At 37.3% G+C, this 72,089-nt stretch overlaps 2 protein-coding genes across 2 annotated transcripts; one reads left to right on the top strand and one right to left on the bottom strand.

Annotated features, from left to right (window-relative positions):
* Window positions 1-8,205: 8,205 nt before the first annotated feature.
* Window positions 8,206-17,566, top strand: LOC113307799. Its single transcript, XM_026556250.1, has 11 exons — window positions 8,206-10,899; window positions 11,049-11,288; window positions 12,019-12,145; window positions 12,602-12,754; window positions 12,917-13,140; window positions 13,273-13,342; window positions 13,597-13,803; window positions 14,229-14,464; window positions 15,700-15,778; window positions 15,841-15,978; window positions 16,646-17,566. Exons 1-11 carry the CDS (start codon window positions 8,582-8,584, stop codon window positions 16,847-16,849), a joined length of 3,996 nt encoding a protein of 1,331 aa, XP_026412035.1. The 5' UTR covers window positions 8,206-8,581; the 3' UTR covers window positions 16,850-17,566.
* A 23,520-nt stretch (window positions 17,567-41,086) lies between these two features.
* LOC113307576 (protein KOKOPELLI-like) lies at window positions 41,087-44,413 on the bottom strand. The gene is made up of 6 exons (XM_026556019.1): window positions 44,108-44,413; window positions 43,831-43,905; window positions 42,394-43,719; window positions 41,866-41,988; window positions 41,625-41,723; window positions 41,087-41,357 (listed from the first exon to the last, which is right to left on the bottom strand). Exons 3-4 carry the CDS (start codon window positions 43,389-43,391, stop codon window positions 41,943-41,945), a joined length of 1,044 nt encoding a protein of 347 aa, XP_026411804.1. The 5' UTR covers window positions 43,392-43,719; window positions 43,831-43,905; window positions 44,108-44,413; the 3' UTR covers window positions 41,087-41,357; window positions 41,625-41,723; window positions 41,866-41,942.
* Window positions 44,414-72,089: the final 27,676 nt, after the last annotated feature.

The raw sequence follows: 72,089 nt of genomic DNA on the forward strand, positions 1-72,089 counted from the left end.
ATAAGCGAGATAGACTCAGCTCGAAATAGCAAATGTGTATAATCATAGTCAATATAGCAATATGACTTTTGTCTCAAGATAGGAATAGAGTAGATAGACTTTTGTGTGATAGATAAGTTCAAGTCTCCACATACCTTTTAGTCGATGAAGTTCCACCAGTTCCTTGAGTAGTTCTTCGTCTTTGTATGATGATCGCCATGGAGTTTAGAGCTCAACTACACTTTCTATCATAGTCCGAGACTTAGCTAATAGTAGACTAGAAATCAAGACTTATAGTTTTGATCACTAACATTGACAAACATGCTTGAGATAGCAAAGCATGCGAGTTCGACCGAGCAGTGCTCTAATAAAAGGAACAACAAATATTTTTGGTAACAACACTTTCGATTCTTTCAAGATAAAGATATCTCAAGTCATACGCAAAGGCTATTCCATTTAATCTAATAAACTCTTTTGCCTGGTTAGATTAATCTATCCAATAACTACCAAAGTAATCAAATTTGGATTCACAATCAATCGATATATATTCCAATAAGAAAATATAAAGTGATGCCGATCTCACGCAACTAATCAATCGAATAAATATGATTCTAGTTGGATCCCATCCGATCAAGGTTTGTGCACACAATTCACAAGATACGAAAACCAATAAGAAATCTTCTTCGTCTTCAAATCTTCTTTAATCTTCAATAACCTGCACAACACCACTTGAATCTCTTGTGATCAATCACACACAGAACGGAGTTGTTAACAATGGATTATCACAAGATGTCTTTAGATCTAATAATAGTTCTAAAGATCCCGTCGATACTCTGATCTTGTTTGAGTGAATCTTATATCAGAAGAGAAGATTCTCAAGCATAAACAAACTAGGTGCAATCAAAGTTTCAACAACCATTAGTCAATTAAATCAATCGAAAACTAATAATACTGTAATTATCTAGTTTCCCACCAACGGTACTCGTAGAGCTTCTTGATCCCGTAGAAGTCTTTAGATGAGCGGTAGTAAGAGATTTCACCTAATTAGGATACTTTCCTCTCCAATTAGACGGCTCCACCAGAAACAACAAATAATGAAGTTTTTCTGGCTCTTAGGATAGTTTACAAGAAATTCAAACCTAGGTATTTATAGACCAAGGACGTTTGGACACCAAGGAATTTCCAAAACCTAAAGTATTCTCAAGATATGCAATGAATGCCCCATTCGGTTTTCCTAATTCCAATAAATGCTTTGTCCAATATTTCTGAAATCTCTCAATAGAAAATTTCCAATTTGTAAATGCACATTACTAATTTTATTCTCTAGAGATATGCATTAATTGTTGGTAATTAAGGCATATAAAACCAAAAACCTTAATTAAAAGATTCTCAATTTATTTCGGCACAGGATCACCTTGAGTACATGTTAGAGTACTGTTCGCTCGAACTCGCAAGCGTTGATATCTCAAGCTTGTTTGTCAAGTTTAGTTGTCAAAACTATAAGTCTTGATTTCTAGTCTACTTATAGCTATGTCTCAGATTAGGATAGAATATGCAGTTGAGCTTTAGATTTCATGGCGTTCATCGACTGAAGACGAAGAACTGCTAAGGGGAGCTTGTGGAACTTCATCAACAAAAGATATGTGGAGACTTGAACTTATCTATCACTCATAAGTTTATTCTATTCTATCTCCTATTGAGACAAAAGTCGTATAGCTATATAGACTTTACATCATACACATTTGATATTTCGAGCTGAGTTTAACTCGCTTATATCTTTAAAAATATGTGTTGGAAAGTTCTTTACTTTAACTACGTTCATCATTATTCTTGACGAAATTCAAAAGATGATCATGTGAAAATCACCTGGTAACATGTTACATGATTTGTGACTGTCTCCTATTTGAGACAGTCATTTGATGTAGGCTCGGAATGTTTCGTATTGATTTAACTATTAAAGTCCGGGAACCAATTTTGCATACCCGTTCACGAACGGTTTCAAGTGAGTTCGGTCCGGAGCTAAAGTTTGCGTAGCCGTTTGCAAACTGTCGGCTTGTGACCAATGTCCGGAACTTAAGTTCGCGTACCCGTTCACAAACTTAAGTGGTTCAAGTTCTTAAATCGGTTAAGTATGATTCCATACTCATGAATAAATACATTTATAAATTAAGGAATGCAATCTTTGCAAACTGTGGCTAAAATGTTCATGAACTGATTCTTTTGAATCAATCCGATTTTGCTTCAATTGTGTCTTGTATACTTATATGAGTATATAAACAATTGAACAACTCTATGAGTAAATAATTAGATTCATTTGATTATCAATTGATCTAGAAGTGTTAAGATGAACATGGTTAAGAGAAAAATGTTCATACGGCTAACTTCAGTTAATTGTTATTGAGCCAACTCAATATACACGTTTAGGTACGGTTACCCATGTCTAAATGAAAGTATATTTCATTTGTGTGTAACAAACTAAAACCATATAACGGTGGAAAGATATTAGTTTGAATCTTAAATCAGGTTTCATCTAAATGTGAATATTGATTGCTTTGTTCTAAAGTTATCAAACCCTGATTTGAAGACTATATAAGGGTGAACTCAAGAAACTGAGAAACCTAATCCCCACACCTCCTGTGTGATACTAGTTGCGACTAGAGTCGATTCTCCTTTAACCTAGATTTTTCCTAAAACCATTATAAGTTAACGACTTAAAGACTTCATTGGGATTCTGAAGCCAGACCCAACTATTTTCTCTGTAGTTGCGTGTTCTAATCTTACTTTGTTCTATCTCATTGAGTACTATCTTCTCTAAGATTTGCTCGAGATTTATCTCTGATAGGTAAGATATAAAAAGTAATCACAAAGCTCTTTGTCTCATTCTTTGTGATTCCACAATAACTTGTTCTACTACCATACAATTAAGTTATTGTAAGGTGATTGATATTACTAGACTGTTCTTCGGGAATATAAGACCGGTGTATCAATTGGTTCCTGTTCACCTTGATTTATTAAAATACGGAACAAAAACTTCGTAGGTATTTCTATGGGAGACAAATTTATCTATTCAATAGACTTTTATGTGTAACACGGATTTATTTATCAAGTCTTCGACTTTGGGTCATATCAACTCTTAGTTGTGGGTGAGATCAACTAGGGGAATCAAGTGCGTAGAGTCATGCTGGGACTCAGAGGCGTAAGGAACGCGATTGTACCTTGATCAGTGTGAGATTGGTTAGGGCTCAACTACATTCCAGTCCGAAGTTAACTTGTAGTAGGTTAGAGTCTTTAGCGGCTTAATACAGTGTGGTGTTCAAATATGGACTAGGTCCCGGGGTTTTTCTGCATTTGCGGTTTCCTCGTTAACAAAACTTCTGGTGTCTGTGTTATTTCTTTTCCGCATTAGATTTTCTGTATAATTGAAATATCACAGGTTGTGCGTAGTTCAATCAATTGATAAATCCAACCTTTGGTTGTCGATTGAAATTGATTGACACTTGAACATTGGTCTTTGGTACCGTTCAAGTTGTTTCTCATAATAATCAGGCTCGCGGATTTCTATCTGTTTGATTTGCTGATTACATTGAGAAACAGAGGTATAACTCTTTGATATATTTTTCTTGATTGAGTCTGACTGTCTAGTTGATTCTCTTGGAATTATAGTTGATTCTCAATTTATTTCGGCAAAGGATTACCTTGAGTACTAAGGAATATCTTTGAACAATAAATGATAAGAGTTATTGTTCATGTTCAAAGTTGGTTGACATCTTTTCACTGCAAATCCTTATTTCATATTTACATGGATTTACATTCTTGGAATCAGTTATACCACACTCCCAAACAAGTTTGGAATTGGTTTTCCTGTATTCCAAGACTACTATGTGATTAATCAAATCAAATCACATACATGGGTTCAATCGGTTCAACCAATCACTAGGATTGGTTATACCTAACTATGGAAATACTTGTGATCGGTCATACCAGTCACTAGAATCGGTTACACCAGTTACAAGAATCAGTTCCATCCACACATGGTATTACTTGTGATCGGTCACATCAGTTACCAGGACCGGTTACACCAATTACAAGGATCGGTCACATACACTCATGATCGGTCACACCAATTACTAGGATCGGTCACACCAATTACAAGGATAATCGATCATACCATCACTTGGTGATTACTTAGGATCAGTTACACCAATTAATTAAAATCAGTCATACCAAATCATATATCGCTTATTATTATTATTTATACCAAGATACATAACCTAAGTTAAGATCGGTTCTACTAAATCACACATATTGGTCATCCAAAAATTTGCAATGAATAGACGGACCAATAAGCCTATGATTTCCCTTTCGATTCACGAAACAAGTTCATGAATGTACTTCCTTTAAACAAATGTAAAATTGTTTCCTAGGATAAAATCTTCACCATAAACCATTCACACAATCATAACAATATATACAAGATTATGTCGATGTCATATTTACGAAGTTCAAAAGATAAGGGTTATACTTTGTAGTCTAATTCCTTAATGCTATGATCATGCCATATCACTATAGTATTATACAATATGTACAGTATATATAACTTCACAATTATGTTTTTAATATAGCACGACTTGAAAGATACGTTACGAATGAAACAGTTCAAGTCAATATTACTGATCTCAAGAGGAAGGATGATGTCGTCATTGTAGTTTGTTACTTTTCACATTATTCGTGTATTCAGAGTAATACTTGTATGTCTCAACATTCATAGACTTTCTAGTCTAACCTAAACGAAGTTGACTATAATATTTAATCAAGCGACTTTAGATGAGTTTTGATACTAAAATATGACAACCAAACTTGACATACCAACGCTTGGTGATTTCAACCGAGCTTTGCTCTAACAATCTCCCCCCTTTTCGATTTTAGTGACAAAACTCTTATTACATATGGAGCTAAACGAATTACAAAATAACTCATTGTTCATACGCTTGATTCCAAGTTTCAACAACACAATAACCTGCATATATTCAATCAATAAATGTCGTTGTTGACATTTGAATAACAAAAGCTTTTACTCCCCCTAAAGGTAAGCTAGGTAAATATTCAATCTGAACATCTTTGTTATTCCCCTTTTGTAGTACAAAATTACTACACAACAATATGATATGTTTTTCCCCTTCGTCAATACTTTACTCTTTCGTTAGATATAACGTTTAAGCACAATTGTCCTTTCCTTAGTGATTGCAAATCACTTGTTTACTCCATATATTTCTCCCCCCTTTTTGTCAAAAAATGACAAAGGTTCGAGAAAATAAAGGACACCGAAAGGATCTTACAAATCTAAAAGACTTGTAAACAACCTATAAAGTTAAGCACGAAGGTTTCACATACCACTTTAAATAATCAATATTAAAACCGAAACTACAAAGTAATTTAGTTTAATATGTTATCAAGGAAACAATTTCCCGAAGCATTTTTCCCTAATAGTCTAACAAATCGACTAAGAAACTTAATTCCCTTGTTAGACCGATTGCGTATGCACAACCACTTGTTTCGATAAGACCAAAATAAAGATCAAAATAAATTTTATTTTTCTCATCGGGCTCTAACTATTCAGACAATAACTTAGACCTTTTCCTTTAGACAAGACAAACAGTAGGTTAGTTAACTAGTTTTTCTTGTCAGGGCATTCGATTAGACTTGAATAACCGAATCCTCCAATTTGATAAGTCTTAACTAATATCAGAATTAACTTAGTTTCTCTTATTCTGAATCAATTGGACTAACCAAATGATCCAGTATTTTGTTAAGCCACAAACAATACATATTAACCAAAATAAATTGAGTTACACAATTATTTTCTTAACCGGAAGCAATTGAAACAAACATACACATTATACCACCGCAATTGCACTGAATTTCGTTAATAAAAAAGCACTTGATACCAAACAATAAAGAAGATACCAAAAAATAAACCAAATAAATTGACACAATTTTTCTTAACCGGAAACAATTGAATCACATAAACAATCCATACACACATAATGGAACATATCAATTGTACCGAAATTTGTTAAGCAAAAGAAAAATATATGCAATATAAACATGCTTTTCTTACACATGAAATGATTAACTAACAAATTTGTTACCTCAAATTCCGCAGCCTCTTCTCCCCAGAAAAATATATCATTAAGCGCAAGTTCAAATAAGAACTCTCCCCCAGTGTGTTGTCATCCTCTCGCAAGAACAAAAGAACAACAACAACATCAACCTTTAGCAGAGAAAGGTTGAATCGATTTTAACTAATGCGTGCCAATAGCAAAAGTTGAAAACCCGAAACACATATGTTATGCTAAACACAACTCATGAAAACATGAATTGATTCAACATATTGTGACTTTTCACCTATGAGTTTCAATCAGAACACTTTATGATCCTTTGATAAAGCTTACCAACATGGGGTAGAACTTAATCCCGCTAAATCAAAAAGCCACACAAATCATAAGGGATACATCATATGAGATCGAATATTAAGGTTAATGAAAACCGAAATCAGACATCTCATAAACCGAAAACACATAGAAAAAATACAAACATTCATTCACAGGTTATGTAATCGGCAACTATCACACAAAAATTATAAAGTAATAATTTTATTCATAAATAATAATGATAGTTTTATTCAAAATAGACCTTATACAATAAATGAAGTAAATCAAACCATTGATGTCTATTTTCTCTAAATAAGAATCTAATCTTATTTTTATCGTCTTTTACTTGTTTTTCATGCAGAGGAAATATCGTCGAGTAGAGACTGAAACTTCATCAAAACATCCTCATAATGATTAAGAATGTTCGTAAGATGCTTAACATCATTTGAAGAGTTCACATGGGCTATTTTCAACAGTTTTCTATAAGAGATTACTCGTTTCCATTCAACATCAAATTTTTAGTCAAGCAAGACTTTTCTTCCGACCAGGTCTAACACACCATCAAGTAGACTAGAAGCAAGTAGAAAGGTCGATTCTCTGTTGCTAGTCGGTTCTTGTTACTGGGTTTAAGTTCAATAAGTTTTCTTTTTTTTTGAACCAGGAAAAGGAAAGAGTGAGAAGAAAAGCAAACTAAGTACTGGTTGAAGGAGTCATATTGTTTGTTTTCAAAAGCTTGTGATAAGGGGTTTTGAAGATTATTATTTGATGACAAGTTTTTTGTCATCTTATGAACCCTCAAAACCGAAATTTTGGATCCCTGTAATAGGTTTCCTATTCAAACCCCTAATTCTTTTAGGGTTCTCTTAACTTGTATACCAGGGCACATGTTAAGGTAGGATAAAATAATAATATCTTGTATTGGTTAGTGTAATTCTTGTTGAATAACTAAATTTTCTTGGGAATCAGATATTAGTGTTTCTAGAAAGGGTGATTTACATTTATACCCCTCAATATAATGCACAATTGTCTCATTGTTCATTAAATAAAGATAAAGCAATTGAACCGTCGTCAAATCCCATCATTGATTCATCTGAGCGTGCCATGGCATACACAACACACATATACAGATCTTTGACTATTGCAATCGCTAAATGAGAAGAATGCTTCTAGTCAGATCAATTAAGTTAAGTGGTGAAGAATCACGAGCGCACCCAAATCTTTTGACAATGATTCAAGGATTTCTTTCATCATTTAATTCATTATAAGAGTTCTTCTTGTTCCAACCCACTTTTGTTATCCATGATTTGCAGTACTGTGCTCAACATCTACCATTTTCTACGTAGGTAATTAATGTTCAAGTGGTGCCTTGAGTCATAAAATTAAGCTGTAACTCAGTGACACTAACTGCATTAAGTTTAACTGAAAAATTATTAATTTTCTTAAAGAAATTTGGAAGTTGCAAAACCAGAAGAATGCTCCCGATTGGGATCTAGCATACCTACAAATAATAATTTTACATTTAACCTTAATATAGTCAGTGTCATCGAATTAATTTTAATTTTATGACTTAATGGAGAATGAGACAGTTGTGAATAAAACAATGATTAAATTCTAATTAACCTTAATCGAGTAGTATTATTGATTAAATATTTAGGGGTATAAGTGTAAATCACTTTTTATAGAAACACTAATATTTGATTCCCAAAGATAATTAGTTATCCAACAACAATTACGCTAATCAATTCAAGATAATATTATTTTACGAGTTGAGAGAACCCATTCTTTTAGGGGACAAAACTAAAAACCCTGATCAGTGGGCAATGCGTAAATTACACGAAACGTGAACCAATTTTGAAGACTATTTACCTGAAAGGAGTGATTTTTGTTTTATTTCCAAAAAAATTGCAGAGAATGCAAGAGCAAAGAAAAGAGTGAAAAAGAGAAACCCTTTGCTTTCCTTTTCTTCTGCTAATACTTCATATTTTGCTTTGTTTCTCACTCTTTCCTTTTCCTGGTTCAAAAAAAAGGAAAAATATTGAACCTAAACCCAGTAACAAGAACCGACTAGCAACAGAGAATCGCCCTTCTACTCCAAAGTTCTTCAACCCGAGTAATCAAATCTCCGTTTCATCTGATTGTTTTGATTTTGATTTTGATTTTGTGATGTTATTATGTCTCCGACATTGGTAGATTTCAGAAGTACTCCACAAATGCAATCTAAACAAAACCCCAACCCTAGTAAAGGTGAGATTCCTTCTTCTTCTGCTTCTTCTAAATCCTTTGATTTTGATTTTAATGGTATTTCTGCCAATAATTTTAATTTCTTCTCTAAAGAAAACCAATCATTAAACAGAAATTTAAATGAAGGACCTTTTTTTGATCCTAGTTTTACCTCCCCCGTTTCTTCTGTATCTCGTACTATCGGTTCTGAGAAACCATTAATGGGTACTTCTTCTGGTCTTTCGAAACCTAGACTTGTTAAGGTCAGAAAACACATGGGTACGAGGTGGGTTAAAAAAGATTCTGGTTTTCGTACGCCGTCTTCAGATACTTTAACTGATCAATGGGTTAGTTGGAATCCCTTTGCATCAAATTCTGCTCAGAAGAGTAGTTTAGGTGAAAGTATAGGAAACGAGATGAGGAACTTGAACCTTGGAAGAGAAACAAAGGAGAAGGTAAATTTGAATTTGGGTAAGGATCCTCCTGTTAAGCATGCAGATGGTTCATTTGTATCAGGTACTACCAATGTGAGAAACCCAGGCTCCAATTTGAAAACGACTGGTTTACATGAGCAAATAGATAAATCTCTTCCGGATGACATGACTAGGTTGAACCTTGGTAGTGAGACGAATGGAAGTGGAGTAAATTTGGGTGCAAGTGATGTACCCATAAATAATGTTTTTGTATTTGGAAGCGGCAGTAAAAAGGGTGCAGGGTTAGATGAAGATATGGTGTCAAATGGTTTGAGAAAGTTGAACATTGATAGCGTTGAAGTTAGTGGAAAAAACTCATTCAGCTTAAAGAAATGTAGCGGGATATCTGATGCTTTTTGCCAAAGCTCGAAGCTGCCAGATGACATGAAGAAATTGAACATAGATGATTGCGGGAATGCTGGGGGCAAGGAGAAGACTAAAGAAGCTGATCTTGGCTTCCAAGGATTACAGGGTAAAAGTTCAGGTGTAGGATCGGGTCCTCACAGTGAGGCTTCTAAATTTCGATCAGTTGGAAGTACTTTTGAAGTGCCTTCGATGGAGAAATCCCAAAAGAATGTGAATGGTGGTTCTTCATGCCCAGAAAATGAATCACATACATCCTCCTTTAGAGAACCTAAGCAGGATAACTCGTGCTCTTTTGCGGGATCATTTCCCCATGTTTCATCGGGAACCCCTGGATTGTTTCAATCCGCTGGGAGTAGTTTTGAAGTACCTTTAAAGAGTGGAGCTGAAAAGAAAGCAAATTTTATATTTACAAGCTCACAAGATGGACTTAAAACTCCCCAATTCAGAGCACCAAAGCTGGATAGCTCAGGTTCTTCTATCGGGGACCTTGCCTCTTCGTTTAACAAGAAGTTGGATTTCACTGCTCAAAAATCAGCAAACGACTCGAAGCTAAAGAAAAGGAAAGGAAAGCTAAAGCCAAATACCCCAGTTTACCAGTGGGTTAGGAAAGAAAAAGTCTCAAGGGAAAGTTGTTCCCAAGAAAAACCAGATTCTCCTGGATCTTGTTCACCAATGGATTTTTCCCCTTATCAAGAAACATTAGCGGACAATCAGCCTCCAAAAGAAGCTTCTGTTTCATCAGGTGAATTCTTCCACTTTGACCCACAATCTGCATCAACTGATGCACACCCTTCAGTGTCTGTAGATGCCACATGCAAACTGAATATCAACAGTGAAGAACTGAAACAAGGAGAACTAAATGATGGTAGATCTCAAAGCTCTGAGAGATGTGATGGTGCCAGTAATGCGACAGAGGGATTTGTTTCTGGAGACAAAGCTGAATATCTGAGGTTCGCAGGTGTAAAATTGGACGCAGACATCGATGTTAATGCGACAAGAAAAACTGAAGCTAATATTGGGTCAAATATGGGGGAGAAAGCTCATGATACAAGCTCACAGTTTTGCTTTGCTTCAAGTTCAGACAATGTTAGTTACCCTAGCTTTACGTTCGGGGCGTCCCCCTGTCCTCAAGGGAGTTTATCTGGTCCAGCTCGTCACTCCCGAAAGAAAGATCGAAGGAAAGTTGGACAGGGTTCACATCCTAATGCCAAAATTCACTTGGCATCTCCTAATACACCCTTGTTTCCTTTTGCTGGTAGTTCATCACAATCAGTCCCTGGATGTGATAAGACAGAAGATTTACCTGTCCCTGAAAGCAAAGGAAACAATCGGTTAGAAATAGATAAAGAACCAAAGGTGAAGGAAGTGACCAACCCTGTAGCTGCTGTGACAGACACTGTGCTGGAAGCATGTGAAAAGTGGCGAGTCAGGTGTAGTTAATACTTTTTATTCTCCCCAACCATTCGGTTGCTATAATTTTAAGAGATTCCACTTCCCGGTTATCTTTAGACTTCATTTATAGTTTGACACCTTTGGTTTGACTCCCAATTCTGACACTGATTGATATGATTTAAATCAGGGGAAACCAAGCTTATGCAAAGGGAAATCTGTCTAGAGCTGAGGGCTATTATACACGTGGGTTAAATTGTGTTTCACGAAACGAAGCTTCCAAAAGCTGCTTGAAGGCTTTGGTCCTGTGCTATAGCAACCGTGCAGCAGCAAGGATGACCCTCGGGAGAATGAGAGAGGCACTAGGAGACTGCAAAGAAGCTATGGCCTTAGATCCTAACTTTTACAAGGCTCAACTCAGAGCTGCCAAGTAAGTGCTTCACTTGGTTATTCTGATCTCGTGGTTTACCAACCGTTGCTGACTAACAGTTTATTTAGGGCACATAATATAATTGTATCGATTGTTAACAATTCATTTATTAAAAGATCAAAACATGAGGCATGCCGTTTCTGCTTCTGCATTCTTTTTATCTTTGGAGTATGTTTTTAGGGTGAATGTGTGAAAGCTAACGTATCTGCAGGTTAGTTAGGAAGTTAAAAGTAAATTATTCTAAGTTTTGTTTGAAAATTTTGGATGCATTCATCATGAATGAATATATACACACACTCTTTTTGAGACATCATTCACAAAAATAAATAAATAAATAGAATTACTTTTTAGGAAGGTCATGATTGTGATGTTATCATTTTCATCTGTTCCTTGTGTATATTTGAAACTGAAATTAGTGATTTTCTCGTTAGCATATTTATCATTAGAAAAAAGTGGGAAATGCTTGCAGAGACAGAAACCTTTGAGGTGTTTGCATCAATTTTTAACATGTTCTAAATGACGATATCGAGATGTCTCTCTGTTTGATATAATTTTACTGAATGTTCTCTTTTATAATACTTGTAAGGATAAAGTAGCAACATCGTTTCTGGCTAACTGGCTTTAGTAGTTATTAGGACGGTCTGTTCTATACATTTGATATATGAAATATCCTAACATTTGTGCATGCTGCAAAATCTGTTCCAACTGTTCATCGATGTGTACTTTGCAGTTGTCATCTAGCGCTGGGGGAAGTTGAAGACGCATTGAGATATTTTAGGAGTTGTGCTCAGTCAGGAGGGGTATGCTTGGACAGAAAAGTTGTTATTGAAGCTTCTGATGGACTACATAGAGCTCAGGTAAAATTTGGTTTTGTTGCATCCCACACTGTTTTCAGACAATTATTCATTCATCATTCTTAAAGTCTTTGTTGACCTTTAGTCATGTTATTTGGAAGCTAAAAGCACGATCTGATATAACGATTCCCCTGCATGATATAATTGGAGATGGAAATTTGAAACTTGTCATTTTTAATGTGCAACTATCATAATTATATTATAACCAAACTTGTCCCTCTTCCTTTTGCTTCCCCTATTCTTTCCTAATTAATTTCTCCTTGGGAGTTTGCATTAAAAAGAAATTAACAAAAGTAAAATAAGTGACCTTGTCTAGCGTGATTCTGTTTGTGTGTGTTCTGCAGTTGGTTTAGGGTTTTAACGTTTGATCTGTTTTGCATCTTTCTGGTATTAGTGAACTGTATCAACATGTTTGTTGACACATTGTCTGATGTTTTGATGTTATTCTATGTATTGCAGAAAGTTGCTGGATACATCAATCATTGTGTTGAAGTTTTGCAGCAGAGGAAATTTGGTGATGCAGAAAAGGCACTGACCATGGTTACTCAGGCTGAATTGATATGTCCAAAGTCCGAGAAACTGGCTGAAATCAAGGCGGAGACGCTCTTCATGGTGTGTGCTTATTTAGCTTTTACAACTCCGTGCAATTATTTTACTTCAACTCTGTTATGCTTATTCAATATAATTCTTCGAATAGTTGGATTCGTGTAACCCCTCAATCAGTTCACTTAATCTACTCTAACTTTCATTGACATTTCATCATTGATTAAATAGCTGCGGAGGTATGAAGAGGTGCTTCAGCTGTGTGAGCAGTCTCTCAATTCTTTGTTGTCTAATGCTGATGGCCAGTCGGATAACTCGAATGCCCATGTAAGCTTAAAGAATTCTCGTGCATGGTGCTGGTCCCTGATTTCTAAGTCTTATTTTTACCTTGGAAGGCTGGAGGAGGCTGTTGGTTTTCTTGATAAAATTGAGCAGGCAGGACTCGTGACAGAAAAGTAAGATTTGCTTTCTTATTACATATTGTAACTTTGTTCATTAGCTTATGACTGGATAGTCTGATTTCTTCCACGTCTCTTCTTTCTTTCTCGTCACTTACATATTTCTTAAATCTTCTTTAAACATTCCAGGAATGAGGTCACCAATCTGAAATCATCAGCATCATTATCGGTAACCGTACGCGAGCTGTTGCGCCACAAGGTATGTTTGCTAACCTTCCATCATCTCAACCTAAGATGCTCTCGTTATTACTGATCTATCTGTTAGGCGCTGACCAATTTGAAATTATGTGTTTCTTTCGTAAGAGTATACTCTTCGTATTTATAAGTTTTTAGTAACTATGCCATTAGTTTTGGCGTTTACACTATTTACGCATGTTCAATATTCTGGACCGTACAATGAAAAACATGTGACGTTTCTTGGTTATCTGTATAATTATATATTTTGTACCACAGGCTGCTGGGAATGAAGCTTTTCAATCAGGAAAATATTCTGAAGCAGTCGAGCACTATACTGCTGCGGTATCATCCAATGTTGAGTCACGCCCTTTTGCTGCGATATGCTTTTGCAACCGTGCTGCTGCATACCAAGCTATAGGCCAGATAACCGATGCCATTGCTGATTGCAGCTTAGCTATAGCTCTTGATGGAAATTATCCGAAGGTAAGTGTATATCCATTTGGTCAGTAGTCCTTAATATATACATATTGGGGAATAGTCTTGTGGTTATGTGTGTGCACTCATTGTGCTTAGCCTGCGTGCTAATTCTTTGAAACTATGTAAATTAATGTAATATATGCTAACTTTTTGATCATCTAACAGGACTTGGAATGATTTCGGCAGTTTGTTTTCTTTGTAGAATTGATTCGTCAGTTCCTTAGTTTTGATCTTAGAGCACCTAGATTCTAGGGTAGTTTTTTTTTTTGGTTTTTTGTAAATCAAGTTCTAGGGTAGCTTTTTTTTTTGTTTTTTTTTTTTGTAAATCAAGAATCCTAATTCGACTAGATAGATTCATAGGAATCCTCTCAAGATCTCTCGATTTACCTACTTCTCGATCTTTATGTTTGAACTATCTGTATGTTTTGCAGGCAATCTCGAGAAGAGCTACGTTACATGAGATGATCAGGGACTACGGAAAAGCAGCTACTGATCTTCTTAGACTTATACCTCTTCTTGAAAAGCAAGCCGAGGATAAGGCTAATCAAGCTGGAAAACTAGGTAGATCAACCAGTGTTCCGAATGATTTAAGACAAGCACGTTCACGACTTTCCACCATGGAGGAAGAAGCCAGAAAGGAAATCCCTTTGAACATGTATCTTATCTTGTAAGTTTCTTCACATAATGAACCTTGTTTCATGATTTGACCCGTCACATTAACAAACAGTACTTGCAAATAAAACATAGAAAAATATCGCCCGCGCTAGAGTCCAGTTCTGTTTGTGCAAGAAGAACAATTACTTTAATATATGTTCATGTACCTAGGTTGTCTTTCGTATTCTATATATCATATGTTTTTATGCCATAGGATATCTCTTCCTCGCTAAGTACTTAAGAGGGATATAATATAGTGATTGAGTGGATTTCTCTAAACCAATTAAGAATCACTTGTATAGGCAATACCTTAAATTCTTTATGTGAACATGATTTTCCCTTAAAATAGATCTTTTACCGCCATAAACATGGTGCTGACAGATGCTCTAACCATGGTTAAATCCTACTATATGCTGCCAAACACAAAGGTACATCAGGAGGAGATATTTAAAATCATGTTCTGTGTAAGCATAGTAAGGTACAAGAGATGATAGATTTGCAAGTGTAATATAAAAATACCAGTCTGGCTTCTTGTTCAGTATGCTTCTTCTATCCTACTCCCGGAAGAGGTCAAGGAGAGCTCGATAAAGTTAATGTTGTCAGAGGGATTAGCATCTGATGGCGTTACTGTTGTTTAAATATAATATTTATTCAGTTATCACATAAATGAAAACACGTGCACTTATTTTTCTCCTTGTAATATGAAATCCATAACATTTTTGTAAGCTATTGTAGTGACAGTACTACTAACTTCCATACATATTTAGCCATACCACAGAAACGCTTTCAGTTTTTCTTTCTCTTGCTGAACTAAAGAGATGATAAGTTGGTAGGGGGCTATTTGATATAGAATATCAAGGTAGATGACTTGAAGTATTCAAGGTTGTGATATAGAACTATATTTTTAGTAATGTAAAAGTTACCAAATAGTTTCATCCCGACCACATGAGTGGAAGACGGGAAGAGTCAAGGTTGCATGAGAGGTTTCCTTGAGTAGTGGTCATCCGTAGAACTGATATGATTATTTGAATGTAAATTCGTTGGCGTTGAAAATTGTTGTAGCTATTAAAATCTACTATGTTAACTATAGTGCTTTAAGTATTTTTTTAGTAAGTATTCAGGATGTGGACTTCTTGCATCTCTTCTAGCGTTTTTTTCTACTACTTACAGCTTTTCCCTTCTGCTAATTGCTGAATGCCCTCGCTGCCATTTTTTCTAAAATCTTTTGTCATTTCAATCTGACTGTAGAGGAATTGAACCATCAGGCGATGCTTCAGATATAAAGAAGGCTTACAGAAAAGCAGCACTTAGATATCATCCAGACAAGGTAATGAATCTTACCCGTGCCATTGTCACTATTTTGTTCTAAAAATTATGGTGTTCGTATAGGCTGGCCAGTTTTTGGCGCGAACCGATAATGGAGATGATGGGTTGTGGAAGGAAACTGCTGAAGAGGTTTACAAGGAAGCTGACAAACTCTTCAAATTAATTGGAGAGGCTTACGCAATACTCTCAGACCCAGCTAAGGTCTGCAGCTTCGATTGAATCTTTATTGCTTTTATTTTTGTTACCTTATTTCTGTGGGCATAACATCTTTATACTTGCATAACACCATAGTTAGTGGTACGGCAGTATGAGGATACGATTGATTGTATCTTCTTGAATAACACAATTCAGGACCATTTATGTTATCCAACTAGCTGTAACTCGGACCATATCACCTGGCCACACCGTCAAATTCTCATCCGTCAGATGCTCAGATGGAATATCACGAAATTTAAATCATTGATGTTGCTTAAAACAAGCCTACTTTATTGTAAAAAGTTTTGTGTGTGTTACAAATTTGGATTTTTATGTCCTAGTGTCCAGCCTTTATGAGTCTAGCGTGCTTGGTAAAGTTGTCAGGTGGTCAGTCCCAATTAGGGTGAAGTAAGAGGTTGTACAACTTGCAGAATTCGGTTTATTTTGCTTACCAACTTAATCGTGTAAGGCTGTAAGCAAATAAGAAAACCAAATCCTTGTATACGAGCACTAAACACAATATCCTTGGAATACATAACACCTCAAGGCTGGGCTTCTACTGTTTGGCTCATCCTACCTCATAGGCAGTTTTAAGTGAATAGCCCTCATTGTTAATCTTTCTTATTTTACGTCTATTTAAGCCGTTTATGATTTAAATGTTTTTCGTTTGCAGCGCTCGCGATATGATCTTGAAGAGGAAATTAGGAACTCCCGAAAGAAAGCTAATCGAAGCTATAGTAGTCCAAGACAATCATATACTAACAGCAGTCCGCATGAGAGACGTGGCGGCAGCAGAAGGGAATGGCAGGAATTTTGGGATTCGTACCAAAAGTCAAAATGGTCAGAAGCAACTAGGTCAAGGAGTAGATATTATTGACAACTGCAACCCCATGTGCGCATACAGCAAGTTATAGTCATCAATCTCATCCTGTAATGTGATATAGAGTATGGTTGTTCAGCTTGTCATCATGGCAGAAACAGATTTATGTTTGTGAATTTCAGCTGAGAAGACATTGGAACGATTGAAGAACGTTCAGATGTTTAAAAGAAATTAACATCTTTTGGAAGGACACAGAAATGGTTTCAGGGTAATTCACTGGGCAAGGACCAGAGATGTTGGATGTTCAGTGCTGCTATCTGAACAACAAAAGTCTCCTAGTACAGAAATATCATCAATGTGTACAGACTATAGAAATAGATTGAAAGATTTGGCCAATGAGAAAGGTGCAAGAGGTGCAAATTCTCTCGCAAGTGCTTTTCAGAAAGGATTTTCTTGTTTGGCTGTTAGGGGAAAACAGTAGGATCAGAAAGAAGAAAGTTAGTTGATGCCCTGATGTTGTTGTGTTAAGTTGGTTGATTTATTCTCTTACACTGACCATTGGAACGCTGGTATTGTATTCCTTTGTTGTTTAACAAGTGAAAGTATTTAATGTATGTTTCAACTTCAAAGTACAACGATGAAATCAGCAAGCTTTGTAGGAAATTTCGCTAACCGTTTCTTTAAACACAATCACACAATGTTATGAGGCGTCAGGAAAATATCTGATTTGGTAAAATTGTGCATGTGTTTTGGGTTCCTACCCTGGGTATATTATACAGTGGCTGGTACTTTTCTTATTTCTCTTGGAACATTTCTTAATTTTCATAGCTAAATGAATCGGGGTAAGCAGATAAGCTGCTCTTATCTAGTTTGTGTGGGCTGTTATCTTTACCTGTCATAACTACTAGATGAATCACTTGGTTTATCCTTTCTGTTATTTCCAACAGCTATATCATCAGTTCATCACCTCCTGCTATTTGTAACTGTTTTCAGTCTCCTACACAACACCGTAATTGTTTGTTGTTACATAACTGCTTTCGACAAGGTAAATGGGGGTTCTCTAATAGAAGCTTTAAAAGAATGCGAAATTGGGGATAAAAAAAACAATTGGGATATAAGAAAATGACAAAAATTGGATCCAGATATCAATTCGGGGTCACCCCTTATCTAAGTATTTTACGTATTACCTAATCTACCCCTCACTAATCAGGATTAGTGATTAATAATAATTAGTAAAATCATAAGATTTTTGATAAATGATTAGTGTGTGTTTTATTTGAATTTGGGTGAGTGAGGTGAGAGTAGAAGGAGGGAAAAATATTTTTGAGTGGAAATTTTTTTGTGAAAATGGAAGATGATTGTGAGGAGAGAATTGCAGCTGCCGAATCTTTAGCTCAACTACAACAACTAACGACAACAACTCTCAATTGCAACTCTTTGTTGAGCCAACAACCTTGAATGATGATTTTGACGAGTATGGAGAGTTTTTCGAAGAAGCTACACAAGAAAGTAAACTTGCACAACATGCAAGCATCCCAATACACAAGTAAAGCTGCTAGGAGGTTGAAAAATCGATTTTTTTCTTTAAACCCGCCATTTTTTCAACTGTAAAACCTCGGTGCCGACATAGAAATGGTATGAATACCATGCCGGCAGACTCATTACCGGCATAGTATTCATACTACGACCATGCCGGTAGAGGGATATCCCTCATTTTGAATATTGATCTGGCATAGTATTCTACCAAAAAACTATGCCGGTACGCAGTTAACTTTTTTACCTACCAAGGAATATACTACGGAATAATAAACCGGCATGGTTTCATTGATAGGTTACCATGCCGGAACTGCATGAAAAACATACAGGAAACATTTCCATTTAAAACCAAAAACCGGCATGGGAAATTAATAAACATCAACGCCGGTACGGATACCATCAATACCGAGAATGCCGGCAGCGCAACCGGCGTTGTTAAGTTTCAAATTTACAATGCCGGTACCTACCAAAAAACATACAAGAATAAATGTTTTTCAAAGCTAAATACCGGCATTACATATGAATTATTTTTAATGCCGGAAGCGTGTACCGGCTTGGGACAATAAATTACGAGAATGCCGGCACCTTTGCTTCCGGCGTTGCTGTCTAGTGAATCTTTTATGCCGGAATATGTTTCAAATTTGGTCTTCAGTTTTGGTTAAGTTCGACTATGCCGGAACATTGGTCGAGCATGCCGGTACGGGTTTCCGACATATTGTTTTAATTTCGTTTGGAACTAATTTTCATTCAATCTTTAGGTGGTGACATATATTGATCCAACAAATGCAAAGCCGCTTCATCGGGATACGTCGGAATACTATAAAATACCTCTGGTATGTGACCAAAGAATACTTTTCACCTAGTATCTTGAACTTTACTAATGGATTGCTAGTGATGAACCTTCTAATGAACGTGAAATTCATCTTATGTAGGGAATAATAGACTTGGGCTAAAGAGACGGCTCTTAAGAACATGTGTGTGTTGGTGAGGAATACCGAACATTCAAAGAGGCGTTTTGAGATGGCTTGAGAGAGAAGTGGGGAATGCAAGGAGAAGAATAGCCACAAGAGAAAGGATTATGTATATCCAAAGAAGACTAATAGGGTATACAAGACTCGTACGAGGAAGAATAATTGCCCGTTTAAGCTTGTATTCTGTTTAAATGACATGAACAATTGGGATTGTGAGGTTTTGTGTGGTTGTCATAACCACCCGGATCCGAAATTTTTTGATGGTCACTCCCTAGTTGCGAAGCTAAAACCTCATGAGTTCGAGGATGTAAAGAGATTGACCAAAGCACTTATCAAATCGAGACAAATGCTCAAAGGCTTCAAGGAAAAGGATGAGTCTAACATGTCTTCTCTACGTACAATTTATATCGCACAAGCAACTATTAGAAGGGTGGAATGGGAAGGGAGGTCCGTTATGCAAGAATTTGAGAAGATAGCTTGAGATTACAACTACACGTGTATCATTAAAAGAGGGACGGACGAGAAGCCCCTTCAAATATTCATTTCGCATCCTTTGCTTTCACAATTGGAAAATACATGTTGTGGTGTTCTTTTGATGGATTGTACCTACAAGACAAACAAATACAATTTGCCATTGTTCAACATCGTGGGGCAAACCTCGGACAAGGTAACATTCACATTGGCTTGGTGTTTAATGGAAAACGAGAGGGACTATAATTTTCATTGGGCATTACGACAATTGAAATTATTCTTCCGGGAAAATCAACTTCCGAGGGTCATCGTAACCGATCAAGATGACGCATTAATGAAAGCAATATCCGACGTCTTCCCGGACGCACAAAATTTCCTATGTACGTATCATATACGTGAAAATGTCAAAAAAACTTGCCATGCCTTGTTTGAACCCACTAAGGCGGATATTAAGAAGAGAATGATTGTTCAACTAGAGGAAGATGTTCGAAAGAACAAACTATCCCCCGAAGAAGAAGAAGATGAGAGAGGCAAGATAAAGGAGCGAGTGGACAAAGAACATGCGGAAAATCATAAAAAGTGGTTGGAATTTCTAAGAGACTGGGAGAAAGTTTATTGGTCTCTTACCGAGGTTATGTACGAAAAGAGATTGGAGAAGTTTATTGCCGATTGGAACGAAGTTTATCCGACTGTCGTCTGGTATTGTCGGACTCAATGGTTGGACAAGTTCAAGGAAAAATTTGTGCGTGCATGGACAAACCGGTATAGACACTTCAAGAGTGAATCAACTAGTGCAGCAGAGTCCGCTCATGGGATATTTAAAGATCTCATCCAGTCCGGTCAAGTCAATGTGGTTACGCTCACCGAGGAAATGGAGCAATACTTTAAGGCTGATATCAATAGGATCAAGGAGGATTTTGAGAAAAGCTCAATGGAAAGGATGACTCAATTTCTTCGTTATGGTAAGTTGCTCCAAGGAATAGAATTCAACGTCTCTCATTGGGAAATAAAACATATGATGAGACAAATGGAATATGAGCAAAATTACGGAAAACCGGGTGATGTGTGTATTTGTCTCGACATGTCTTCATTGGGTATTCCGTGTCGTCATATGCTTGTGAAGTATGAAGAAGTTATACCTATTGAGGTTATTGATCCGTTTTGGAAGCAACTATCTTTCGACCCCCCCCCCCCCCCCCACCCCCCCCCCACCTCCCCCCATTCGGAAGCTCCTGGACAATCACCATGGGATACAAAGGAGGCCAAGGAATTCTATGAAGCTTACTCACCTGGAAACTCGGCTAGCCGACAAGTATTATTGAGCCAACTAAGGCTAATTACACGCCCATGGATAACACAAAGTGAAGAGCCAAGAAAAGGATATCCAATAGGTAGACCACAAACTAAAACGTTAAGGAGAAAACAAATGGTAAAATTGAAAGAAATGACTCAACGTGAAGAAGAACTCGCGGCAAGTAAGAAACGAAATCTAACCGCATGTGAGATTTCGGAACAAAGGTTTGTGGAAGCGCAGGTTCCAAACAAAAGAGGTAGTACGAGGAAGGAACCGCTATCAAGTCAACAACAAACGAAGGATTCCGTATCCACACCAAAAGCAAACTCATCGGAGGTTCCAATGAAGAGGGGTAGGCCGCCAAAGGTATCAACATCAAGTTACAAAGAGCAACAAGGTGAGCATTCCGAAGCCATACCCATAGTCGATCTAGCGGAGGTTCCAAGGAAAAGGGGTAGGCCGCCAAAGGTATCAACATCAAGTGACAAAGAACAACAAGGTGAGCATTCCGAAGCCATACCCATAGTCGATCTAGCGGAGGTTCTAAGGAAAATGGGTAGGCCTCCAAAGGTATCAACATCAAGTGACATAGAACAACAAGGTGAACATTCCGAAGCCATACCCATAGTCGATCTAGCGGAGGTTCCAAGGAAAAGGTGTAGGCCTCCAAAGGTATCAACATCAAGTGACATAGAAAAACAAGGCGATGAGGCAAAGGTGGTGACAAACCCAAGTGATAGAAAATTTGATGTAGTTTTAGTTCCAAGACGAAGGGGTAGGCCAAGGAAGTACGGACTCTCATCACATATCAAAGACAGTGCAAGTGTATAGATTGCAGAGGATGGTTTAAAAATAATCAAGTTAGAAAAGGGTAATATGAAGATGTATAAGGATCCCAGAACAGGTAGGACAATTAGAAGTTATCATACCAAGATACAGTCTTGCATAGACCAACTTCCTGAGGTTATTCGCGAGTATATTGTATATACGGATGATGTCGATGTAGATGGAAATTGTGGCTATCATGCTGTGACAGAACAATTAGGAATCTTCGACACGGCGGTTAGTAGAGGTATGACACCATGCCAATTTGCTAGAACGAGGATGTCCGAACAACTTGTGAACAAGAGGAGATTTTATGAGCAATTGCTTGGTTTAGGCGAGGGGTTTGATGATATGCATGCTCAAGTATTAGGGCCGAGCAAGAGATGAACTTTCTTCCTTCTCAATATTGGATGAGAATGCCGCTTTGTGGGTATCTAGTGGCGGATACATTTAGATGTGTTGTTCATTATTTTACCCCCACCGTATAAGTAACATTTACCCTAAAGTGACAAAAGTGCGAAGGATCCCTTAAGAAGAGAAGAGTTGTTTTGGCGTTCATGAACGATAATCATTTCGTTATTCCAAAACTCAAGGACAATTGTCCATTGCCACCTGTTTGTGGGACGGTAAAAAACAAGGATCTAGATCCCAATATCTGGAAGGGATGGATGGCATTGTATGAGGAGAATCACCAATTTTGGGATGCGTTGGCCTTATCAAAGAAAGCTTTTCAAGAGGAGGAGATTCAAGTTAATACGTGTGGAAGCGATGATGAGTAATTTCGATATATGTGGTTCACTAATACGCAACCTTTTGTTTTTTCGGAAGTTTGAATTGTAAATACCGGCATAGTTGTGTTTTATAATTATGGCGTAGATTATTGTTTTGAAATCATGCCGGAAATACAGAAAAAACATCTAGAGAAATCAGTAAATTCGCCGGCATAGAAGTTAACATCATAACAGTGCCGGTTTTCTGTGAAAAACATATTTTCCAAGGAGATTTCAGACCACCGGCATAGTATCCAAACGCATTTGAATGCCAGAACTCTTTCATTTAGGAAACCGACATTGATTTTACTCTTTTCGAGCATGCCGGTACTGGATAAAACTTAGAAATTTATGTGATCTTGCCACATTCAAACTCTGTAAAAGAGGTAATTTGACACAAGTTTATCAACATGATAAATATAATAACAATACTAGATTGTATACAAGAACAAACTCCAAAGTTATGTGGTTCCAAACCGAAAACAAATCAAACATAAACCAAGTCAAGCAAAGAGTTTAGAAAAACACACAAACAAACACATTGTTCAAGACTCACAAACAAACATAAACCAACACTAGATTGTTCAAACCAAACTAATACTATAGAAGAAACACACGATCACTCGGTTCTTGGCTTCTTGTGTACCCTCTTCTTCCTTTCGCCCCACAAGTCTTTTTCCTCTGGATCTTCAATTTTGTCTATCTTTTGCTCGACGTTCTCCATTTCTTTCGGGGTTAGCACCTCTCCTTTCTTGTTCTTTTTCTTAAAGAACTTTGACAAATTTCCAATCCGCCGACACTGTTAAGGAAATTTTAAACATGTACTTAGCATGTACAATTGTATAAGTTCATAGATATAGATTAAAAGAATAGTAATGAACAAGACGTATGTACCAACAACGTAACGAGCTGTAGAAGTGCGGGTACAGTTTCCGGAGTTGTGGAGGGACGTGCTGGTGGTGGAGGAACATCTACGATATCCAGGCATACAACATAAGGATGCGAGAACTTCCGATGGCCTCTTAGGAAGGTTGGTTCACTCTCATAACCGTTCTCATCCAATTCCCAATCAGCCCTATCCAACACAAGTCCTTGTTATTCCCTTTCACCCCAATGTGCAAGAATAGGTTTAGGGTCGTAAACTATGAGAGTATGGTTCTCATTTGATTGGCATTGAGGAAAGTCATGAGAGAATTTCTGATAAGATGTATCCGTGAGATCTTTCTGCTTGTACCCAAGTTGGCGAATTACATGGCGAGGGTTGTGCATAACAAATCCTTTTGGATGAAATAACGTTCCGTTGTAAAATGAAACATTGTCACGCCTTTGCAAGTAAACTCCTCTGGCATTCCTATATGGGTCAAACACAACATCTTGGACAGTCACCGAGTCCAAAGCCAATCTCATTGCACATAATCGTTTCTTTTTATTGGGCCTCGGGGTATTGTTGAAGAAGTATTTCTGACCTAGAGGCCTATTCTGTTGATATTCATTGAAATCACTCAATCCTTTATACCGTATGGACAATTTTGGGAAGTGTTCATAAACCCACACCTATGCCAATGAAATGGATAAGAAAATAAATAATTGGAAACTAATAAATTTAATGAAAACGATCACAAAATAAGTAGTTTAGTATACCTGAAATACAGTGAAATTCCTATTAAATTGACGGGCGTTCGCCTTAGAAGCTCGACGCATTTCTGCCAAAAAATGTGCCAAGAAAGCAGTGCCCCATGAATACTCATGAACCTTTTCCAACGTATCCAAGTATTGTAGGTTGTTCATATGCACCCTGTTACCATTATCGTCAGGGAATATAGCGGTTCCCAAGATGAACAACATATAAGCAGCGGCAGTTTGCTGAACTTGTTCGAGATTCAGTTCATTGTTCTTCGTATTCCCAAACAATTCAATGAGTTTGACGAATGTGATAGTCTTTGTTTGGGAACGGTTTGTCTTGTACATATTTTCCAAAGTGGTTTCCTTGTCACATCCAAACAGCTTTTTAGTCAGCTCATAGATCTTGTCCCCTCCTAAGTCCTTAGACTCATCTCCTACCTTAACGGCTTTCCCAAGAACCTAAAGACCTATTATCCTTTGGACATCTTCAGGGATAATGATCATCTCGCCAAAAGGAAAATGCATGGTATCAGTTTCACCAAAAAACGTCTCCAAAAAATAGTTCGCCGTGACGGTATCAGTGCCCACATAATTTTTTATCGCGGGATACAACCCAGATGCTTTGACTACTGCTTTAACAGCGTCACACTCAAGCTTCAAAGTCCATACATCCGATTGTTGATGGCGGCTAACACGGAAGGCTTTCTTGTGGTCCTATAAAAACACATCAAACTTAATTAAATTCACTCGATCACAGATAAATAATATAATAAGAAGATACAAACGTCTTACATAAGTTTGATAGATCCAACGAGCCCAAGAGTGTTTGTAAGCAAATAAGAATTGCGGGTTTATCGGTTCACCCCAATATTTTCCATCATCGCGGTCTGGAATCATGTCATATTTATCAGGAAGGTGGGCTGGGGGTGCCTTTTCATTATCCTTAGGGGCTTCAACTCCTACACCAGTTTGTCCTAAGCCACCTGCTTGTAAGGATGAGACACCTGCTCGTTCCGGTACATGTAATTGTTCCCACTCATCATCATCATCACTGCTGGTTGAGTCGCTTATAGGTTGATCCCAAATTGTGACCTTCGCAGTAGCCGGATCAGGATGGCTACGTCGAGAAGACTTACGTTTTGCTTCTACAACAGCTTTGCCTTTTCATTTGTTCTTTTGTTCTGCTGTAGACCTATATTCCAATATGTAAACCGAGTTAAATAATCACAACCGGCATATATATTGAACATAACTTCAATGCCGGGAACTGAGCCGGTATTGTAAACAATTAAAAATCCATGCCGATTGTCTTGAATTTTAGACGGAAAATTATCAATTTTTGGTAAAGAAAACCGGCATAGTAAGTTCACATATAGACATTGCCGGAACAGCTGCCGACATTGTAAGATAGATACTATGTATGCCGGAACTATGTAATTTTAGTACAGACATTGTAAGATAGATATTATGTATGCCGGAACTATGTAATTTTAGTACAGAGTTTTTAGCAAAAGAGGCTAACGAAAATGACATAGTATTAACCAAACATACAACGCCGACAACTACAACCGGCATGGTATTCAATCAAATATTTATGCCGGCAGGCTCATGCAATAAAATAGGGATTTAAGACACATAATCTGGCGTGATTTTCAAATTGAATTCTACCGTGAATCAAACATGTAACTGAACTTCAAATTTCGATTTCAAAATTTACTTCTAGTGTAGTAGGAAGACTAAACAACCAAGTTTCACTTTGGATAAACCCTAAAAATACTTCAATTCAACATATACATCACTTACCGGAGCAATTGTGTTATTCTCGCCTCACCAACAGACTCTTCAGGCTCAGACATTTCTTGCGCTTTTGATTTCGATTTACCACCATCATAAGCAGATTCTTCAGGATTGGTTATGGGTTTTTCACGAGGTTTGCAACGATCCATTGTCTTTGGTATAGAAGATGAAACAAAAAGGGAGAGTGAACACAAAGGGAGATTGAATAATTTCCTTTCTATAACCGCCACTTAAATAAAATGAAGGAGTTTGTAACCGACGCATAAACTGATATTAAGGATTCTATAACCATCAAATAATTGGGATAAAATAGTTTGTAACCGTCAAATTAGTGGAATGAAGGAGTTTGTAACTGGCACATAACTTGTGTTTGTAACCGTCAGGATGCCGGCATGGAAAGATGGCACAATTGAATGCCGACATTCAGACAATAAGTTTCAATTGTTACCATAAAACCGGCATAGTATGCTGATCACAGTTCAACGCCGGTAGTGATTCTTGATTCATTATTAACGCATCTCCAAAAGGTTTAAACAAGCAAACTGACCCAAATTGGGCTTCATATTAATACTAAGGAAATAAACTAAAAAACATTAAAAAAATAAACAACGTTACACATAAACATTAAACACATAAAATGAAAGATCTCAAGCTAATTGCAACTAACATCATATCTTGGTACGAGATTTAACAAACAACGCAACTTCGAAATGCCTAAAAGGCTCTTTTCTCCATTTGGTATATGCGGCCTGAGCTTGATACCTATTATCTCGGTATCTTGCGAGAAACTCGTTGTATTTGCGACACAATTTTATGAGGGCAATTGCCCGATTCGCTACAAACTCATCCCCGTAATCCATTTTGCGTTTCTTGCACTTACCGTCATATAACCTCGACATATAAGGACCATCCGCAACAAGACCCCAAAAAAGGTTTGAAGGGCGGTGATCTTCCGGAAAATCCGAAACTATGAAGTAATTCTTAATCCATTCGGTTTCTTCCTCAACATCCGCTTCTATCTTCGGTTGTTTTACACGTTCGATTATCTCTTTAGCCTCTTTGCGATATTTTTCTTGTATTGCTTCCTCTTCTTCTACTCTTTTCCTTCTAAGTATCTCTTCTTGCATTGCGGCAAGTGACTTGGTGGTTTGCTCCTTCCTTTTAAGTTTTTCTAGTATCATGGGAATTGAGTTGGTGGTGGATGATGATTGATTCCCTATCGGAGTGGATTTTTTTTTCATATAAAAATTCTCTGAAATCGGTAGTTCGTGATTTCTTTGCCATGAGAAAAATGTGTTGGAGCTCACCTATTTTTTTTTGAGGTATCAACTGCAATAGGTGTATCCATTCCTTTAACTAGATGAGGACACAACGGCTTTTCCACTTTATAATTTCGGCATTGTCAGTATCTTAGATCCCACGCCGGAAATGGTCTTTACTGGTTTATGGTTCAAAAAAAAATAGCCGTTACACATTGAATGCTCTATTCCAGCAGTGTACGTTAGATTTTTGACAATGCCGGAACCAATTGCCGGCACACTAATGTATATAACTAAAAAGCCGGAACATTATTTATTGCACTCAGAATTTTGACATTGGATTCCGACATACAATAATATAGAGTATATATAAGATCTACGCGGTACCAGATACCGTCATGAAATTATGTAAACATAGAATGCCGGAAATGTAATTTATTTCAAATGTAATCCTTGTCGACGGAACAACGAATGCACTTAGCACGTGCATCAAGCCTTTAAACCCCTAGACGACCCTAGTGGACGAGTTATAGTCTCGTGAGGGTTTACATAGAGATATACCCACAAAACCTTACGAAATACCTAACCAAATGCCCTAAACACCTAAGCAAACACCACTAAACTATCAATCTTCTTAAGAAGAATCCGTCTCCGATTCACCCAGCTGGTGGTACTCCGTGACTTTGGTTACAATATGGTTGACGTTGGCTTCAAACATGAATGCTTCCCCCTTTTCTCGTAAGTAACGCGTTTTCACGGCTTGATGCTACAAAAACAACACACAAACTTTGTTTGTTACATAAAATTTGCAAACGAGTAGATTATGTAGAATTAATCATAAAGATGCTTACGAGTTGTTGAAGGGACAATGTATTGCGGGTAGCGTGATTGATCCGGTGTTTCATTTTTAGATACTCAACCACCGCATTTAGGATGATGTCGTGTCGTTCCTCGATTTGTTTGGCAGTTCTTCCTTTCGGGTTACCATAACCGTGAATAAATTTGTTAAAAATCTTCAACCACATGGAATCCCGCATGATGTTATCTATAGTTGACGGACGAGTTTCGGCATACCATGCTTGGGTGATTGCTAAATCTTCCTCCGAGTCGAACGATGCCATTTGTTGTATATGGGATTAGGTACTATACTAAGCTATTTATAGATAATTATTATAGGGTTTAGGGTTTCTAAGTTAAGAGGATCAAGGAGATATATAAGAACACACGAGTTTTGGACTTTTGGGTCCAAGTATTAGCTCACTTTATATAGAGAAAAACCTCAACGACTATTTTTTTTGAAAATCACCAAAACCGGCATTGAAGTAATTGTGACATAAGCTGCCGACAGCATGTTCCGGTACAGTTTTGCCATAAGATAATCATGCCGGTACAAGAGAATTTCTTCACAGAGATTGGGCCAAATATGCAACCATTACCGGCATGGTTTTACAACAATATTCAATGCCGTTACAGGGAACCGACATTGAATCTATAATAGCGACTATGCCGGTGTTTGTGAAATTAAAAAAAAACGACTAGTTTTTTATAAAAATAAGACCGTTGGTGATTCACTTCTATATAATACCCCCCATTCCTTGGGAAAATCTACACAAACCACCCACCAAAGAACAAAAATCCTTCTCTCAAGAGAGCAAGCACGGTTAAAGCTTCACAAGGGATGGGAGATTCATCATCTAGCTCTATTTGCAAAGTAAGTAGATTAAACATTACTAACAATATAATCTTCACTACTATGACGCATAACTAATATAATCTTCTCTTATAGAGTTATCATTGCAAGTGTTAAATTTGCAAGTCACCTTCTCATCTAGCCATGGACTTTCCTTTTATTTATTCAAAGTGTAGAAGCTGTGATGGGACACGCCGGTTTTGGATTACAAAAACTGATGATGCTGAAAATGGAAAAATGTTTCTAAGGTGTTTGAATCACCCAAAGTGCGAAGAGTTTCAATGGTTTGACAAAGCTGTTGAACTAGCAGAGTCAAGAGAAAACCACAAGGCCAATGCAAGCCTATCGATGGGTGTGATGGGTGTTATATGAAGGGAAAGGAATATGTTGAAAGAGAAGAAGAACCAATGAAGATGATCCTTGACACCCCCATCCCGGACGATGTCTTCGAACAGATTCGGGAAACGCTCAAAGGTTCCGCGATTGTTGAAAAGGGATGGAAATAGATAATCTTTAACCAAATGTAATCCATTCTATGTTTTTTAGCATGTTTTAATTTAAAGTTTCAAATCCAATGTAATAGACTACTTAGGAATGAAATAAAAGAGCATTCGAAATGGATTTATACTCAAAACTAGCAGAGTGCCGGCATAGAAGCAACCAAGCTTACAGTGTCGTTTTCTGTCAACTATGAAAATTTGAAAATAATTATACAACCGGCATAGATTTTAGAAAAAACGACTATGCCGGTACCGTCCAATTTATATACAGGAACATGAAATTTTTAATCTTCTAGTTCCGGTATGGTTTTATAAAACATTTCATTGCCGGTACCAGGAACCGACAATGAACTGTAATTTTCATGCATGCCGGAACCAGTACCGGCGTTGTTGAACCTAAGCTTTTCCTTGCCGGCAGCAGTCGTAAATAAATATTGCAAAAATAACATTTCACTAGAAATCTAAACATGTTCAACATAAAGCAATCAATAGAAATCTAAACATGTTCAACATAAACCAAACAACTGGATTCTTCTTAAATGTTCTTAATCCAGGTATCATAAACTAAAAGAAAACCAAACAACTAAAGAGTTAACCATGAGGTACAAACGAAAACAAGTTCGGAATTTTTCAAAATGTAACAACCACCATCCAGAAAAAGAAACACAACTAAATAGTTAATCACTTGGTCTTTTGCTTCTTTTGTGTCGGTTTCTTCTTAATTTACCCGAACAAATCTCTTTCACTAGGGTCGATTTCTTCAATTTTATCAAGCTTTTCCACGACTTCCTTCATTTCTTCAAGGGATAGCACCTCTCCTTCCTCGTACTTGCAACCTAACATCTTCTTCAACTTGCCAAGTCGACGCCGCTAGTTTCATACATACAACACATAATTAGTATATATATGCTAATATAAGATTATGTGTACATTAAACGACTAAGTAATTAACAATACTTACTAGCAATCCAACGGTCTTATTAAGTTGGGCGATCGTAGGTGGTGCCTGTGCGGGAGTTGGAACGGGAGGGTGTTTCTGGGGTGGAACTTGGACGTCATCCGGGCGGACGACAAAAGGATGTGACCATTGCAGGTAATCTTCTATGTAGTCGGCATCAACCTCATCACCGTTTTCCGCAAGCTCCCACTTATCCCACTGACTAATATCTACCAAACGACGTGGTTCCTTATCCCTCTAATATGTTGGATCCGGTTTTGGATCATACTCTACATGCAACCGATTAGGAGTTGAAAAGCACCGAGAAAGGTCAAGAACAAAACATTGAAAAGAGTCCGTATCGAAATGTGATAATTGCTTATATCCAAGTTGGCGCATCACACGTGTAGGATTGGCCATAACGTATCCTTTTGGGTGGAACAACGACCCATGGTAGAATGCAATGCTACCAAACCTCAAAACTTGGTGGTTTCCTCTAACCTCCTTGTAAGGGTCGAACACAACATCTTTGGTACTCATCGCGTCCAAAGCCAATTTCACATCGATCAGTCGACCTATGTTACCAGGCTTCGGAGTATTGTTGAACTCGTATCTCTTAGCTATAGGCGTATCGGGTTCGGGAAGGTCTTTGATCTTCAAGGAGGTTACAAGGTTGGGAAGTGTTCATAAGCCCACACCTATTCCAATGTGAAGCAATAAGTTTTGTTTCTAAGTTCACGATAAGGGTACATGTGAACAATATACATAATAACATAAGTTTAAAAAATAATACCTGCAGTAGAGTGAAATTCCCGACAAATTGGTTGGTTTTAGCCTTAGAGGACCTTCTCATCTCCATCATCAAATGTGCCATTACCGCGGTGCCCCAAGAATACCCATAGACATCTTCCAACGGATCCAAGTACTGAAGGTAGTTCGCATTAACCTTGTTGCCATTAGTGTCAGAGAATATCCTAGTGCCCAAGATGTATAACAGGTATGCAGCGGCAGTATAACGAATTTGTTTAGGGTCCCATCCATCCTCCAAAATTCTTTTCTTTGTGTTTTCAAACTTCTTCTTAAGCAGTGTCAACTTGATTGTCTTTGTCTTACCAGACGTGGATTCATAAAAGCTCTCCACAGAAGTTTTGTAGTCCCAACCAAACAGCTTGTTAGTCAGAGCGTGCAACTTCGACCATTCTAGGTCAAGAGACTCAACTCCTTATGCAATTGATTTGCCGATAACACTCAAGCCTAGAATGTTCTGAGCATCTTCAGGAATGAAGGTCATCTCCCCAAAAGGGAAGTGCATGTTATCGGTTTCACCATGATACCTTTCGACGAAGCAATTGACAGTCACAAAATCAGGCTTCACATAATTTTCAACCAAAGCATATAGACCAGAATCCATTACTATTTGTTGGACCTCTTCACATTCCTCGGAAAATTTCCAACAATCCGCGGCTTGGTTTCGGCAAACACGCACAACCTTCTTATGATCCTACAATTAGGAGACAATACAATTAAGATATTATACATAAATACACAACAATACATATGCACAAGATAAAAAATGATTACATAGGTTTGACCGATAGTACGAGCCCACTAGTGCTTGTATCCAAATAGTGTTTTTGGTTCCGGAGCTTCACCCCAAATTCTACCACGTTCAAGGTCAGGTATCATGTCATTAATATGAGGAAGGTGGGAACCTTTAACTTTCACTTTGCCTTTGCCCTTCTTGCCATTGCCTTGTGTTGGTTGTTGACTTGGCCCACCAACTTCGCTTTGGCTTGCTAATTGACTTGGAGGAACCACATTATCTTCATCCTCACTTTCCTCTTCATCTTGCTCATCTTGATCATCGTGCTCACGGATTACAACTCGACTACGTTCACCACCACTCTCCCAAATTATCCCTCTTGTCTCAGCCCCCAAACGCTTTTTGCGACCTTCATCTTTCCCTCGAGGAGGGAGAGATTGAGGAGTATCAAGACCGTCCTTCCTTCTTCTCTTAGTGACCGCATCTTTAGTTTTTCTTTTGTTAGCTTCCTTGGATTTTGACCTATATCATAAGCACAAGAAATGAATGTGAGACAACTCACTTTCAGTTTTTGTACCGGCATTGACTTACTTAAACTAACCACGCCGGTTAAATGTTCCGGCAGTGAACATTCACTGTCGAGAATGCCGGTAGTCATATGTAATCCTCCTGGATATCAAAAGACTACTACCGGCACTCTCGAAATAAATCAATTCCATGCCGTAACTTTGTACCGGCAAACAAATCAACCTAAAAGCTATGCTGGTATAGGTGAAAAATTCATAAGTTTTCCTGGATGTTTTAAGTCCACTACCGGCATGCTCGAATTATAACAAAAGAATGCCGGTACCCAAAACCGGCATACAATGCAACCCAAAATCTATGCCGGTACTGGTGACAAATTCATAAACTCTCCTGTATGTTTTAAGTCTACTACCGGCATACACGAATTATTAAAGACTGCCGGTACTAAAAACCGGCATAGACTTCGACCCAAATTCTATGCCGGTAGGGAAAATTTAGTTTCAGGTGAATCTGGGGTTGGAAACGGCATTGCATTCATCCAAGATTGAATGCCGGAACACAAAACCGGCATTGTATTCATACATATTTCAGTGCCGGTACTAACTGAAACTCAACTGTTTCAGTTAGGGTTCGCGATGCTAACCTAAACCCATTGCTATAAATCGATTTAAACACTCATAAAGTAGTTTAAAACCACTTACCTTCTCACAGAAGCCATGGTTGAGAGAAGTTGATTGTCCGAATCCGTTGCTTCTTCTTCTTCTAGCTCTTGAGCAATCTTAGCAATTCTTTGTTCGTGTTTTTGTTGACCTATCGATTTTGACGATTGGGAATTTGTTTTCTTTCGTGGAGGCATTGTTTATGACTTGGGTAGGTTAATCGACGAAGAAATTTTTGAATCGACGAAGAACGGATGAAAAACAATGAAGAATTTTTTTTTTTCAAAACCTAACCCTAACAGTGCCGGTACTGTTTTTAGAGAATGGGGGATATATGAATTTGGTTTTTGATTTTAAGTTTTAGTAGAAAGGATATAATGATCTTTTCATAATATTTTTTAATTAATCAAAGGGTATTTTAGTATTTTCATACACAAAAATCACCCCTTAGCACACACCATGGGTTGGGGGAAGTAATCAATATCCCCCAATTACTTTTTTTATCCCCAATTGCGCGTTCCTTTAAAAGCATTTGGTTATGTAGTGAATGATGTACCCTAATCTATCAATGTATGTCTACTGCATCTATTGCAGTTCTTCTCAATGGCCATCCTGGTCAGTTCTTCACTCCCTTGCCATGGGTATGTTCAATTTTATCACCAATCCTTACCATCAAAGATTAGACTTAGCATATTAGCATGTTTCTTGGCACAGTGGAAACCTAAATAGGTAAGGAAATGAAATCCTAACATTGAATGTGAATAAAAAAAAAGAACAATTTGTTGCCAGTTCATTCGTAGTGAAAGCCATATACAAAATTGTATCAAGCTAAAATACTCGGATTGACAGGCACTTTATTGGAATAGTGAATGACAAGCACATACCGCCTATGATGCGCCGATACTGATACATGGACACTGATATGGCGATACTGATACGGGGATTCGTCAATTTTTAAAAAATAAGGATACGGGATACGGTGGGATACGTGTACTTATTAAAACAATATTTTATATAATAATAATTTATTCTAGTGAAAATATCACATACAATACAATAAAAATCATATCTAACATCTCAGCTTGCCCATCAAATATATAACTATCTTCATCAAATATCATGGTTTCTAGTTCTTGCTCGTAAGTGGAAGATTTCCTAGTTCAAGTTCTCCCACATTTTGAAGTGTATCAAATGCATTTCCGTTAATATCTCACATTCCACTTTCTCCGATCCTTTCGTAGAAGATTGCTGTGAGCAAATATTAAATTCTCAACATTTTTGGGTTCAATCTTATTACTCTTAATTGAATGGATACAATTATATGTGCTCAATTCTCTCTGAACAACACGAGGAATATGGCTTCCCAATAAGCCTTAAGGCTAACCCCTATGGTCTTCTAATCTAGCAGCTAGATTGGCCATCCACGTCAGCTAGGGCAACCTCCTAAGTCCTATGGGATGGCTAATCTAGCAGCTAGATTAGAAGACCACGTCAGCGGGACCACCATCTAGCGCTGAACGGTTCAGTGCTTTAAATCTCAGCCGTTAGATCATAAAATTTTCTCCCAACGCTGAATGGTTCAGCTTTTTGGTTACTTTTTGAGCGCTGAACGGTTTAGCTTTTGAAACTAGCTGCTAGTTGAACTGCGAGCAAATGTTAGGAGAGAGAAGTAGCAGGTACAGGTGTTAACTTTTTTCCCACACTTATTTTTTGATTTGCAACACTTTTTGGCTAATCTAGCAGCTCAATCTAGCCCATAGGGGTTAGCCTAAAGCTAAATTTTTGGAAGGGAATTAGTCATTTCTATCCCAAATATATGGGCCGATACACATTCTTGCCCCGTTTTTTTTCGAGACTATTAAATCTATCCTGCCGTTTAAAGTAAACAGTCAAAACTGTTAGATAAGTGGGACCTAGTTGTGTTGTCAATTGAAAGTCCAGGTGTTAGTCCAAGTGTTAATATCTTATAATGGGAAAAGACGCATATAGCCTTTCTTCTTCGTTTCAACTCCATCGAATAGGTTAGTATCAGATGTAAGATCTCGTTGTTAGAGAAGATGGCGGGAGAGTGGTGAGAAAGATATGGTTTGGGAAGATTACGTGCATGAATTTAGGATATATCCCAAACAACTGCATCTGATGTATCCTTATCAAGATATTTCCCGCCAGAAATTAGTTAGGGTTTTTCTCATAATTCTGTTACTCTATCAGTATATAAAGAATCAAGGTCTAAGTTTGTTTCTATCCATAAACCAGTTGATAAGAATGCAGTTTATTGAGAAAACCTAAGTAATTTTAAGCGAGTGATTTCTGTATTTTGAAGAAATGGGGAAGAAGATAATGGTTGATGAAGAGTTACTGAACAAGAAATCTGCTGCATATACTAAAAGGTATATTTTCATTATCTAACTATGCTTTTCATCTTTGTTATTATGAATTTTTGGTTTTCGATTTAGGGCTTTCTTACTGGTTCAAATTAGGGTTTTCAATTTAGCTTTTCAAATCTACTTTAAAATTAGGGTTTTCGATTTAGGGATAATCACAATTAGATATTTATAGTAGTTTATGAAATGATAAGTATTCTGTTGCTGAACATTACATGAATTGTGTTACTGAATTGGTCTATTAATGGTACTTTGGTGGTTTTGTATGGATAATCTGCCTTTGTGTCTCAGTTTGTGATTTTGAATTAAAACTAAAATTCAGAGGATGCAGAAATGTGATCATGTCTAGAAGTTGTGCTTGATAGCTTATTTTTTATCTACTTCTTTTGTAAATAATGGTGTGATAACCTTCATTTGTCCATTCTCCAAAAAATCATGTACACAGATAAGATGATCCTCTTGCAAGGGCTGTCGTATTTTGTTGTGTTGGTTTTTCATAGAAAAAAAATAATTTCATACAGTCAATTATGTTTGTATATAAGGGTCATAAGAGTTGAAATCTTACATTGATATAAGAGAATTCGTATTACACTTAATCTTTGTTTGGGGATGTCTATGAGTGCCATGTGCATAGCCTGTTTGTTGTATGTGTACTATGGTTTTAGTAGTTTGGTCCAAAATACTCTTTAAAGAATCGTCTTATTTTCGGAAAGGTTCAAAGAAATGATTTTGATTGAGAAGTTATATTTTGAGTTTCGTATGATTATAGCGGAAGGGATATCTGTCACTTGATTAATGAGTTCCTGAATCGAATCTATTCTTTTTGTTGCGTGGCTTGAAATATTTGACTGATACATACAGAGATTTGAGAAAGTCTACTGATCATATATGTATCTGTTTAGGAGAGTTCTTTGGCATTCTGTGTGTGAATTTTCTAGTGCAAATCTGTTATAACTTATTTTGAATGCTAATGACTTATTATTTTTGTTCTCTTGCAGTTACATGGGACCTAATTCTGGATATATGGTTGCAAATACTTGGAAACAGGACAAAGCAAATGACAGGTGATTTAGCTTATTTGTCATAGTATGCTAGTGAAAGATGATTTTTCTCTATTAGCTGATAGCCCCTATTGTGTAAGGGATCATATTTTGTTGTGCTTAACCATGCCATAAACTAGGTTTTTTATTTAGCATATGATGAATATATGTTACTGATAGTACCCCTTTTATTACGTAACAGGGGTTCTACACCTCAGAAAGGGCCAAGGACAACTTTATCTCCCAGGAAAATCCCAAGGTTAATTGAAAAATCTAAGAAAACGGTTGGCATTAGTTTAGCTAAGATGGTTCTGGATTTTGAGAAACATGTCGAGGAATCGACACAGGCTACTCAACCAAATGTTGCTGACAACATCAACCCTGGTGGCAGTCAGGTCATTGTGAATCTAGATGATGATTCATTTGGTATTGAATTCTGGAAGTCATCCTCGGATAAAGTAGATATTGTTGAAGAAGCAGTCAATGCTACCAAGGAACCAATGTTGCACCTTGAAAATCTTAATGGAGATGACTGCCATCCTGAAGACCAACCACTCATATACAGTGAGGGTGAAGATGATGCAGACTGGAAGGAATTTTTACACAATTTTAGTATGAAAAGCAACAGTTGTGAGGGTAGCGAGGAAGCGGATGAAGGTAATTTTTATATTTTGTAGTTTCAGATTTCATTAAAAATGTTATGTTTACGGCTTGATGTTAATGTGGACTTTTGTGTGTGTCTGAACATGTAGATGATCATTATGACCAATTGTTGGAGACATATGATGAAGTTGAAGGTAGTCTCGGTTTTTCGTTGAAACTTTAATTTGTTCATAACGATACTTGACGTGTGGTTTACTTTTTTCTTGTTGGTTGTCATGTGATGCAGCTGTCAAGGAAGTTAAGGAACCACTGATTGATTTTGAGATTGAAGAGGGTAAAATATAGGAAATTGGTAACAGATTGGAAGATGATTATGGTCCTGAAATGGTTGATAGGCCATTACCTAATCATGAAGTTAGAGTGGTTGATAATGGGCCTTACAGAAATGTTAATAATGTGCCTGTAAGGAATGTTGATAACGGGCAACAGTGGTTTGATGACAGTGATTTTGAAGGTTTCCTTGCTGCTGCTGATTTAGTGGATCCTGAGTTATTCCCTGAACCAGAACATGAGATACAAGTTGTAGATGATGACAGAATTGAGGAGGGGATGGAATTTCCTGACAAGACTGCTTTTAAGAAACATCTCAGAAAATATCGTGTATCTACTAGGACAGTATACAGGTTTACGAAGAGTGATAATATTAGAGTCAAGGATGTGTGCAAAGGCTTTGGAGATCCCATTCTATGTCCGTGGTATATATCTGCAAGGAGGATCCCTGGTGAGGCGACTTGGAGCATAAGAGATTTCCACTTGCACCATACTTGTATTGGGGATCCTTATGGCAGGAATTCATGTGCAAATCCTGAATTTGTAGCTCAACATGTGATCAACAAGCTAAGGGAGTCGCATGGCAAGACTGTACCCAAACCTTCTGAGATTGCTGCCGTGTTTTGGACAAGCCACAACACCTTGATCCCGTATCACGTTGCATGGAAGGCTAGAAACAATGTGTTGGAGAGAATAAACGGAAGCTTTGATGAGATTTTTAGACTCATACCACGTTTGTGTGAAATGATCAAAAGGACTAATCTCGGATCAATTGCTACTTTCACTTACGGAAGGTAATATCATTTCTTTAATTGTTCGTAAAATTGATTAGTTTGAGTTCTAGTTTTTAAACTTTCCTTGTTTCTTCGTGCAGAGACAATCGTTTTGAATCTGTGACCATATCTTTTGATGCCCCTATGAGGGGTTTTATAAATGGTTGTAGAAATGTAGTTGGGTTGGATGGATGTCATCTGAAGGAAAAGTATGGTGGCTGCCTACTATCTGCCACTGCTCTTGATGGGAAAAATGGATTGGTTCCTTTGGGTATCATGGTATGTAGAAACGAGTGTGCAGAGAACTGGTTCTTGTTCTTGAATAATCTCAAGCCTATATTGGCTGATCATCCCGTTGAGCCAATCAACTTCATATCTGATAGACAGAAGGGTCTGAGAGACGTTGTCCAAAAGTTGTTCCCTACTTCACCACATAGGTTCTGCTTCAGGTTACAAACTAACCTCCAACTTGATCATTTTATTGTTACAAAATACATAAAGTATGTCTATACTAACCCTCTAATTCATGGCAGGCACATGTATGCAAACTTCAAAACGCACTACAAGGAATCTTAACTGCACACACTTTTCTGGAATGCTACTAAAGCTTATAAGCCTAAAAACTTTCAGGTTTGTGTTAGTCCGTAAATGAAATGAGTGATATTTTTTATTCTTAGAAAGTAAAATTCTTGTAATACTTAATATGTTTCAACTGTAGGCACACATGGATAGTATGATGTCAGAGAATGTTAGTGCTTGTGAGTATTTGATGGGCGAGGATCCTAAAAGATGGTGCAGGGACTTTTTTGACCACAAGAGCGCTTGTGAACACTTGAGTAACAACTTTTCTGAAAGTTTCAATAACATGATAAACAACATTAGAGAGAAACCTGTCTGCAAGCTAGTTTTGATGTATGGACAGCTGGTGATGGGGCTGTTTTACAAGAGAAGAAATGCTTGTGATGGATGGGATTCTGGGGATTTGGTTCCTACTGCCAAAAAATTACTGAAGAAGATGTTTAAGAAAACATGGGAATATAAGGTAGAAGGAGCGGTTGCTGGCAAGCTTTATGAAGTCACAAGCATACATAATACAGTATTCAATGTTGACCTTGAGAAACATACTTGCAGCTGCGTGCAATGGCAGCTGAGGGGTTTCCCCTGTCAACACGCTGTCTGTGCTCTGCAAATCAGACCCAATTGGGTTGAGTAAGTGTGCAGAACACATGTAGTTTTAACCATGATTCTTTCTTTGTTACCAATATGTGAAATGTTAAACTTGTTTGTTTTTCCTGTGTGCATTTTTATAGGTATTGTGCCAGATACTACTCAGTGGATAACTACAGGACCACTTATGCCCCTGATATGGTACCATTGGAAGGGCCTGAGGACTGGGATGAGGTTTTTTCCTAACTCTCAATTATTCATGTTTACTTGTCTTTAATTGGATCTGATTTATGTGCGCACTATGAACTTAGACAATCTTCTACATTACATTATTAGGTTTACCTTAAATATTTGTGTGTGTCTACTTAAAGTACAATTGTGATACATAAATTCAAAGTACTCTGTGAAATATCTAAACCCAATTCTTGTAAGAATCCTATACCTAGCTGCTTAATGGATTTTAGTGCTTGGAAGTCGGATTCCAGACCCTGCAGTAACATATATAGTGTAGATATTTAGGATGTTTAATCTTTGCGGCGGCTAAGTAATCATTTTTAGTATTTTCATTCATTCTTTGCTTTTTTTGCTATGTCTATTACTTGGGAAGATTATTGTACACCTATTACTTACTAGTTTGTTGATCTCTTTATGCAATATTAACTTCCTATGTTCTTCTCTTATACAGCCAAGAACAACTATTGTTCCTCCATTGCTCATTAGGAAACCAGGCAGGCCTAGGAAGAACAGAAGGAAGGCCTATCATGAGACCCTATCCGAGAAGAAAGTCAGGTGCTGCAGCAAATGCAAGCTTCCTAGTCACAACAAGACAACTTGTCCTGGTGGTGCAATTGGCTCTAATCCTAAGAGAAAGAGGTCTACATCTGAAGAAGGTGGACTGGCGTTTCAATCCCAATCATCATCACAAGCTGGAAGTGCTGGTGGTTCTATGCCTGCAACGAAGAAGCCAAGAAAAGCTACGACTCAGCAGTAGTATTCTCTGAAGATTTACTTGAAACTATTTTTGGTTAGGATGTCTTTTGTTTGCTTTCAAGTGAGACCTATAAAACTTCCTGCATTTGCTCTGTTTATTTGGTTATGTTTTAGTTTAGCTTTTACTTTGTTTGGATATTAGCTATCTCCCAGAGATATTGTTTTTGGATGTTTTGTGTATTGGATCTTTGATTCAACGTTATCAATAAATGGTAGTGTTAGTGTCGTTAGCTTGCCTTGCTCTATTTTTACGATTTTATGGTTTTTCTGTCTGGCTTCTAACAGGTGAAGAAGACAAAGTTTGTCGATGAGATCCTCCTGAAGAAACGAGGAAACAAGTTTAACTGAAGGGTATATTGGACATCTCAGGTCACCCTAAATCTGCCACATGTCAGTTAACACCAGTTAACTTGTAACTGGATGGAAATCTTTGTAACGGGACTACTTTGTAAGTTTTAAAAAAAACGGGATTATTTTGTAAACAACTTAAGAAAATGGGACATATGTGTAAATGACCCCAAAAACACTGGAAATTAAGCACCATAAAATAATTCATGAGTACAAATATCTCTAAATATTTAGATTTTATGTATTAAATTATAAATATATCGATTTTGTATACGAAAATATATGCTAAAATTATAGAAAGTATCCCCTCTTAGAGTATCCCAGATGTATCCTAAAGTATCCACTACCCTTTTTATAATTAAAAAAATTCAATACTTTAAATGAAGTATCTGACACGTATCCCCATATATCCGATACTGATACGACGCCGATACGGATACGTCAACAATTTTGAAGTATCCGTGCTTCATAGCATACCACTGTTCTTCATAAGCGCTGCAATATAGGTTGTTCTACCACCAGGTGCATTCCTGAAAGAGAAGAAAAAACAAAGATATGGTGGTTGAACAGCATGTGATCTACATGATACAAAAAGTTCTAGGAAACATGAAGAGTCCAAGAAGACTACCTTTTTCTACAGAACTAAACATTGGAAATTTGAATCAACAAATTATTATAAACTAAAGGAATATCAAACGCATTTGAAGTCCAAACTTCAGAAGTATGCTCAATTGCACTACATTCCGTTTAGTTTTAGTCAATAGTGAATCAGTATGAAAATGAAATTGAGAAAGTACCGATGGAAAATGTTGTGGTACTCACGCCATATCTACCACCCTTTGATTTTCTTGAGGAGCAAGGGCCATATATGGTAAAAAGGAGCTTGCACTTTGCAGCTGCATACAAATGAAATGTAAAAATTATAAGCATCCAAAAGCTACAGCCAAACAATGTTGAAACACTGTTATTGTCTAGTTGCAATGAGAAAAGAGAAGTAGCGCGGATGGGAACTTGAGAATCATATACGACCAGTCCAACCTGTTAATGATTACATAAGATGACCCCAAGTTCTTGATGAAAACAAAATGAAGAATCAGCAAAGATTCCCTTTATTATCATTGAGGCATTGACCACTTGCTTAAAGGATCCAGGTTTACTCCTCTGTTTAACAAAACATCAAGTAAATACATAAACTCATTAAAGACACCCAGGCTGAAACTTAAACCTGCAAGAAGTCACATATAACAGAAACAAAGTCATGATGCTTCTGCAGTAGGATGAACTTCTCATCAAGCAATAGATGACATTTAAGATGAATGATGTTAGAAAGTGATGCAGATAAGTTCTTATCAATCCTAACCAGCAGTTACATGGTTCTTCCATGAGTTGACTAGTACCAAAAAAATAAAATATCAGTTAAGAATCAGATATACTCAAAATGTACCAAATACTAACCACAAATGATGTATTTACATAAAATCTCTAATACAAACACTAAATTTGAACATTCAAATACAGAACCCAGGTTTAATACAGGTGCTGTTGCACCATTTCCTGTGTACTTACAGTAGTTTCTTCATCTTAGTATTATGTTTATATCCCTTGGACTTGGGATACTTGGTCTTCATTCCAAGTTTGGCGCGTGATTTTCCAACATTAGACGACCCTCGTCTATGAATTTTCTGCCACCAATGCAGTTTCTTGCGAACAACATTTCCCTTACCTGTTACTGTTCTTTCTAACCGTCTTTTACCAGCTGTTGACGGCTTAGATTTATTCGAGCCCAGGAAGTGACCAACTACACCTCCAAAGAACTTTCTGACATGTCCATGTTGTTTGGGCTCGTTCTTGACCTGTGTTCTTCTGTTGTTCTTTCTCACCATCTGGTCATTGCTTCGGCGATGGAGTTTACCGTTACTTACAGGATTTGCAACGGAACGATTATGAGTGTGGACAGTTTCATCCTCCTTGGATGATTTAACACCAGTATTATGACGTCTGGGGTGATGGTGGTGGTCATCCTGATGATGGAACCCAAGCTTGTTCCTTATTCGTCTAAACCATCCCACCTTGTCAGTGGAATGATTTGATGGATGAACGTTGGAACCACGATTCCTCCTATGTGAGTAGACCTCATCTGGTGATCTACTACGTGAAGTGCACCTACTGGAACTACATGAATAATCTGGCGAACGGCGACGGTGATCCCGCGTTCTGCCTCGTGGATGCGATTCCCTCCTGTTGCCACTAGAATACTCGTTGTAGCTTGTATTTGGAGCAACGGAACCAGATGATGAAGCAGAATATATAGAATATGTTGACTCCCACGACAATGTTCTTTGATATCTATTAGGAGAATTTGAACCAGTTGAGGAAGTTGCAAACCTCGCAGGTGAAATAGACCTTGATCGGCTTCTACTTTCAGAGCAACTCGAGGAATCTGAATATGATTCTACTATATCTGGCTCGAATCGCATCAATGTTGGAGCCAGTATGACATCGTATGAAGAATTACTGTATCTCTGTCGAGATGGACCAACTTTCTTCTTCTTTGGGGAAGACATTCTCTGCCGAGTCTCATTTTTCTTTGTAATTCTTGGACTCAATCTTTGCTCCCGTACATATGGAATATCCTCCCACTTTGATTGTCTTTTAAGTGCATACACTGTTTCCTGACCAGATTGAAATCTTGGAACAGTGGCTGCACTCTTCTGTTGATTGCCGGAATGGCCATCCTTGACAGAGTCAGAAACCAATCGAACTGAAGGTTGTTGAGGATGCTTCACAAAATATGCAAACCTTCGTGCTGCCCATCTTCCTTCCAGCTTTCTTCATTTTGCCACAATTCGGACACATTTTAGGAGGAGTTTTAAAATATTTCTCCTCAAACGTCTGTTTGATCACCGGAAGAAAAAAAAATTAGTAAAATTCAAACCCTTTAAACCAATTAGATAAGAAATTAAGATATTTGATCATGAGTTGGGTGAAATATTGAATGTATACCTTTAGTTGGGACTGAACAGCATGCTCGGCGATATTGGTTATCACCCTTTTAAACCCAAGTATATCCTCATCTAACTGGAAAACAAACAGAAAGAAAAAAAAAAGGGTTTCAGAGGAATAAAATCAAATTGCTTGCAATCAGAATAGTTCAAGAAGAATTAGAACAAGAAAACTTAGAATCGAAATAGGGTTCTGATGGAGTGAACATTTTGATTTCAGAAAATAGGTTGAAACCAGAAGAGTAGGATTAAGAAATATTTAGGGATTCTTTACTTACTGTTGGAGAATTTCTTGAGTTTTGGTCTTCATAGAAGAGTCGCCACATATTTTCAATGGAGCGCATGGTTTCTGCAATCTTATTTTCGGAATCCATTTTTCTTCTTTCTTAGATTTTAAAAATATCGCTGAGAGAGCGTGCGCCTACTGCGAACGAAAATAAATCATGCGGAGAGTAGTTACTGTTAACAGAGCGGGACAACTACAAAATGAAATGGGTAGGTTATGAGCAAGGATGGTAGGGTATTTCTTTGAAGAGCAAGTTTGAATCATCACAATGATTCAATGTTGATTGAAACATTGTGTTATCATCACAATGTTTTGAAGCATCACATTGTTTGAAAAGACGCTACTTTCTACAAGGACAACTATTTACAAAACGGATATTTTGATTTTGGGTCCCGATTTTGTGATCAGAGTTGTTTTTGTATTCTAGAAAGTTTGATATTAGAGTTTGGGTCTCAGGACCGTGGTATATCGTGTTGACAGTTAGAAAAATAGGTTAAAAAAAGGAAATGACCAACTGGGATTATGTTTTACATTTATTTACCAACTGTACCAATATCTCCGTTAACTAAATAACTTTGCTCTAAAAGAGAGAAGAGAGAGAGAAGTCGATTGCATGTTACATTTCTGTTTTTTTGCCTCTTTTAAGTTCTGATCTTATTGATAAAAAGAAAGTTCTCATCTTAATTAATTAGTGACTCATCAACACCACGCCACTGTGTGATCATTATTAGCTCTGTCAATAGGATAGGGTGAATGTTTGTAAAGTATGAAGCAGATTTCTGGATGATACTGTCTATGGATTGAAGGGGCTTTCATTATGTTTCAATCGAGGCTTTTATTGTTGGAAAAAAAATGGGTTTCACAAAGGATGAATGAATCAGAGAAGAAAGTGTTGCACTCCAAAATTTTCAAGGCTTGTATAAATTTCTTTTAGACAAATATTTCTACCCTCCCAATAACAATTGGCGATTACAACAGGTATGCGAAATATTGCCTTCAGGATACAATGAAAGCCCTGCAACGAAAAATTGAATTCAAGGTTTGTACCCCTTGATTCAATCAAGAACACACAAAGAGATTTCTGATTTCTGATGATGCTTTTTGAAACAGAGAAAACAGATTGATTTTTCTTATATTTTAAACGAAACTGGGAGAAGCTATTTATAAAGGGTTTTGCACCCGTTGGGAATAGGTTTTTTATTCGCCAACAGGTTTCTATTCACGAAACGTCAGGTTCCTTCATCAACAGACATCAATGGTGTCTTTTGGATTCGAAATTTTCGAACAGGCTTTTATCGGCCAAATAAAACCCCCCAGGACCCCCCTTTGGTTAGCGGCGTTGAAAATATTCCAACATTTATAACTTTCGGTTTGGATTTCGATTTTAGAAGAAAATTGATGTGTTTTGAATTGGGTTTTGTTGATAGAGGTGAACTTTTGTTTGAATTCGGGATTTAATGTTTGGGCTATGAGATTTCTTTTTGGCTATAAATATGTTTATAGATTCACTGCTTATGTAATTTTGTGTTACGTTCACTACTAAAGTGATTTTGAGCTGAATAAAAACTTAATCAACTTCCTGGTGATTCAACCATTTGTGATGTCCTTTATTTAATTGCTGGTTCTTCAATTCTTAAAACCTATCGGTGATGGTTATAGATTTGATTTTGCTGGTGATTTAGGCCTTCTTTATCTCTTAATTGATGGTAAAGTTTTGTACCAGTTTAGGATTTTTTTTCTAAAGATTGAATTCGCTCAATCAAAATCTCAATTTCTAAGTTTTTTGTTCGTGATTTTTCAAAGATTTATTGAAAATAATTTAAATTAAAAAAATATAACTGACGGCGTCAACTTAATACAAATTAATTAAAAAATAAAAATTATAACTGTTAAGACGGTCAACAACGGTACTGGGACCCAAACTCTAATATTGAATTTTCTAGGACCCAAATACAACTCTGGTCACAAAGCTGGGACCCAAAGTCAAAATATTCCTTTACAAAATTATGTTCAAAAGTCTCCTCTCCTATTTAACAAACTTTTTTTTCAAGAGGGGCGGAACTATGATAACAGTGTCCCTCTAGTTGGTTAGGGGGTGTCAAATTGGTACTGTAAATTGACTAGATTACCCTTTTAGCTTTAAATGGACTAATTTACCCTTCCTTTTTTAGTTAAAAAGACTAAATTGTCCTCCCATATTTTTAAACCTAATGAATCAGAAGAAAACTAAATCAGTTTCTTCATCTTCTCTTCTCCTCCTCCCATCAACCGTAACCTCCATTAAAACTGAAAATTTCATTGTCTTTGGTTAATCGGCGATTCGAAAAATTAATAATCATTTTACATTAGAGATGCCGAAGAAGAAGAAAGTTGACGAAGATTGTAGTCATTCTAATCAACCACATCCTCCAATAGGTCAAGAACGACAATTTCAAACCCCTCAACCGTCAAAATCAAATGGAATGACTTATATGAGGTATGTTTTGAAAAAGCCAGTTAGGATTTAGTTTATTTTGTTCAATTTAAGTTAAATTTGTATCAATAATTATGATTTTAGATGAAAATTAAAATTCAAAATTCTGGGTTAATGTGAGTTAAGGTTGCTTTTAACTTAATTACAAACATCAACTAGAGATTTTGATGTTGTTACCGTTGGTAATAGTTCAATTACCAAAAGTATGTTCTTAGATCTGACAATTTTGTTCAGTTACGTGTTTTTTTTTTTGCAACCGTAGATTAACTTACAGTTGATGTCTATACCATAATTACGAACCGTAATTCTTCCTGCATGTCTCCAATTTGTTTTACGGTTTGTATTTGTATCACTCTTATCAACCGTAATTGAGTTACGGTTTGTATTTTTAACAACCTTATCAACCGTAAATCATCTTGTGTCTCAAGACTTTAGTTTCAAATAAAGATTTACAATTCAACAGTTTAGTTACGGTTTGACCTCTTTTTCGTTTGTTTCTACCTTGAACATCCTCTTCCATCTCATCCTCCACTTCATATTCCTTTCTCAACCATTCATAACCCGAAGGATCTCTTTTCTTTGATTCTTCCGCCAATTCCCTTGCTTTTTTTATTTCCCGTGTTCCTCTTTTTTTCATAAGAGGCCTCCCCTTTCTCTTCCTCTTTGGTGGTTCCTTGATATCATACCTAGTTTATGGATATACGAAATTACTCAAGTTACTCAACCATATTTTCCTTTGACCCCGACTTAGTGTAGCATATGTCTCGGCTAGCGCTTTTTCGATCTCGGTATCGGCAAACGTTCCTCCAAAATCTTGATCAACTATTGTTTCATGGAATGATATTTGTTTCCAAAAGGAATCAACATCTTGAATCAAGATCATTTTTCTTGGTATGTGGCTATAACATGCCGACATGGGAGTCCCAAACTTGTCATGTTTGGACAAACACAATCTTCTTCATAATCCCCCAATTCAAAATGTTGTACTTCATACATTATCTTATCAATTGCGCGGTGCGAAACTTTAGATGTAATTCCCCTTAGGCACGAATTGTCTAACCATTTGGTGTGTTTTTTACTTCGACTTTTTCCAAAAGACTCCGTAACTCTATCGTGATCACGACGGAAATACGCATCCATGGCTTCGAATACCGTAACTAACCTACCATTAGAACCATGAAGTTTCTTCTTCAACCGGTTGTGAGATGACTCCGCCGTACTTGTAGCTTGGTTGTCAAAGTGCTTATATTCGTTAGTGAACGCCGCTACAAACTTTTCTTTGTGAGGATCCAACCAATTATCCAACAAATACTTCACAACACTTGGATAACTTCTTTTCCAATGAGCCACTAACATAGGAGCTCTATCCTCATATTCATCCACGGTGATAGAATGTATCAAGGCTCCCCACTCCGATTTGAAACTATCCCATTTTAGTTCCGCCAACTTGTCATCCTTCTTAAATTTCTCTTTGGCTTCCTTTTGTTGATCAAACAGTAGTTTCTTTATTCTCTCCATTTCGCTTTTTTTGGTTGGACGGGCAATGCACAGCACTTTGTTTCAATATATTCCACAAGTGGAACGTGCAAAGAAGGTTATGAGCTTATTGCATTCAACAAATCTTGTTCCTTATCAGTAATAATCACCTTTGGAGTATATCCCTCTACGTAGAATAACTTCACTTGTCTTAGTGCCCACACATAGCTCTCTTCGAGCTCATTTTTCAAGAAGAAAAAACCAACACTAAAAGGAGCATTGGTAGAAGTTTGCACGACAATGTTCAACAACGACATCTCAAACTTATTAGTTTTGTATGTACAATCCATTAGAAGCACTTGATTAGAGTACCATGCCAACTTTACAAACTCAGGATGAGCCAATAAAGGATGTTTTATTTGTCCTTTTTCATCTTCATCGTGGAAAACCGAGTAATTATGCTTCTCCCACAAATGCCTTAATTGTTGCATTTCGTTCCTTTGTTCCCGTTTCTTATTCTTCAATTTTTTTCATGCGTTGTAGATATTAGCCAAAGTAGAAGCATTTTGTGGGTTTCTTTGTTTTAAGTGGGCGAGGATATCAATGGGCTTCATACGACTTTGGGTCATTGACTCTACGATCATCTCTTCGTCTTCAGTAAAGCGTCCAACATAAGGGTATGTTAGCAAACTCTCCAGTATAAGGTGGTTATGACTACCGCATACAACTCTCTCCAAAAACCACATTTTTGCCGCATTCCTTCTAAATTGAAGCTTGAAGGGGCATCATGTCTTCTTAGTGAAAGTAGTATTCTTCCTCTTTGTCTTTGCTTCATGCACGGTACCTTTTTTTGCGTGACTTTTATGTTGTCCACTACACTCGCAAACCATTTGAAAGCTGTTGTCATTAGTGAAACCATTACAAACTATGATACACATAATCAACTTGCCTCGTTCTCTAGCCTACTGCTTTGCATCATCTTTCTCCTCCCATGTCTCCTCGGTTAAATAGTGAAAGCTAGAATCTTCAGAGAGAACTTCATTTTCTAAAGGTTGTTCTTCCATTAGGGGAGGTACATCCACGACCTGTACAAAAATATACCCACATTAGTATAAACGAGGCAATAAAATGACAACATATATAGAGTTACGGTTGGTAACGAAAGCGGAGAAACGAACCGTACATAGGTTACGCTTCAAGACTATAACCCAATACGAACCGTAAACCACCTACAGTTGGTCTCGATTTTCAACATACCAACCGTTAATACATCAAACAAATCGTAATTACACATTTCCAACCGTAGCAATAATTTGAAAACATACAGAGTCATTTACGGTTCGAAACTAAAATAAAAAATGAACCGTAAAAAGAGTTACAGTTGGTAACGATTTCCATCTTACCAACCGTAAATAGTGTAGTAAATACCGCCATGCACATGATATGTTACGGTTGGTAACAACTTAACGACATAAACAACCATAACTGAGTTACGGTTCGTCTCGAGCATTTCGTTGCCAACTGTAATTGGTATTACGATTGGGTTTCCCCAAATTTAACCAGTTACGGTTGGTAGTTCATCTTTACGAACCGTAACTAAGATTTACGGTTGGTTACGTGCAAAATTCCAACCGCAATTAGCTCTGAAAATGTAAAAAAAATTGAATTTTTACGTAGTTTAGATAATTTTGAGCAACAAAAAGCTAATTGGGACTAATTTAGAGTATACCTGATCATTTTCGGGCACTGGTTCTTCACTTTGTTGGTTAATTTCTTCAATTAATTGAGATTGACCTTCACTTTGGGTTAAAACATCTCTTCCATCTAACAAATACTCCATCTCCGGATCTCCATCAAGAGGTATGTAAAATTTGTTTTCTCTATCATATAGAGATTCACCCATCTCAAATTTGTCACTGGAATCACTCTTTTTGGTTGAGTAAATCAAAATCTAGGATTTCACAAATATCACAAAAGTTTTGCTTTTCTTCTCCTTTAAACTTTTTCTTTTTTAAACTCTAAAATCTGATTTTGTTTTGATTTAGAGTAAATATAAGTGAAACTTAATCATTAACACTAAACTAGATTATCAACACTAAACTATGTAACTGTTAATTAGTCATTTTCAGTTTTTTTTTTTTGGATAAGGGGAACTTGAAATTACCATGTAATGACCCTTTTTGTCCTATTAGGTTCAGCCCTCTAATAATTCCTTCAGCCCCTATAACATGATACCTTTTTTTGCTCGGTAAATAATTTTATATATTTATATAAAATTGGAATTGTACACCTCACGTTACATGTAGAAGTACCCATACATCATTTTAAGAAACTTATGAAAATCCTAACCAAAATGGCAGACCCAAGAAATTCTAATCACAATAATTGTGAGAAGACCTAGAAAGCCCAAAACAAAAGCCTCTAAGCAACCAAGAATTTTGAAACCCTAAAAGAAGCTCATTTCGAAAAATGAGTGGAATCCTAAAACATCACAAACGGTCGCCGCCTCTTTCACCACTGCATTACCTTCTGGAAAACCTTGAGAGCTTGGTTGATTGCTCCTTGGAGATTTAGCTTACTATTCAACCAACTACACTAACCATTAGAGTCAGCTTGTAGATAGTCCTGAAAGTGCAACGAACTCATTTAAAATGACAGTGGATGCAACCCTTTTAATTCCTTTGTGACCGAGCAACAATAATGTGGGCAAAGAATGTTCCATATGCCCAAATGGTGGCCTTATTTTTATAAAGTTGTGTTTCTTATCGTTTTCTCACCTATCTTGTTTACTAGTAGTTTTGATTGTAAAAAAGTAGTAGATAGTTTGAATGGTCTATGTATAGTGTGCCTTGGCTTGATAGGCCGTTGTTGTTAGTCGAATGCGAAGGTTTCTTAGAATCAATAATGCAGCAGCTGATAGTCTTGCAAAATTCGCTAATCTGATGTCAATAATATGATCTAATGTTTGTAATATGCAATGATGGTAACTGGTATACTCCACCAGGTGTTCTCTACACCTCCTTTTAAGGGGTTTTGTAATTTGTTGCTTGTTTTAATGAAAGTTCTCTGTTTGGGTTGCATATAGGATGGACGGAAGAAAGTTGAAAATATTTCTTAAGGATGATAAATATCGAAAATTGTAAACTGACAACAAAATCCCCGTGAACAGGTTTCAACACCCATTCAAGTATCTCGTTTATCTTTTCTACCACACTTATGGTGGGTTTGGTTGCATAATTCATGATTCCCAGGAACTTATAACCACGTGGGATTGTAAATTTCTGGATTCATGTTAATCCCTCGGGTGTTTGGTAACACAGTCAAAATAACTAGGATTTATAGTGTTTCCTTGTTCGAAAGTCCATGTATTTTTTGATATTATTCTCAGATTAACAAAATTTCATATATATATATATAGGATTAAAAATGTGGATCCACAAATCCCTTGACAAGTTTCCCAGCAAATCTTAGGGGGGAGGGGTCGGACTCCATATGGAAGATTTGCTGGAAAAGTGATTCCGGTAGGAAACCTGATTCCATGGGATTTGAGCAAACAAACGTACCAAAGGAAACACAATTCCACCAAATCCCCTAAACCCATAAATCCCATCTTTAAAATTCTGCATCCAAACCCACTTAATTTTGTTGGTATTGGGTTTTTCTTCCCCCAGGGCCTTCCTTTTCTCTTCTCTGAAATAGAGAAATATAAAAATATGTGGAAGAGTTGACCACCGTCCTTACAAAACAAACAAAGGTAAACCCACATGCACATCTGATGCGATATACACATGATACTTTGGATAACGAAAAATTAAAACTCAACAGTTGCAAAGATGCCAAACATGAAACGGATTGTTTCAGAAAACCAGATACACAAAACACACGATATCATGTCATCAATGTATAATATTTACATGGCTTGGGCTATCTCTTTTATAGATGGAAATTTCCTTTTCGGACTGCGTTCCTTAGGCTTTGATGGGTTATTGCTCCCATTATTGAATTGAATGGTGTCTTTGCTCTTCTTAGGATTACTAAAATCCCTAGGTTGTTGGGATTTTACTTCTAGATGGACTTTCTCATCAGTACGGCCATCACAACAGGTTCATGTGCCTATTCCACTGTCTCTGATGTTTTGGGAGGTTGCTTCATATTGCTCATCTTTTTTAACTGCAAAGATGTAATTAAGCTATATTTAGTTTGTTCCCACAAGTTACAAATAACAAATATAACCATCTTGAAAAAGCGGGGGTCTAACAACCACACCCAATATTTCGCTTAGCAATCTGTATGGAGTAACTCCAATATACTTTCAAGAGAATCAATTAGACAGTCAGACCCAATCTTAAGAAAAGTATATCAAAGAGTTATATCTCAGTCTCTCAATTCAATCTGCAATCAAACAAATAATAATTTGCGAGCCCGATTGAATATAAGAGAGAAAACTTGAACGGTACCAAAGACCAGTGTTCAAGGATCAATCAATTTCAATCAAGAACCAAAGGTTGGATTTACCAATTGATCGATTCAACGCACTACCTGTGATATTTCAATTATATAACAAAATATAATGCGGAAAAGAAATAACACAGACACCAGAAATTTTGTTAACGAGGAAACCACAAATGCAGAAAAACCCTGAGACCTAGTCCAGATTGAACATCACACTGTATTAAGCCGCTACAGACACTAGCCTACTACAAACTAACTTCGGTCTGGACTGTAGTTGAACCCCAATCAATCTCACACTGATTCAAGGTATAGTTGCGCTCCTTACGTCTCTGATCCCAGCAGGATACTACACACTTGATTCCCTTAGATGATCTCACCCACAACTAAGAGTTGCTACGACCCAAAGTCGAAGATTTTAATAAACAAAACTGTCTCACACAAAAAAGTCTACAGGAATAGATAAATCTGTCTCCCACAGAAATACCTATGAGTTTTGTTTCGTCTTTTGATAAATCAAGGTGAACAGGAACCAATTGACATACCAGACTTATATTCCCGAAGAACAACCTAGAAATATCAATCACCTCACAATAATCTTAATCGACTAGCGAAACAAGATGTTTTGGAATCACAAACGATAAGACTAGAGCTGGCAAACGAGTGGTCTGGGGCTGGCTTGTTACGGGTTACACGGGTTCGGGTTAACACGGGTTGTAACCTGCGGATCGATATTCTTCACGGGTGGTCATTTCTTCAACCCGCGCCCGTAACGGGTAAAGCTTGCGGGTTCACGAGTTAGCCCGTAAATTATTAATGTTAAAAATTAAAACTTAATCAACTTAATTACACGACATAATTTCCAAATTAATCAAAGGGGTTTAACCCAAAATCAAACAATCTTCCCTGTCTTCTCTACAGGAAGTCAGGGACCCTGTTGCCCCATACATAGATCTAAGAAATTTTAATTGCATCTCTCAATTACATACATATCGATCAACTCGAAAACAAGAATCTTCATATAATAGATGTCAAAAGATTCAAAATAACCCCTAATCAACCAATCAAACATGCAGGGAGAAGACTTAAAAACATAATAATTAAACCATATAATTCAATCAAATAAGAAGAACCCCATATATTATAAAAAGCTTGCCGCCCCATCAATAAAAAATCAAACATAATAGATTCAAGACCAATCAACTAGATAAAACAACCACAACTTAACAACATGCAATCAAAGAAAAGATTCATAATGATTCTTATGAAACCCTAACTCTAAATCCATCCTGAGTTTACAATAATCATCTTCTTTCTGTAAATCAATCTTCAAATAAGCATAACTATTTACTTCTTCATCTCACGATCTTAAAACCCATCTTGAATTACTTAATTTCATCTTCAACACAGAGAAAACCCTAACTTCTTTCCTTTTCAATTCACGATTTATTTATCTTCTTTTTAATTAAATAACTTCAACAACATCATTACTAGCACCAACTGAAACTTTCCCCTCAACTTTCAGTCTCAATCCCTCATTATCATCTATAATTCTCCACCAGCCGAAGAACGCAGGAGAAGAAAAGGAGCTGAAGAAGAAAAGAAAGAAGAAAATAAAATAACATCTCTTCATTTAGTTTTAGGTTTAGCCTTTTTATACTTTAAAAGTATGGATAAGATTAACCCTAAAATAATCTGATGACCGGGATTAAATATAACTTAAGAATTGGTACTGTAGACGGGTTGATAGGTTTAACCCGCGGGTTTACGGGCCGGGACGGGCTAACCCGTTTTCTCACAAGCCACTATTTTTCCAACCCGCGCCCGGCTTTTTTAGGACCCAGATGGGACGTGTGCAGGTTTTTCACGGGCTGGACGGGTCAACTTGCGGGTTTTTGGATGGTTTGCCAGTTCTAGATGAGACGAAGGTGTTTGTGACTACTTTTCTATCTTGCATATCAGTTATATAAATCTCAAGTCAATCTTACGATTGCACTCAATCACGATAGAAACAACAAGATCAGATCACACAACTACAGAGAAAATAGTTGGGTCTGGCTTCACAATCCCAATAAAGTCTTCAAGTCGTTAACCTACAGGGTTTTGTGAAAAACCTAAGGTTAAAGGAGAATCGACTCTAGCTTGTACAACTAGTATCACACATGAGGTGTGGGGATTAGGTTTCCCAGTTTCTAGAGTTCTCTTTTATATAGTCTCCAAATCATGATTTGCAATCTAAGTTATCTTGGTAACAAAGCATTTAATATTCACTGTTAGATGAAAATCTGATTATATTCAAGCTAATATCTTTCAACCGTTAGATCGAACTTAGCTTGTTATACACAAATGAAATGTAACTTCATTTAGGTTTGAGTAATCGTACCTAAACGTGTACACTTAGTTGGTTCAACAATAGTTAACCAATGGTTGTCCATATGAGCACTTTCATATCAACCTTATTCATGTTCACCATAACTAGTTCAAATGAATCAAATGAACTAGTTAGAGAGTTGTTCAATTACTTAGATCTCATAGAAGTATACAACACACAATCGAAGCAAAATCGGTTTTGATTCACTCGAATCGATTCATGAACATTATAGCCACGGTTTGCAAAGATTGCATTCCTTATTATATAAATGTTTTAGTTCATGAACAAACCGATTTTAGAAAGTAACCTACCTAAGTATGCGAACAGGTACGCGTACTTAAGTAACCAGATTGAGTTTATTTTTTACTTTCAAACTCCAGCAGAAATTCACGGACGTGAACTTTCCGCCAGTACGCGTACACACCCGGATTTCCAACAACCGCCAGTATGCATGCGGGTACGCATACTTTGGGTTCCCGATTTTGGACTTTTACACAAATGTGAGAACACACTATGTTTATATCCAAGGATGGTTACATGTTCTAAACTCTCATTTCAGTCATTGAGACTTTTTTAGAGGATGTTATATAGTTGTTATTCACAAACTATTTTTCATCAAAGCGATTTTCAAGTTATTGAAATAATCAACATGACTTTCGTCACGAGTAAAGACGAACTTGACCAAAGCGAAAGCTTACCAACACATATTTTGATAAATAGATAAGCGAGATAAACTCGGCTCGAGATAACAAATGTGTATAATCGAAGTCTATATAACAATACGACTTTTATCTCAAGATAAGAGATAGAATAGAAAGATTTTTGAGTGATAGATAAGTTCAAGTCTCCAAATACCTTTTTGTCGATGAAGTTCCACCAGTTCCTTGAGTAGTTCTTCGTCTTTGCATGATGAACGCCGTGGAGTCTAGAGCTCAATTACACTTATTATCCTAGTCCGAGACTTAGCTATAAGTAGACTAGAAATCAAGACTTATAGTTTTGACAACTAAACTTGACAAACAAGCTTGAGATAGAAACGCTTGCGAGTTCGACCGATAAGTGCTGTAACACATCTAAGTTGTCCAGAAAACAAGTTCTGGAACAACATCATACTCCCAAAATGTTCATCACCAGTTGAAAATAAATAATTTGTGTTAGATGCGGTGCACTTTTCATGCTTCTATATAGTTATTTCGAAAACAAGATATAAAAGGAGATAATTTCTTCTAATAATGAGGTATTGATTATATTCTGTTTAAAACAACTCCAAATAATATGCATGAATGCTTGTGCATTGTAGTCTATGTGCATGAAGAGATAAGTTGCACTAATACCTTGGCCACAAAAAACCCATACATGTTATGAACATGAGGGTAAAAACGCCTAGTCTTGTCCAATCAGGGGTGGAACCGGTGCTCTCTAAAGCGAGTAAACCTGGAAGTCGAAGAAGGTTAGGTGGAAAAATTATATTTATCAGCGATTCACGCGAACAACGAAATACATGGCGTCCAAAATCTAGATCACATGGCACGATTTTTACATCCCTCTTCTTGAGGGCATAATATATGTAAGGACCCTCAAGCTCGCCAACGCTATTAGACCGGTCAAAAGATATTTTAGTCGCTAACAACTCGATTAGTTAATATAGACTCTACTTAATAGATATTAATCTAACAATAATTTAGATACGAAACTAGTATCATTGAATAGGTCTCGGAAATTTATGCGAATTGGACTACTCGAACGTGTCATTCGGATACCAGACGAAGAAGACATCATCGGACGAGTATGAAGGAAAAAATAGTAACTTTTTCCCTAGACCGACCTGGCTGCCCTTATCCAACTCTCTGGGTGTATCAGTATTTTCGTTGGCCTTATCACCAAACCGAATCGAAGAGAAAATCATTTCTCTTTCCTTCTTCTCTTTCCTTCTTCTTTCTACTTCTTCTCTGTTCTTCCCCTTCTCCTTTCTGTTAATCTAAATTTCAAAGTTCTGAGCATGATTTTGTCTAAGCGATCCATCAGAATCATAGTAACATGTTGAATTGAGAGAGAAGGTGATGATGCTGTTATCGATTGAGATTTGGAAGAAGCAGAAAATGGTAAGATAATTTAGGGTTCCGAATTGATTGAATTCTTTTCTTGAAATTGCTTTGTGTTGATAGATTAAAGATGGGTTTTCTGTAGAATTTGAGTTAAAGACCTGTATGAGGTTTTATTTTGATTTCATAGAAAATTAGGGTTTATGTTCTTCCCTAAATCAACCAGAAATTAGGGTTCATGCGAATTAGGTTGCTTGATTCGGAATCTGCAGATGAAGAAGATGAATTAGATAGAGGTGATTGAAGTTAAGATATTAATTCAGGATTTTTCAAAGAAGAATCAGAAGATGATTGAGTTGCAGTTCAAGGATAATTGGTAGTTGAAGAATTGGATATTGATGATGTCTGTTTGAATTGAGTTGAACTAAGATGCAGCTGTAGATAAATGTAATTGGTGGAGAAATTGTAATTAGGTTAGTATGTTTCCGGAATTGGGAGATTTCTGATGAACAAGATGAGTTGAACAGGGGTAGTTGCAGTAGCAGTTGGGAGTATGAGATAGGGTTTGTAGTTAGATGTGCAGAATTACAAGTAGTGGTGGTTTAGTAAAGCACATGATTTTTGGAGATGGTGTTGATACTAAATTGGCTACTGGTGCAGGACATGGCAGAGTAGTTGATGTTGAAATAGATTGTGAGAATGGGTTGTTTGGTTGCAGTTCATGGAGTTGGCAGTGAATAGATAAATAGATGTGTTTGAGTAAGAGGTAATGGAGTTGCTGTTGTGATCCAAGTTCTTGGTAAAGAGCTAAAGAAGTTGTTGGTGTTCAATATGCAGGGCAGCTTGTGAGAATATAAAGTAAAGGTTGGTGATGCTGACCTGAGAATGGTGCCGTTGTGATGGATTTGAGGCAGTGAGACAAGAAGTGGGTGTCTACTGATGTTGTTTTTAAGTGAGATGTAGAGGAAGTGAAGCTACAAATTGTAGAGGAGGATTTGATGAAATTTCAGAAAGAATAAAAGGATTGCAGGGAAAGGAAGTTGTGGTGTTGTGGTGTGAGAACAACAACACCGTAGAATAATGAGTTGTTGTCTAGATGTTGGTGAAGTCTAGAAGACTAATGTGTTGTTGCTGCTGTTGTGTTGGGTGTAGAAAAGATATTGTTTTAGAATGATGAGGAGGCTGAGGTTAAGCTTAGACTAGATTAAGTTAGAATTGCAGAAGCCTTGGTTCAGTGAATAAAGATATGAGAATAATTAGACTGTGTTGCTAGATTGTAGACATGGCTATGTGTAGTTTAGGTTAAATTCTTTATGAGTTTTAAGATTATGTGTTGGAATGAATGAATTGAATGCACTGAATAGACTGAGGTAGAGCTGGAGTTAGAATTGCAGTTGTGTGAGAACCTTACCATGTCTGACTGAACTTACTCAGTCTGATTCGATTTGTTGTTGCCTGACTCAGTTTACCTGACTGAGTTGAATCGTGTTGACTCACCGATTTTCCCTGAGTTGGACCTTTGACTGATTCCTGTTTGACTCAGTGGACCTTGACCAGTTGACTATTTGACTGTTGACCTGACTTTGGACATGGACTGTTAGCTGACTCCTTTGACTGTTAACGACCGTTAGTTGACTCAGATGGACCAGGTCTTAAGTGAATGGGCTTGTTTAGTGGACTTGAACTTAGACGTAGTTTTCCTATTTTGCAAAATTGGACCTTTATGGTCTGAATTGACCTTTAGTTCCTTTTACAAAGTCTTATATATTTATAAGACCTATCAACTGAACTAGAGAACCAATTTAATTGAATTAGTAAACTTTTATATGTGTTAAAGATAGATAACGAAAAGGTGTAGAACCATAAATGGGCTTAGAACCATTAGATAGTTCACTTAGTTTGTAACTAGATAATTGTATGAGATTATGTTATGAGCCTTGTGTGAGCCTTTTGGTTAATCTCTTAGAGTGCTTGCGTGATTAACAGTTATTTCTTATTAACAACGATCTATTCAAGGATGAACTAGTGGATCGAATATCTCGAGGTAGGCGAGGTTTGTCATCAAATCAGGTGGGAACTCTGTAACCTTCTTGTAATCATTAAGCTTTCTTTTATCTGCGAGCATCATAAGTCATTACTATTCGAGTGCATGATTGCATGTGCTTTGATGTTTTATTCTTGTATCTTTGAGTATGTTATTTATGTTGTATGTGTATGTACGATGACTACTATGAATATGTTTGTGCGTGATATGCATTGTAAGGTTTCCTCGCGAGGAGCGCCTGTGTTTTCCCCACGGCTCCTTGCTAAGTTAAGTAAGGTGGATGCTCTTCCGTCGACAATATTATTTAGTAGGGCGGATGCTCTTCCGTTTGAATATTATATCTTTTAATTCTATTGCCTTAAGAAAGTATGGCGGATGCTCTTCCGTTTTAATATTACTTAGTAGGGCGGATGCTCTGCCGTTTTAAAATTATATCCTTATAATTTATTGTCTTAAGATAGTATGGCTGATGCTCTTCCGTTTTTGATATTACTTAGTATGGCGGATGCCCTTCCGTCTTAATATTATATATACTATCTTATTTGGGGGAAATCACTCGTGTACATATCATACTTGTTTGATTAACTTTCTGATCTTGATGATAATATTCTGAATCATAGTTTGTAGGGCACTCTATGTGGATGATGTTATTATTATTGGTTAAGGTTGTTCTCGCGTCGTCTTCTCCAATGAGTGTGGCGAGGTTAGGATAACACTTGCTTCTTGTTGCATGAATTGTTGAATGCTTAGATTCATTACTCTTCTTTTCAATTTCTATTCTTAGAACTGTGAATCATGTTAGTGATTACTTGGAAGTTATATTTTTCTTTGGGCACCCTTTGGGACGATGTGCTCACTTGTTCCCACTTCAGTTTCAGTAATCATAAGGAATGAAGCGTGCGAAGATATCCGTTTTCGTAGCTTAGTGATATACTGAATATGGTGTTGTCGTGTATCTGTATTATATGTATTCTTTCTTTATTCTGTAAAACAACACATTTATATATTTATATAACATGAGAGACTTTCAAACATACTGTATCAGAGAGTTTGAGTTTGTTTGTTAGCACTTTATGTGAGGATGGTTCTTAAGATTGATAATATGGATTTGATGTTTCAATTAGGTTGTAATCCTAAAGCTAAGCAGGTTTAGGAGTTGGGGCGTCACAATATATTATAGCTTCATTCTGCAAGCGGAAAGTTTAGACTGTTATGTAAAAGAGAATTAACACATTGATTATGACTTTAACTTGAGAATCACACAAACCTATGGAATCATTATAGAGAAAGTTGAGTAAACTATGTATCCGCCAGATTTGGAATTAGCATCCACCATATAAATGGCTGCAAGGATCAGTTACTGCAACAGAAATGTATATAGGAACAACGATGGAGACAAGGAAACCAAGTAGAAGCCACTATAGAGGATGATCAAAATAACTCAGACGAATGAAATGTATATAGGAACGGGAAAATTAGGAGGGAAACAACGACGGATCTAGAAATTTAGGTTAGGTGGGGCATTATGCAGGGGGGAAAATCCACCTTATTAATCTTGTTTATTTTTGTAAGTAAATTATAATGTCAGAAGCTAGCATGGGATGAGAAATTCTGTGTATCTAATTCTACATGATTAACAAGTTATTTGATTAGGGTTAACATTTTTTAATATAAATATCTGAATGGAATACAAAAGTGTATACATCTATCGATTGATCAATTCATTGAAAAAAATAAACCAAAAATGAAACACTGGCTCAACAAAAACCGGATGAGTTGGTCCAATAGATAAATAAATCAGATGAACAATGTTATATTATGTAGTCAAGAGTAGGAGTAGGTGATTATTCTCTGCCTCTCTGTGTTTGCATTTCTCATTGGAAAACATAAAAACTAGTAACAATTTTTGGCATTTATCCTTCTCCCACTCGTAATTACAGTTTCACTTTCCAAAACATATTGAAAGTACCGTATAACGTTGAAATTCTATAAAAATTTAGGTGGGTCCAGGGACCCACCCACCTCACTAGTGGATCTGTCCCAGGGAAACAGGGATTCCAATCAAGATGGTATGATAGTAGAAAGGTTAATTAGGTTCCCAGTGTTCAAGTTTCCCACAAAAACTTAGTTTTTGAAGTCGACGGTCATCAACACATGCACATTACTGAAAGATCAGGAATTTGATATCCATGTTTGATCTTATATAACTCAAAAGATAGAGAGCATTCACAACTTTCAAAAACAGGCAATTGGACATCCACAATTCATAACCTGGATATTACAGCAACTTGTCGCGGTAACAGAAAGAAAGATATACTCACACAATTATGCATATCTTCCAAAAATTTTGATGCTTTCCATCTTTAGATATAACATGCATCATAACCAAACTCAATAAGTTCCTATAAAGTGATATAGATATAACTATATAAGAGGAACAATCAATGAGAGAGAGGTGCTAATGAAAAGGCCAAGGTCACTTACTCCAGTCCCACTACAAGGTGCATCCAATAACACTCGATCAACAATGTTCATCCCCAATACCTTAGGGAGCTGAAATTAACAATTACATCTTATTAAATACCGATGTAGAAATTTCAGAAAGATAAAATTTATCTCGCTCCAAAACATGATTGAGTTATACGAGGTTCCAGCATGGGTAAAGAAAGAGATTTTTTTTTATATTTCATCAGCAGAACACATGAACTGAGATTCTACAACATTAACCTAAAATAGTATGGGAAATGTATATTTATGAAAGCCATATCAAATGTCAACTTTACCATAACTCAATAATCTACTTTTGCTAAATAATGATAAGAAAAATCAAACAAACCTCCTTCCCGTCGTAGTTAGAGACAATGGTGTTAGTCACTCCCATCCGTTGCAAATTTGACTTGAATATAGATTCCTTTATCTCATTTGCATAAAATTCCTGATGAAACAACCCAAAAAAGGGAGTAAGAAACTAGGCATTGCAAGTAAATACAAGGGAAACATAAAGCTGAAGGGGGGGGGGGGGGGTAAACAAAACTAAGGACATACATGTAACTCTGGTGCATACATGATACAAAGTAAATGGTGGATATATAAAAAGGATACATGCCATAGGAGATCCATTGTATCCTCATCCTTTCCTGATTTATATGGAGGTTTTTTTTTAGATAAAGAAAATAAAAACATTCTTGGGGCATTAAAATATCTAGGCATAGTCAAGTTGTTTCCCATTTGTTTTTCACAGACGGTTGTTTGATTTTCACAAAAGCTAATTTAGTTGGCTGTAAGAACATTCTGAACATCATTGACCAATTTAGCTCTGCTTCCGAGCGGCTAATAAATGTCAATAAACCAGGTCTGTTTTTCAGTAGTAAGACAGAAAGAACGATGACTAGATTACTCGAAATAAAGAAAATCGATATAAAGGATTCTTATTTAGACATTATAGTTAGAAACATGAAACAAAAAGTTCAAGGGTGGAAAATTAAAGTACTAGCCCGGGCTAGTAGATTGTTTCTGACCAAGTCCGCGCGCCTTAGCTTCTCTTTCCATATATCAGATGGGTTGTTTAGTTCTTCCTAAAAAAATCACTCATAAATAATGTTGTCTAAAGGAACTCTTGGTGGGGCAAAAACAGAAATGAAAAACACTCACACATGAAATCATGGGAGTTCATATGTAAGCCAATTTAGAAGGGTGAAATTATGTAAGCCAATTTAGAAGGGTGACATAGGTTTTAAATATGCAGATATAACGGGACAAGGCTATGACTGAAAAAATTAGCATGGAGACTAGCAACTCAGCCTAAGTCACCATGGTCCGCGAGAAATCCAAGTGATTTAGAAATTCAAACTTGTTTCATGCCAAAAAACACTACAATGCCTTTTGAATATGGAAATCTATGTTACAAGGAGTCCTAATTATTCTAAAGTATAGTTGTTGGGCCGGAGGTAGGGGATGAAAAACTGATAGACATATGGATACCATCTAGGGGATGAAAAACTGATAGACATATGAATACCATCTATCACAAGTAGTGTGATTTTCTACTTAGATACAAAATAAAATTATTTAATACTTGTGTCTGAGTTGATTGACTCAGACAATAGGAAGTGGAACATGGATAGTTAGAAATAACTTTTCTTCTTTTTTTGCTGATAAAATTTTAGAAATAATCTTTACAAATATTGTTGGATGTTTGAAATATGACAGATTAAGATGACTTTTAACTACTAATGGAGTTTTCAGTGTGAAATCTCTTTATGGGAAAATGCATAACTCTGCTACTCTCACTATTTGAAATTCACCTGCTTCTTTGTTGGAGATATGTTTGTAAGCTGAATGTTTCTCAAAGAATCATAATAGGGAATGTATCCATAATGCTATACCGTTAGGAAATGATTAGAACACTTATGACACTGAAAAACATTTGTTTTATGCAACCATCCATGTGAATCTTTAAAACATTTATTCTTTGAATGTTTATTTGCTAAGTCTATTTGGATGTTACCACCTATAACATGACTGCAATTTGACATCAGATACTTCTTTTAATGGAATATTACTCAAAGTGGTTTGCAGGTTCAAGTAATGAAAAGACGATTAAAAATAGTGGCACCAAAATGTTGGCTAATATGGAAGGAGAAATACTTGGGAATGTTTCAGGATAAAATTAAGCCCAGTTTGCAGACATTTTTAGCTGTTCAAAGACATCTCAAATTTTGGTCTCGACCTTCAATAGACATCAACGATTTGATAAGGCACAATAAAGGGGCTAAAAGAGTTTTTATTAACAATCAAAAGTGGAGTTCACCTAATATGGATCAATATAAGCCAAACATTGATGCATCATGGAAAGATTTCACATTTGTTGCGGGTCATGATTTAATGTTTAGATCGGATGCATGTACAACTATCAAAATTGGAACTGGTACCATCTATACAGCCAGTCCCGAAGAGATAGAGGCTCTGACTTTGCTTGAAGCTGCAATTTGGGTAAAAACATGGATTTCACAGACTTCTCCGTATAAGGAGATTGCTTAAAAATAATGGACTTTGCAACATGAAAAAGAAATTCAGTTAACTAGAGATACCAAGCTATCAACACTGAAGCTATGAAGAGACGCTGCTAATTTAGGATTGTAAACAAGGTGGCAGACGACCTGGCTTAAGAAGCAAGAATACTACAAACAATAATGGAATATAATACATATTTATTATGTATTATTATGTTTTCGCTTAACATAGATAGAAATAGGATAGTTTCCGTTCTGGGTAACTTTCCAATGCTTGTGGTTCTCAAGATAATGAAAGACAAAATCTGTTGGAGGTGTCTCATATTCCAGGCGATCTTGCCGGGATAAGAACAACCTACGTTTTGGAAGTCTTTTTATAACCTCTTTTTTGGGTTATATACATCTAATTAACAAAAATAAAATAAATAAATAATTGGTGTTAGTTAATGAGAAATGATTCTTCTGCCTGAACCACCCCACTATAGTATCAAAGCCATTTTTCTAAAAAACCCTAGATTTTCTTTTTATTTTTCTTATTCAACTTCTGAAAGGTTCTCAATTTATTCTTTCATTATCTCTCTTTCCATTTATTTTTCATTTTCTTTATCTTCTTCATGATCAGAGAATTCCCTTCAACAATGGGAAACTTTACTTCAAATTTTATTACCAAGATTCCTTTAAATTAATTAATCAATAGTGCTTCTCTCAAACTTAAAGAAGATAATTTCTTGATTTGGAAAGCATTAATGCTTCATATAATTCGTCGATTTAAGGTAATGAAATTCTATGGATCTCATTAGCACCCATCTCAATTCATAACTAATCTAAAAATGGTTTAGAGAATCCTTAGTAGACAAATTAGGCGGATGAAGATTCCAACTTAACTATATTTTTGTTGATGGTGGTTTTTCGAATAGGGCTAAAATTGTAAAACCCTGTATTTAATGCGCTGACGCCCTGCAAGGGTATAAAGCCATTTAAGAAGTGATGAGTGTTCAAACCTCTTCACTTATATATATGTATTGAACAATTCTATATATTTATGAAATTTATCAGAATGGTACATTAATCCCAGATATTCTATGAATTTAAACATGTCGCATTAATAATTAATGCATAATTTGCCTAGTATTTTCCGTGCTATATTCTCAACCGAACTCTCATCACTGACACGACATGAAGATTAAGTGTTCACTCTCAACAGAGTAGCATGAATCTCCCGAAGTACCAGTATTGAGATCCGCACAAAATACCCGCACATGCTACATCATTCTCTGACAAAGAGAATCTCGTATTTACACACTTTTAATTAAAGACAATCGAACACGTTTAATTTTCTTAAAGAAAATTTAGATTATTAATGTCAGTCTCAGAAAACAATCACGGCCACGCAACTTGGCCGCACGATTTAACAAGCATAGCTTACTCCTAACAGAATTAGGCAATCACCGCAGTGACCACCGGCGGGCCCACTAGTGCCCTAGTCGATCGAGTTCCATTCTGTCAGCCACAAGTGCTTTAAACGCCAACCCCCAAATATGGGTAATCGCGCTGTATAAAATAGCTCGAACGAGCCGAGACTGTTAAGAAGAGTCTCAAAACGCATCACGACCGTCCAACTTTGCCAGCCTAGTTGGACGGCTTAGATCTTCCCACAAACGATTAAAGAAGCATTAGCATGATCATTAGCGGCCCCGTTATCCCCTCGAACAACCGACTTGCCGGCGGAAACCTATAGGGCGCTGAATCGATCACCCAAACTCGAGCATGCACGTTGCATTCAAAACCCTAAATTTGGGTTGTGGTAGTTTACAACTGTCGCAAATCAATCGTGTCCGTCTAACTTTACCGGCTTAGTTAGACGGCTTGGATCGTATCTCGAGCAACCAAAGAAGTGCCAATGTGTTCACCGTTGTCCCAACTTCTCCCTTGGTCGATCGACCTTTCCATGGAAAAACCAGAGCATACTAAATCGTTTGCCCAAAGTAGCTTGGACGCGGCTGCTCTAAAACTCTAATCGGTGTTTGCGACAACGCATTACTGACGCAAATCAATCACGTCCGTCCATCTTCGCCAGCCTAGTTGGATGGCCTAGATCCAATTTTAGACAACCAACAAGATATTAACGTGTTCACCGTCGACCCAACTCCATCGTTGGTCGATCGACTTGCTCATAGCAAGTTTGGAACACATAGAATCGTTCCTTCAAAGTAGGGCGAATGCACAAAGTTTGAAATACTAATTGGAGTTTGCGGCTGTATGTCACTGCCGCAAATCGATCTCGACCACTCCTCTTATCCAGCTGATTTGAGTGGCTTAGATTTAATCTTAAACGACCCTAAAGATGTCAACGTGATCACTGTGGACCCAACTTTACATGTGATTGACTAGCCTACGCAAACTAGGGCTCAATGCCTCGAAACGCTCTCTCAAAAGGGGTTTGGCCGATCGACCCCTAAACCCTAAAATTGCATCAAACGACGTTGAAAAACTGCCGCAAATGATCACGACCACCCAACTTCGACGGCCTAGTTAGATGGTATAGATCTGTTTTTCGTAAACAAGCAAAGCAACATTGTGAAGACCGGCCATCCTTCTTCCACATGAGGCGATCGACCAAGTAATGTTGGGCCCCTAGAGTCACCAAACGATTACCCAAAGGTGGACAATCACGCTTCCACTTTTAAGACGCTTATTCGCAACTTATTCAATCAAGCTCAAAAACAATGATGCTTCATACACATCGATTAATTTGAGCTGCTTTACATGCGTCGAATACATATATATTTTAAACAACTTAGTTGTTTCACCTAATAGCACCATGCTATTCTCAACGGCAGGTCCTACGACTTGACCCTTTCATTCGAGACATCAAACATGTCATAAACTGGGGGATGCTTACTGGGATATTGGTCTGGCGGTTTACAACGTGCAGCGTGCAACGCGCTCATTACGAGAACGTGTTAGGAAAAGACGGATGGTTAACAATGATGGAGTAGTGGATGAAGGTGTGATCACGCAATGTTCACCACCTATTACACAACTCCATTACTCCACTACTTAACTTTCTCCACTTCCTACGAGATCAGGGTTGCGCTCAAATGACTTGTATAAATAGGTTTTCAACCTATTCAAATAGGAACACAAGTGTTATCAACACAAGTAGCCAGAAACCATTTTATGATACGCAAGTCATAAACAACCACACCCTTCAACACTCTGATTTCAAACACCTTCTCCGCTTCCCTCCCTAAGATTTACCCTTCTCCTTCACCTTGTGACCAAATTGAATCTGGAACGACCATTTCTTGGTTTAGGCCAGAGTCTTACAGATTGATCTCTCGAACTAAAAAGTACTCCCGTGCAGTGCATTTGTTTAGGGTTTGAATTCGTTTCTCATTAACACACCCAAATTTACCAAAAACAGCAGAATCAGTTTTTACCCTCAAAAAATTGACGACCACAATGGGAGATTGATCTCTCGGTTGGAAAATCAGTTTCTCAAGATTCATTCTAATCTTTTCAATTTCAAAAGGGTAGATCTTAGATTCAATTCAATCATTAAATTCAATTTAGGTTCAACAACCAATTTCAATTCCGGTGTTCCATTCACTAAGAAGCTTCACAGAAATGCTTTTTCAGGCAATGCTACTGGAAATACGTTGGATAGCTGAGCACCAGTAAATCTCCCAGATGAAAGGACCAGAAATCCGCATGGAGACACAAGAAGCGACTAATACTTAGAAGAACACAACGGTTTCTCTCGAGATCCGGATGGAGCAATCACTTTTTCTTCAACACCACAAGTGTTGTATGGAGCAAGACAGAAATGCCTCAAAGGGTCCACACCCAGAAAGACGAAGTGAAGATTCGCGTAGCCGTTGTTTCAGTATGGATATAATCGACAACAAATTCAACACCAGTGGAGTCCTGGGAAGACACCTGCAGAGGTCACAAAAGAAAAGGTCTATCTCTATTCCACCACTGTTACCAAGTTAATATCAGGAGTATCCGCTAACACTTCATCAACAAAACGTGTAGATCGATAATATGGTGTAATTCTGATAATTCGTACATCTATAATAACAAAGGAAGCTTGACACATCTTCAAATCATCATAAAGGGTTCGCCTATTAATGTCAACCCAGATAGGAGCGAGCCCGAGACATCTTCAGGTCTACTGGAGCCGACACCTCAAGGGAGCAGCCTCAAGAAGATAACGATGCCTGCGTCATCATGTCGAGAAAGAATCCGCAGTTTGGGCGAATAATTCTGTTAGGATGAATGTTTCAGCGAAACAACGAACATCCAAATGATCAAGAGATGACGGACCCGAGGTACTGCCACTGCCACAGAGTCATTCATCGCTTTACCAGTGAATGCAACGTCCTGAAGCATATTCTCCAAAGGAAGATTAACTTAGGAAAGTTACCCCCTTTCTCCGAAGATTAACATGCGCAGTTTCATCGAAATGATCGAACCAACTATGGGTTTCTCGAGGCGCGCCATAACAACTTGAATTCGAAGCGATCACCCTTGGAGAATTCAAGTCTCGATTCAACCGAGATCTTGTGAACAAATAAGTTTCATTAAACAATTTTACATTTTAAAAGCCTGCTGGGGAATTGACGCATACGTCCCACATCGAGGAAGGAAGTCAATGATGCAGTTGTTCTTAGACACCACATTATCTTTCTTTTACATGTTTCCTGTTTTATGCAACATTTGCAATTTTTACGAGATACTTAGAATGATCGAATTCAAAACCAGAATGCCGGCTTTCAGCCGATTCAAACATAATTCTTTCAGAAAGTCATTCATAAAATCATCTCAAAAATAAACCAATTCAAAAATTCAATCACCTACTAGTTCAAAAACCAGAAAATCAAACTGTGAAAGGAAATCCTTACATCACTCAAGATACCTAAAATGGAAATATTAAAAAAAAATGCGCAAGTATTCAAGGGAATTCTTTCAGCAACAACTCATTCTTTTTGAAAAGAGCGCCTTTCATTTTTGTGGAGAACATCCTGCTTCAGCTTCAATTCCAAGGATAGCCTCTCGATATCCTCCTCTTGCCGAGCAATGAAGTCCACAGAGGGAACTTCGTTTGTTTCATCTTGCAGCTTCTGGATTTTAGAAAACCCTTCATAGAACCAGGAAGCATTGAATTTAAACTTCATAAACACATCTCAGTGGAACTCCCAGTTTGAAACCACCTCCTCAGTGCACCCAGTCAAGCTGTTCATGACATGAATGGAGGATAAAGCTTCTTCGACACGTAGGAAAAACAAACAATACAACCTTCAACCTTCTGTAAGCGGTTTCACTGAAGCAGCAAGAGAAAAACCACCAAGATACAACATCCTGCGCGTCCAAAATCGCCAACTCCAACTTCAGTACCACATGCACGACTGCCACAATGACGAAACAACGTCCAAGATATTTCATGCATGGCTCGACGACAACAACTTCAATGAGAGACGTTTTCAGAATTTCGTCTCCCGTAGAAGAAGTAGTTGCGTTACCAAAGGAGATTGCACCTGGGACTTAAGAGGTACATACAGACTCTCCATGTCAAGAGTTTCATCATATTTGCAGAACCTATTAGTTAAGTCATTCGCATGAAGGAACTTCCCTACTCCTCAAAGACACGATCCAAAGATGATAATGGCAAAGGAGTGTGACTGGGGACTGCTTAGCATTGCCCATCTCAAAGATGCTGAGTTTGGAGAGACGCAAGGCCGCTGTCATTATGATTCCAAGATACACAAATACGTAGACGTATTCGAGGGAGCAGATATATTGTTTAAAGACCAGCGATATGCCTGGATGTCTATGAAACGCAACGTAGACGCAAAGACGGCCTCATGATCAACAACTCGTACTATCCTCATCAACATTGGTTTCAACTCCAACTCTCTCCCAAATTATTTCTTCAGAGACCCAACATGACAACATCTATCAAGTTGAAAACTCATATATGAAGACTGCCAAGTTCGTGCAAGTAGCTACCATGCCTCTCCCTGCCAGTCTCTTCTGGTCATAGATGCTGCCAAGAATCGTTGTTGCTCGCCAGAGCTTCACCATAGCAACAACCACTACAGATAGAGGTAATCCGAAATTCTGCATATTCTACTTTCCCATGGAGAAGTAATAGAGTCACCAGTACGGAGGAGAGAGGGTGATATCTTTATTATGATAAACCCACCGACCATACAAGATAGAGCCATGTAACTCACGCTTGGGGACTGAGACTCAGCATGAAATTCCTTCACCGTCAGTCAAGGATTTCTTCAACACAAGAGAGACGGTCAATCAAGAAGGATGTAATTTGCAAAGGAAAATCAAACTGAAGGACAAGCCGCTTCAACGCCCTCTCCAGAAGAAGCCTCTTCAACGCACGCTCTCTCATGAAGCTGTTTCAACGCTCTCTCCATAAGAAGGTGCTTCAACGCTCTCTCCTGAAGCCGCTTCAACGCTCTATCCAAAAGAAGTCGCTTCAACGCACGCTCCATAAGCCGCTTCAACGCATCCTCTCTCCTGCAGTCGCTTCAACGCTCTCTCTCGAAGCTGCTTCAGCACTCTCCCCCGAAGCCGCTTCAGCGCTCTCTTCAGAGGTTGAAGACACTCCAACACCTTACCAACAAATGCAATGGAAGTATGTCTTTCAACAGAAAATAAGCTCGGGATAATTACACCTGGGGAATGCCAGGATGCCTTCACGTCCCGCAACTGGTTCATTTCTAATATCAGCATCATTTACGAGCCGCAGAAAATTCTCAACATGAAGACGTACGTGTGCATTAAAGACTCCAAAAGTACAAATCGGAGATGGTTTCACTATCCAACCGCGCCATCGAATATGAAGTGTAACTGGGGACTTCTCATCGCATCTCATTCCATACAACCATCCAAGATTCAGAATATGGTTCAAAGGATGTCTCTTGGAACGAAGTCCTTGAAGACTTGATAGCAGCACGTCGGCAACAGAACGCCTCTCAGCTCGTTTACTTCACTCAAAGACTCCGGAAGATTTTTCCAATACAAGCATTCCAAGCATTTCACCATCGCAATCAGAAGGGAAAGAATGAGCCTATGAGATAAAGGGTCAGAATGAACGCAATTCCACTCCAGTCAATGTTCAGGAGTTTAAAGAAGGTCTTCGTTGCGACTCAGCAGTCCGAAATCCAAGCAACTAAAGTCAAGGCCTCTCGCGATCGAGCGCAATGAAGTTTAGCAAATTTCGAAATCTACCTGGAGGAAATTGACGTATGATAGGAGGACGATCACTGCAAGCCTTGATACTTCGTTAAGTGTATCTTGCTCAAAGACCTAGCCAACCTCTATCCTGGTAACATCTGTCTACCTTACCTCATAAGTTTTATATTTAACCGTCGCCATCCATTGCTTACCCCGCAACAATGTCACTGTTACGTGCTAAGCAAGGGACTTAATGTTGATGGTGGTTTTTCGAATATGGCTAAAATTGTAAAACCCTGTATTTAATGCGCTGACGCCCTGCAAGGGTATAAAGCCATTTAAGTAGTGATGAGTGTTAGAACCTCTTCACTTATGTATATATATATATATATATTGAGCAATTCGATATATTTATGAAATTTATCAGAATGGTGCATTAATCTCAGATATTCTATATATTTCAACATGTCGCATTAATAATTAATACATAATTTTCCTAGTATTTTTCGCGATATGTTCTCAGCCGAACTCTCATCACTGACACGACATGACGATTAAGTGTTCACTCTCAGCAGAGTAGCATGAATCTCCCGAAGTGCCAATATTGAGATCTGCACAAAATACCCGCACATGCTACATCATTCTCTGACAAAGAGAATCTCGTATTGACACACTTTTAATTAAGGACAATCGAACACGTTTAATTTTCTTAAAGAAAATCTAGAATATTAATGTCAGTCTCAGAAAACAATCACGGCCACACAACTTGGCCGCACGATTTAACAAGCATAGCTTACTCCTAACAGAATTAGGCAATCACCACAGTGACCACCGGCGGGCCCACTAGTGCCCTAGTCGATCGAGTTCCATTCCATCAGCCACAAGTGCTTTAAACGCCAACCCC

The sequence above is a fragment of the Papaver somniferum genome, chromosome 9, assembly GCF_003573695.1.
Source record: "Papaver somniferum cultivar HN1 chromosome 9, ASM357369v1, whole genome shotgun sequence".
NCBI classification, from domain to species: domain Eukaryota; kingdom Viridiplantae; phylum Streptophyta; class Magnoliopsida; order Ranunculales; family Papaveraceae; genus Papaver; species Papaver somniferum.

Bases quoted from the DNA above. Each gene is read 5' to 3' on its own strand.
- LOC113307799 (XM_026556250.1), top strand. From the start codon at position 8,582: ATGTCTCCGACATTGGTAGATTTCAGAAGTACTCCACAAATGCAATCT. The intron at 13,141-13,272 runs GTAAGATTTGCT...TAAACATTCCAG, and splicing joins GCAGGACTCGTGACAGAAAA to GAATGAGGTCACCAATCTGA. The intron at 15,979-16,645 runs GTCTGCAGCTTC...TTTCGTTTGCAG, and splicing joins TACTCTCAGACCCAGCTAAG to CGCTCGCGATATGATCTTGA.
- LOC113307576 (XM_026556019.1), bottom strand. From the start codon at position 43,391: ATGTCTTCCCCAAAGAAGAAGAAAGTTGGTCCATCTCGACAGAGATAC. The intron at 41,989-42,393 runs GTAAGTACACAG...TTTGTTAAACAG, and splicing joins ACTAAGATGAAGAAACTACT to AGGAGTAAACCTGGATCCTT.